This window comes from Macaca mulatta, chromosome 1, assembly GCF_049350105.2.
Source record: "Macaca mulatta isolate MMU2019108-1 chromosome 1, T2T-MMU8v2.0, whole genome shotgun sequence".
Taxonomy (NCBI): Eukaryota; Metazoa; Chordata; class Mammalia; order Primates; family Cercopithecidae; genus Macaca; species Macaca mulatta.
In genome coordinates this window covers 13,988,993-14,053,643 of record NC_133406.1, presented here as the reverse complement: position 1 = coordinate 14,053,643, position 64,651 = coordinate 13,988,993, and the positions used below count along the sequence as shown (strand labels likewise).

Genomic DNA, 64,651 nt, shown 5'->3' with positions numbered 1-64,651 from the left:
CACATGGGGCAAGAGAAAAAGAAAGAGACAAAGGAAAGGGTAAAAAGGGGGTAAGAGGAACACAGAGCCTTGAGACCTCAAAAAGTGAGGCACCACATTCCTAAACACTGTGAAAACAACAGAAGAGAGAACTTTAGAGCAGTGAGGCTTAAAAAATAAAAAAAGCCAAGTAGTACTGTATCTTCTAGAGATTCACAGAAACTAGTTTATATTAAAATTTTCAATAGAAAACTAATAAAGGCCAGGCATGGTCGCTCACACCTGTAATCCCAGCACTTTGGGAAGCCAAGGCAGGTGAATCATTTGAGGTCAGGAGTTTGAGACTAGCCTGGTCAACATGGTGAAACCTCATCTCCACTAAAAATAAAAAAATCAGTCCAGTGTGGTGGTGTGTGCCTGTAATTCCAGCTACTCAGGAGGCTGAGGCAGGAGAATTACTTGAAACTGGGAGATGGAGATTGAAGTGAGCTGAGATTATGCCACTGCACTCCAGCCTGGGTGACAGAGCAAGACTTTGTCTCAAAAGAAAGAAAACTGTTAAAGTTAAATAATATATAGTTATTTAGAAAAAAAAAGATAAAATTACAGAATCACATCCCTACAGACCATAAAACAGATCATAAAGACATGCCTACAAAATGAATGAAATCCACAGTTTATTTCAAAACAAGCTAAAAGACCAACATAAATTAGAGCAAGAAAAACTGAGAAGTAAAATGATAAAATTCAGGGAAGTATTAGGAATTTTCTTAAATCATGTTAGATATTATTGTTAAAAAGAAGGGAAGAGGGCATAAATTCAGTGAATAATTCCTTAAGAGAAATAGAAAGTATAAAGTAAAAAAAAAAAAAAAAAAAAAAAAAAAGTATATTAAAATAAATGAAGAAAGAATTAAGAGGGATTTGAGAGAAATTAACAAACACAGAAGACAGACAAAGAAGATCCAACATTTGTGTGAAAGGAGTCCCCAAAAGAGAAAACCAAAGTGAGGAAAAGAACACAAGCTAAAAACTACAATGGAATGGGAGAATTTCTCTGAAATTAATTTCTAAAGATTTGAGATTACATAAAGTCAGAATCACCCCAATACAAGCAGCACCAAAATACATTCTAATAACATTTTTAGACTTTAAAGAAAAATGTAAAATCCCTCAGACATCCAAGAGTGAAGAGCACACTGCTTAGAAGGGAGAGAAAACCAGGTCATCCTCAGACCTCTCAACAGTCACACTTTGTGCCAGGAGAACAGATGGAAAGAGGGTCAGGATGGAAGCAGGGAGAACTGATAGGAGGCAGAGCTAACTGGACTTTCTGGTCGATCAAACATGGGATGTCAGAAGACCTGAACAGCTAGGATGAAGTTGCCATTGATTCTATTGGGTAGACTGTGGGAGGCAGTGGTTTGGGAGTGAAGAATAAGCTAGTAGTTTGTGCATACTAGGTTTTAAATGTCTATTAATAATCCATATGGAGAGCTGAGTAAGCAGCTATATAAAGAATCTGGAGTTTGAAGCTGAGGTCTGGGTTAGAAATATATATTTGGAAAAGATCAGCAAATGGAACCTGGGTAAAATCAATGAGGGAGTGAGTGAGGAGAATATACCCCTATTCAAAACTTCACATTGGCTTTTAACAAAATCCAAACCCTTTATCTTGACCAATAAAGCCCTACATGTGTCTCCCTCTCACACCTCATCTCCTGTCACTCTCTACCTCACTCCAGGAGCTCTAGGCACATAGGCCACCTTGCTATCCCTTGAGTAACTTCACTCCCATCTCAGAGCGTTTATATTTGCTCTTCCCTGTGACCAGGACATGTTCCCTCAGATGTTTGCATGTCTGCATGCTGACATTGTTCAACTCTCTGCTTAAATGTCAGCTCCTCAGAGAAATCTTCTGACACCCTATCCAAAATGTCTACCCCCGACCCCAAACCCACTGCTCTCACTCTCTAACTCCTTAATCTGCTTTATTTTTCCATTATTCATAGGTTCCTTTTTCAGTTTCTATTGCTGCAAAACAAGTTACCCCAAAACTTAATGGCTTGTCGCAGCCATTTGACTATGCACACAAATTCTGTGGGTCAGAAATTTGGACAAGGTGCAGAAAAAATGCCTTGTCTCTGCTCTACAATGTCTGGGGCCTCAACAGGGAAGGCTCAAAGGCTGGGGTGACTCGGCAGCTAGGGTTTGGAATCATCTGAGTGCTTGTTCACTCCTGTGTCTGGCATCAGAGCTCAGCTGACTCAAAGACTGGGAATGCTGACCAGAGGTCTCCACATGGCCTCCCCATGTGGCTTGGCTTCCTGACAGCATGGCCGCCTCAGGGCAGTCAAACTTCTTACTTGGTTACAGAGACCCAAGAGCAAGTGTCCCAGCAAACATGGAGGAATCTGCTTTGCCTTTCAAGACCCAGCTTCAGGAGCCATACAGCGTCACTTCTCCGACGATTTACAGGTCAAAGCAGTCTCAAGCCTGGCAAAAGGAGGAACACAGACGCCATGCCTTAACAGAAAAAGAATCAAAGAATGTCGAGGCTCTGTCCCACCGTACTGCCTGAGAAAGGGTTGAGTTCTTCTTCCCAAGCATGCTACTAGATGCCTGTGGAAAGAAAGAATTGTCTCCTTAATATTTGTCTGTTGACCTATGAATGTCTTGCTGTCACTATCTCCCCCTACCCTGGAGAGAGGACTCTGAACTCCCAGCTGCTCTAGCATATATCAAGTCTTGATATAAGATCGTGACTCCACAAAATGGAGAACACAGTGGTTTTCTCTTTACAGCAGGGCTCCTAAATCTGTCAACAGCGCCCTCCCCCATGATGAATGGTCCATGTCCATTTTACAAGCTGGTCCCTGGTAATTCCCTACAACTTCTTGTCAGGACTTCTTAAAAGGATGAAATATTTTTCTGAATATTGGAAAAACCCACAAAAACACAACAGAAGAATTAAACAAGTTCACAGAATGCTCGTTCACAATGCCATTTGATTAAAGATAATTGAACAAGGAAAATTAATTCCAGGCAGAACTGAGTGGTTATTTTCCTAAATTGGAAAAAATGCTTCTCTTTCCACCATCAAAGCCCCTAAAAATGCCACCAAGATTGTTGAATAACATTAACTTGAGACGGGAAACCACATGACTTTACACCCACATATTCGCCCTTTGGCCTGGGCATGCTTGATTCAAGAGAAGAGTACATGTGCCTGAGCACCTCCCATCAAGTTTTAGAAGCTTTGCATTGCCCTGACCAAGAGTTTCTCCTGGATTATAGATAAGGCTGGGCATAGGCTTGTGTGCAATCATGGGACAGAAAGAGGCAGAGACTGCATCCCAAAGGGAGATCAAATGAAGCAAAACAAAGAAAGGGAAGGACCAGACCCAAACCCAGATCCTACCAGCAGGCTAGAACATGGCTTGGGTTGTCTGGAAGCAGTTCCCAGACAGAAACCTCAGTGTGGTGAATCAGTTTCCTTGGACATCAAGGGGATAAAGAATCTGCTGTAGAGACAGAACGTATTTATTCAAGGAATGGCTGTGAGAATTGGGCATGAGAGGCGGTGGATGGAAAGAGGATGGAGTATGTGGCAAGGAAAAGCCACCATGAATCCTCAGTCTAGACACTAATCCCATAACCAGAGAGAAGCAAACTATCTAGAAGAAAGGGCATGTTTGGGAGATGCCAGTTGAGCATAGCTCTGAAATGACTGGTTGTGAGACCTGAGTCAGGTATTGCAAGACAAATCTTTTAAAATCACAGAGAGGAGAAAATAGAGATAATAAAAAAAGACAAATGGTAGTCTACACACAAATCTTTTTTTCTGTCCTGTAAATCAAATTCCACTATAAACAATGCCATAAAAAAAGTTCTACTCCTCTAAATAGCAAAGATTTCCAAGTACAAAACAGAAGGCCCCCTTACATCAAACAATGCAATTACATCACAGCATGAAAGCAATGTTCAGAGAATCTTGTATTATTCAGGACAATAATCCGTTATCATGAGACTGATGGCATGCATCCCCATGCCCGGGCAAGGGAGAAAAGAGGATTGAGCAGCAATGTCCTGCAGTATTTGCTTTGAAAGGATAACACTTTTCCTGTTTTATCACACATGCTGCTTCTTTAATTCTATTAAAGAATTCTATTGTGACCAGCCCTACAAATGCCTAGCAAATGCAAGGATACTTTTGGCTGCAGCAATTCTTTGTAGGGGATGGAGCTCTGGGCCACTCTCCCTCTAAGTGTTTTCAGGCCGAGCCCAATGGCTCATGCCTATAATCCCAACACTTTGGGAGGTCAAGGGAGAGGATCACTTAAGGCCAGGAGTTCAAGACCAGCCTGGACTACATAGCAAGACCACCCCCATCTCTATAAAAACTAATTAAAACAATAACAGGGAATGGTGGTGCATACATGCCTGTGGTCCCAGCTACTTGGGAGTCTGGGGAGGTGACAGATGGGGGGGAATCATCTGAGCTCAAGAGTTTGAGGCTGCGGTGAGCTCTGATCCCACCACTACACTCCAGCCTAGGTGACAGAGCAAGACCTTGTCTCTAAATAAATAAATAAAAGAGGGGCCAGGTGTGGTGGCTCATGCCTGCAATCCCAGCACTTTGGGAGGCCGAGGCATGAGGATCACCTGAGGTCAGGAGTTGGAGACCAGCCTGACCATATGGCAAAATCCCATCTCTACTAAAAACACCAAAAAATTAGCCGGGCGTGGTGGTGGGCACCTGTAATCCCAGCTACTCAGGAGGCTGAGGCAGGAGAATTGCTTGAACCTGGGAGACGGAGGTTGCAGTGAGCCGAGATTGCGCCATTGCACTCCAGCCTGGGTGACAAGAGCGAAACATTGTCTCAAAAAATAAATATAGTTCAAATTTTTTAAAAAGTGTTTTCATACTGAGGAAACAACAGCAGCTCATATTTGTATCACATTTTCATGCTTGAGAGGCATTTTTACCTACATGATCTCAGTTGATTCTCCCAAAAACCATGTAAGCTCAGGATAGCCCAGCCTGGTGTGACTCACACAGTGCACACACTTAGCTAGAGCTCTCTGTCTCTCCTTGGGGAAGGGGAGGCACTTGGAAGGGATGAAAACGCTGTCCCTCCCTGACCTTGCTGCAGACCAGGCCCTCTTTGTCCTCCAGGAAGACAAACAAGTCTTTGTGGACCTACGGGCATGGGGGCCACTTTGGTGGGAGCAGGGCTTTTGTGGAAAGAGGGTCCAGTCTGACGAGGGAGCGAACTCAGATGTGTTAAAGGGACTCTGTCACCAGGTCTGGGAACCTATAGATGGTTGGGGGCCCCTAAGTATTGGAGCCAGTGCCAGGTGACAAGCAGCAACGCCAGGGAGTTGAGTGCCCGAAGGGTGGATGGGACCAGAGTACCACATCTTGCACAGAAAGGGAAGCCTGCTTGCAGGGGCAAGGGTTGCCCCCAGTTGGAACTCCTCCAGGGCTGTGATGTGAGGTCTCACTGGCTGACTTTTCTGTTCCCCGTGGAGCAGGACCATCACTGTCTCCCCCCGAGTAGGATCAACATCCTGCCAGTGCTTTGAGTACCCCCAACAATATCAGTGCGAATCGCTCAGCCACCCCACAGCATCCCAGACTCTTGGAAGTCTTATTAGAATCCTGGACACCCAGCAAGGATGGGAGCAAGAGCTCCCATTCCTGTTCTTTGGGGCCAGGTGGGCACCCTTTAGGTCATGCCAAACCGAAGACAGATGGGAGTGGACGCTTCTTTTTCACTGGCATTATTACTGTTATTGTTATTATTATTACTTCATCTTCACTGAAATTTGTTAAGGTGGAAAGAAGTTAAAGCACATGCCAGGAACTCATAGCCAGTGGATGACACCAGCCCTTTGATTCTCGGGCCCTGATTGCTTTATTATACCAGGCTCCTGCCCCAAAGGTAAACTATGCCAACGAGTCGGGCCTCTGTGTGTTCACTTGAAAACTGTAAGGAGTAGAGGGAGGCCCTATACTCTCTCCGTCCCCCGCTATCCTGGACCCGTGAGTCTCCCGCCCCGGGGTCCGGACTTGGAGGCGGGTGGCAGGCGTACTCCACGTCTCCTGCAGAAGGAGCGCAGGTCCTCTGAATACTTTCTCCTTCTCCGAACGGCACTTCCTTCGTCCCTGTTAGGAGCCTGCTTTATAAGGTGAGGGACCTTCTTTTCATAATAAAGCCCTTTTTAATTCTGAAAAAAAGTAAAAACCTTTGCTTGGAAGGAGTTCCGGACAGACCCAGCTTACACCGAGCTCCTTGGAAGCTGATAGCATTTCCACGCAGCCGCGGGTGCAGTCACCACGATGTGCTTGGGAGGAGAAGGACGGTTTTGTGACCAGACAGAAGAGCCCTCTTCCGTACTAAGCCTGTGAAGCAGCAGCTGTGCTGTGTTCCTCTGTCCAGGAAACGAGAGACCAACTCGGAGAAAATTCAGAGAAAAGCAACAAAGATGATTAGCGAGTAAGTGACAGCCTTGCGGGGGAATCCATTGCCAGAGCTGGATGGATATCACCCGCCAGAGCTGTGCGTGTGAGCAGGAGCTGGCCACAGAAAGAGAGAGGAACTATTTGACTAGGGCTCAGGCAGTATCCATACTATAGAAGTAACAGGAATGAAATGGAGAGGAAAGGAAGACGTCAGCTGAAAACCAGAAACAAGTTCCTCACCAAGACAATCCCCTCTCATGGAAAGGGGATGGAAAGGATGGAAAGCATGGTGCTTTCGTTGTTATCATGGAAGGCCAGAAAAGGCCTTGGGAGAATCCAATTTCAGGAAACTGTGGAAAAATACCAGAGAGCTGTGGAGAGCCCACAGGGACCCTACAGAGCAGCCTCTAGACCTCGACAGCCCTGTCATGAATTAGAATCTTTGGACGAGGGTGGCAAGCCAGCCAGATCCTACAGCAGCCGACAAGCAACCAAGGCTACACAACTTCGCCCAGGACAGCTTCACAGGGTCACTGTGATTTAGATGATAATAAATAGCCCTCCCATGCGGACCTTGGGAACAAGTCTTCTTTTCTTGGTCCATTGAAGTCGCTGGAACCCATTAGTAGTGAAGTTTCATCCCCGTTTGTAAATCACTGCCTTAGTCATGCAACGTAGCTCTTCAACAACTGAGGGTGTTTGTTTTTCATTCTCGGAGGTTATGAAGCATAGATGCTAGCACTGGCCTGAAAGCAGCTTTGTTCCTATGGTTCCTGCACACTCCATCTCCCAACTCTACTTTTCTGCTAAGGTGCCGGGCCCATAGAGCTCTTTGATTGCATGTCATTACAGTACAAAATAAATAGGAGAGGTGGCCCTGGGGGCTGCCACCAGGGCAGGAGGCTGCTGTGAAATCTGGAAAACTGACTCCTGGCCATCCCTGGTCCGGATACAGGTTATTTTTGTGGCAGCCCCCTGACCCCGGACACCCTGCGGTCTCCTCTTACACATCCTCCTCCCCACGCACTGCTTCCACCTGTTGGCTTTTGTCACCATCAGCCCCAGAGTGTCTGCTCTGCCCAGACCCCACACTCCTCTGTGTCCTTTCCCACACTTCCTCCCCACTGTCTTGCTTGCTTCTCAAAGTCAGCAGGCACCACGAGGAAGGGGATTTCTCTGTCAGCCTACGTGAAACTTTCACCGTGGACAGATTCCTTCAATCCAGAAAAAAGCCTTCGGGGAGGGGTGGGGGCGCTGCAGTCAGAAACCCTAGAGGGTTGGCCCCCGGGGACAGAGGCTCTCACATGCCCTGCCTGCTGCTGGGGGCACGCATGCTTGGTGAGGGTTCACAAGGCCCAAAGCTATAGGATTCCTCACGCAAACCCCTCAGCCTGGCCCTACAGAAATGTGCTTTGTCTTGGAGAAGCCAATTAACCTCTCTGGAGGTCATTCCCTCACACTGTATCACAGTGACCACAATTCTAATGCAGAGGCAGAAGACTCAACTAATTCTGCATGGAGAGAATGTGCTCATATATTCAGACTTCCTATACTCAAGGTTTCTCCAATAGACATGAGTGTTCTAATCAGAGCACGACATTGCGCAAGTGATCAAGCTCAAGGGCTCGGAGTATTAGAGAAATTTGCCCAACATCACACACTGTGTCACGCAGCAGGTCAAGTTTCAAACCCGATCAATCCTGTCTTACGCCAAAGCCCTTGATTTTTCAGTTATGTCCACTGTTCTGCAGTGAGTCCAACAAAATATTTGTTTCCAGTGGTTAGACTGAACACTCTGAGACCCTGTGGTCATGTGAAGATAGCTGTGTTCATCACAGCGCTTGGTGACAAGTAGCTTAGGAAAAAAATAACAAATTGGAAGGTTGGGAACAATAGCTCATGCCTGTAATTCCAACATTTTGGGAGGACCAGGCAGGAGGATTGCTTGAGGCCAGGAGTCCAAGACCAGCCTGGACAACATAGAGAGACCCTGTCTCCACAAAAAAATAAAAACCTTGGCTGATCATTAGCCTCACCTGGGGAGCTTTGAAAAATTAGCCTCACCTGGGGAGCTTTGAAAAATTAGCCTCACCTGGGGAGCTTTGAAAAATTAGCCTCACCTGGGGAGCTTTGAAAAATTAGCCTCACCTGGGGAGCTTTGAAAAATTAGCCTCACCTGGGGAGCTTTGAAAAATTAGCCTCACCTGGGGAGCTTTGAAAATAGCCAGGTGTGGTGGCGGGCGCATGTAATCCCAGCTACTCGGGAGGCTGAAACAGGAGAATCTATTGAACCGGGGAGGCGGAGGTTACAATGAGCCAAGATCACGCCACAGCACTCCAGCCTGGGCAACAAGAGCAAAACCCCATCTGAAAAAAAAAAAGAAAAGAGGTTCACTTAGCTCACAGTTCTGCAGGCTGCACGAGACGCACGATGCCAGTATTTGTGCCGTTTCTGGTGCTGGGTCAAAACACAGTGGAGAAGGTCACAGAAGCAGCAGATACATGTAAAGACGGAGAACCTGAGAGGCGTCCTGGCTTTGTAACAACACACTCTCATGGAAACTAATCCATTCCCCTGAAAACCAATCCACTTCCACAAAAACGGCACCATGCTGTTCATGAGGGATCTGCCTCCGTGACCCAAACCCTCCCACGAGGGCCCACCTCCCAGCACCGCCCCACTGGTGGTGCTGGGGATCAAATTTCAACATGAGATTTGGAGAAGACAAACATCCAAGCATGGCGTCTGTCTCCCTGAGTCCTCACTGGCCCCTTCAACTCCCCACAAGTCCTGTCCACTCTACCCACAGGATGGCTCTTGCATTCCACTCGTCTCCACAGGGATTCCTAGACTAAGCCAGCACGGCCGGTCTCACCGAGAACACAGCAATAGCCTCCTTCCCCTTCGGACTCTCCTCCCACATTGAAGCCAGAGTGATCCTATGAACATAAATCCCACAGTGCACCCACAGACCTCTCTTGTCTCACCATGGGCCTCTCTCATCCACTGTATTAAGGCCATTCTTACATTGCCATAAAGAAATACCTGAGACTGGATAATTTATGAAGAAAAGAGGTTTCATTGGCTCACAGTTCTGCAGGCTGTACAGGAAGCATGGTGCTGGCATCCACTTGGCTTCTAGGGAGGCCTCAGGAAGCTTCCAGTCATGGCAGAAGGCAAAGCGGGAGCAGGCACGTCACATAGCGAAAGCAGGAGCAAGCGAGAGAGAGTGTAGGGAGGTGCCACACCCTTTTAAACAACCAAATCTCGTGTGAACTGAGAGCGAGAGCTCACTTATCACCAAGGGGACGGCCCAAGCCATTCATGAGGGATCCACCCACCTCCCACCAATCACCTCCCACCAGGCCCCACCTCAAACATTGCGGTTACAATTCAACACACAATCTCGATGGGACCACATATCCAAACCATGTCACCCACCTTCTGCCCTACAGCCTCCGTGGCCCTCCTCTGCTTCCTCAAGTCATCCTTGCCCCTGCAACCTCAAGGCCGTGGCACACACTAGGCTTTTCCCCCACCAGCAGCTCTGCCCCTTGGAGCCCCCATGAGACGAGCATGTGGAGGGCGAGCCGGTTGGGTAGTGGAGGCGGCTCCTGTAGGAGTGTTAGCATCTTCACACAAGCCTTGACAGCCCTGCTCTTCTCCTCCGTGGGCCCCACAGTGGGTCTCAACCTGATGGCACACCCAGAGATTCTGCCATGATGGTTCTGGGTGAGCCTGAGCCATAGTTTTTCAAAACTCCCCAGGTGAGGCTAATGATCAGCCAAGGTTGAGAATCACTGCCCTGAAGACAGCATGAGGATGACAGACGGGTCGTTTCTTACTGAAAGGGCCCTATGTGCCAATCACTGAGTTACGCACTCTGTGGCTGGTTTCACTGAAGTCTCACCAAAGCTACAGGAACTGAGGATGACGATCTCCATTTGCAGGTGAGGAAAACCAGGCTCAGAGAGGGGAAGGAACTCACCAAGGTCATATAGCTCAAGCCGGTAGAGCCAGAGAATGAGCCCAGGGGTGGCTGCCTCCAAAGCCTGCATTCCTAACCATTCTAAACTCTGTGCTTTCTGTGAGGTTCAGTAAGGTGCACAGAGAATGCCAAACTTCACAGTCCTCTGAGATATAAAATGTAGTTGTGCCACCATGGAGGAGCCAATGAGAAACAGCGTCCAAAATATGGAAACACGTGTTTTGTTCCTGATGTCAGACTCTAAATCCCACAAATAACACATCAGCACATCCTCCCATCACTGTCAACAAACTGTAAAACGCCTTTTAAACAGACCAGAGTCATGACTGTACAGAAATCAAATCCAGCAATTCAATTTTCCGAGGAATGTTTTTTGTTTTTTGAGACAGAGTCTCACTCTGTCTCACCCAGGCTGGAGTGCGCTTGGTTCACTGTAGCCTCCACCTCCCAGGTCCAAGCGATTCTCCTGCCTCAGCCTCCTGAGTAGCTGGGACTACACACATGTGCCACCACACCCTGCTAATTTTGTATTTTTAGTAGAGATGGGGTTTCACCAGGTTGGCCAGGCTGGTCTCAAACTCCTGACCTCAGGTGATCTACCTGCCTCAGTCTCCCAAAGTGCTGGGATTACAGGCTTGAGCACCGTGCCCAGCCCCAAGGAATGCTTTGCTTAACTGTTTCCCTCCACTTGCTTTGTAAGAAACTCTAGTTCAAGTTGATTTGCAGAAGCTCCTTGAAACCTGTGACAGGAGGTGCTGGGCATCAGGTGAGGAACACCTGGTCCTCGTTAGCCTCTGGGGCTTCCACTCAGGCATTTGTTGTAAATATTCTTTTCCATTGAGTCCTCACCAGTAATCCATGATCTGATCCAATATAAAAAGACTTCCAATTATTTAGATAATAACATATTACATTTATACAGTGCTTTACCATTTTCAAAGTACTTTCGCATATCTTATTTCATTTGCGTATCAGGCATTCAGTGTTGGCTACATTTGTAAAGATAAATACAGGTGATAAATAGACAAAGTCTAAAAAAATACTGTATTTTATTATCATCTCCAAATGCGGTTTCAAATAAGACAAATAAACATATTAAAATGAGAAGTCTCTTAAGGAAAGCAGCACACATTCATAAAGTTACCTTTTCCAAGACTAGCAAAATAATGAGCATGATGAGGAACTCAAAGCACGTTTCTAGAGACTTCCATTTCCAGCTAAGCTGACACATCCAATTGCTGAAAACAACCCAAAATATTGAACAAACTACTTTTTAAATGATAATAATTTGTTGAAGACAACCAAGAAACTAAGGAATACTGAGAGGGCAATACTAAGCAAAGTCAAGAATCTGAAAATATTTAAGTAAAATTAATTACCTGGAGAGCACCAAAATCAATGTTGACCTTGAGGACATTGGTCAAGCTCAGTAATCTGAGAAGTGCAGGAAACTGGAGATAAGATGGAGAGTGGAGAGTCTAATAAGAAACACCTAGAGCTTCCTGTAACACTAGTGTACTCTTTTTTTTTTTTTTTTTTTTTTTTTTGACACAGAGTTTCGCTGTTGTTGCCCAGGCTGGAGTGCAATGGCGCGATCTTGGCTCACTGCAACCTCCACCTCCCAGGTCCAAGCGATTCTCCTGTTTCAGCCTCTCAAGTAGCTGAGATTACAGGCTCCTGCCACCACACCCGGCTCATTTTTGTATTTTTCGTAGAGACCAGGTTTCACCATGTTAGTCAGGCTGGTCTGGAACTCCTGACCTCAGTCAGTCCCCCGCCTCAGCCTCCCAAAGTGCTGGGATTACAGGCGTGAGCCACCGCATCCAGCCAACACTAGCATACTCTTAGTGGAAAGGTGAACTAGACCAGGGATTGCAGAGAAGATTGCTGTCTTGAGGCTTGGCATAGCATAAAAGGGAAAAACCTACCCTGAGAATCTGTAACCTCAAGCCAGCCCACATGTGAGTTTGCTGTTCTTATCTGCTGTAGTGGCCCTAAATAACTCAAGCTGGAAATTTGGTGGTCCTCAAAACCCTCAACTGAGAGTTTTGTTTACAAAGACCTACTCTAAAATTCCAGCTCTAGGGAAGATGGAGTAACCACATTCCATCCTGTCTCTCCCACCAGATGCCAGAACATAATGCACAGAGAAGCTGAGGATTCTACATGCAGTGGCTCACGCCTGCAATCCCAGCACTTTGGGAGGCTGATGCAGGTGGATCACCTGAGGTCAGGAGTTTGAGACCAGCCTGGCCAACATAGAGAAACCCTGTCTCTACTAAAAAACACAAAAATTAGCCAGGCATGGTGGCACATGCCTGTAATCCCAGCTACTTGGGAGACTGAGGCAGGAGAATCGCTTGAACCTGGGAGGCAGAGATTGCAGTGAGCCAAGACAGTGCCATTGCACTCCAGCCTGGGCAACAGAGACTCCATCTCAAGAAAACAAAAGTAAATAGCCTGCCGGGAGCTGTGGCTCACACCCGTAATCCCAGTACTTTGAGAGGCCCAGGTGGGCAGATTGCTTGAGCTCAAGAGTTTAACACCAGGGCAAAACCCCATCTCCACAAAATACAAAAAATATAGCCAGGCATGGTGGTGCATGCCGGTGGTCCAAGCTACTTGGGAGGCTGAAATGGGAGAATTGCTTGAGCCCAGGGAGGTCAAGGCTGCAGTGAGCTGTAATCGTGCCACTGTACTCCAGCCTGCGTGACAGAGCGACGAGACCTTGTCAAAAAAAAAAAAAGAAGTAAATAGCAGCAGGCAGAATAAATGAGAAAACAAGAATTCAGATTACTGCTGAGCTGGCAGAAAGTTGACCATTTTCCCCTCTCCAGTCCTCCTGCTGCTTGGCCCCAGACATGGTCCACTCCTAGGAGACACATTGCAGATAAGAGGAATGAAAGCCCAGATTTCTGGCAAGAGGACTAGAAAGATAAGCCCCAGAGTATAAGAAAGCCCTGAAGAAGGGGCCGGGCATGCTAACTCACGCCTGTAATCTTAGCACTTTGAGAGGCCAAGGCAGGTGGATTGCCCGAGCTCAGGAGTTCAAGACCAGCCTGGGCAACATGGTGAAAGAAATCACAAAGAAGAAGGAGCTTGGCAAAGTGACACCATAAAGTTATATATAAACTCCCAAATTTAGCAAACTATATAAATTTAGAGATAAATTCAAAGAAATGTATCTTTGAATTCATCCTAAATTCAAAGAAATCAATGCCAAGACACATCATAAGCAAACTTCTGAAAATTGAAGTCAAAGAAAACATCTCAAAAACCATCAGAGAAAAGTGCCACAAAGCTGGGTGCAGTGCCTCACGCCTGTAATCCCAGCACTTTGGGAGGCAGAGGCAGGCAGATCACGAGATCAGGAGTTCAAGGCCAGCCTGACCAACATGGTGAAACCCCGTCTCTACCAAAAATACAAAACTTAGCCAAGCATGGTGGTACATGCCTGTAATCCCAGCTACTCAGGAGGCTGAGGCAGGAGAATTACTTGAACCAGGGAGGCAGAGGTTGCAGTGAGCCGAGATCGTGCCATTATACTTCAGTCTAGGTAACAGAGCAAGACTCCATCTCAAAAAAGAAAAGAAAAGTGTCACAATGCCTATAGAGAAAGAAAAATTGAAATGACTATGGATTTATCATCAGAAACTATGGAGGCCAAAAGGAAGTGGCACATTTTTTTTAATGCTGAAAAAACAGACCTGTCAACCCACAATTTTGCAGCCAGCGAAAAATATTGTTCAGAAAGGAAGATGAAATAAAGACATTCTCAATGGAAGGAAAACTAACATTCACTGCCAGCAGATCTCTCTAAAAAAATTGCTAGGGCCGGGAGCAGTGGCTCTTGCCTATAATCCCAACACTTTAGGAGGCCAAGGTGGGTGGATCACCTGAAGTCAGGAGTTCAAGACCAGCCTGACCAACATGGTGAAACCCTGTCTCTACTAAAAATACAAAAATTAGCCAGACATGGTGGCATGCACCTGTAATCCCAGCTACTGGGGAGGCTGAAGCAGGAGAATCACTTGAACCCAGAAGGTGGAGGTTGCAGTGAACCAAGATCATGCCATTGCACTCCAGCCTGGGTGACAGAGCAAGACTCGGTCTCAAAAAAAAAAAAAAAGAATTGCTAGATAAACTTCTTCAGAAAGAAGAAAAACGGCATTTGGAAGGAAACTTGAAACATCAGAAATGAAAGCAACAGACATGATAAATATCTAAATCAATACATTATTCTCCTATTGAGCTCCTTAAAACATGTTGATGACTGAAAGCAAAAATTGTAATATTTTCTAATGAGCTTTCATATATATATATACACACACACCCCCACACACATATATATGTAACATATAAGACAAATATAACAGAAAGAGGAAGAATGAAGGGACCTGTGCGGTAGAAGGGAGGAGTTAACAAAGATAGATGCATACATTACTGAAACAGGCCAGGTGCAGTGGCTCATGCCTGTAATCCCAGCACAGGTGGATTGCTTGAGGCCAGGTGTTCGAGGCCAGGTGTTCGAGGCCAGCCTGATCAACATGGCAAAACCCCATCTCTACTAAAAATACAAAAATTAGGTAGGCATGGTGGCGGGCTCCTGTCATCTCAGCTACTCAGGAAGCTGAAACATGAGAATTGCTTGAACCCGAGAAGCAGAGGTTGCAGTGAGCTGCAATCACACCACTGCACTCCAGCCTGGGCAACAGAGTGAGATTCCATCTCAAAAAATAATAATAATTAATTAATTAATTAATGAAACAAAAAAGCAAGCAAATAAAGAGAAACAAAAAAAGAGTTATTCGAATTATTTTTAACCTCTGAGGAGGGTCATTTAAAAACACCTCTAAAAAGAATAATGAAGAAAAAACATGAAAAGGCAAAATAAATGATAACACGAAAAGGAAGTGATACCTGTAAATACGGCAGAGATTATAGACTGATAAGAGAGTACTTCAACAACTTTTGCTAATAGCATTGAAAATTTCTACATTCTTAGAAAAAAAAATTACTAAAACTGATTACAAAATAAAAGGAGGCCGGGCGCAGTGGCTCAAGCCTGTAATCCCAGCATTTTGGGAGGCCGAGACGGGCGGATCACGAGGTCAGGAGATCGAGACTATCCTGGCTAACACGGTGAAACCCCGTCTCTACTAAAAATACAAAAAATTAGCCAGGCGTGGTGGCGGGCGCCTGTAGTCCCAGCTACTCGGGAGGCTGAGACAGGAGAATGGCACAAACCTGGGAGGCGGAGCTTGCAGTGAGCCAAGATAGCGCCACTGCACTCCAGCCTGGGCGACAGAGCGAGACTCCGTCTCAAAAAAAAAAAAAAAAAAGGAAATATTAATTAGGCCAGTAGTCCAAATTTTCTAGTAAAGAGAACACTAGGCCAAAACAGTTTATAGGAGAGTTCAAATAAACTTAAGGAACAAAGAAATCTTTTTAAAAATTTACCAAGAAATAGAAAATGAGGGACAATTCAACAACTCCAGGTTATGAGGCTAGTATGATTTTGACAAAAAAACCTAAACAAGAATTTGAGAATTTAAAATTCTAAGCCCATTTAGTTCATGAATAAATATGCAAAAAATCCCAAGCAAATATTAGCAAACCAAATCCAACCGCATATTTTTTTTTTTTTTGCAATACCATATTTATGAAAAAATAAAACAGCTGGGCACGGTGGCTCACGCCTGTAATCCCAGCACTTTAGGAGGCCGAAGTGGGCAGATCACCTGAAGTCAAGAGTTCGAGACCAACCTGGCCAACATGGTGAAACCCCTGTCTCTACTAAAAATACAAAAATCAGTTGGGCGTGGTGGCAGGCACCTGTAGTCCCAGCTACTCAGGAGGCTGAGGCAGGAGAATCACTTGAACCTGAGAGGAGGAGGTTGTAGTGAGCCGAGATCGTGCCACTGCACTCCAGCCTGGGTGACAGAGTGAGACTTTGTCTCAAAAAAAATAAAAAATAAATAAAAGTAAAACACAGCACACCAAAGGCTGAGTTTATCTCAGGAATTCAAGACTGATTTTATATTTTAAAATCCACCAATATTAAAGGTTAAAGGAGAAAAATCTTATTAGTTGCAGAAAAAGCATTTTATAAAATTCCACACCCATTTATGATTTTTTAAAAGTTTCTTAACTATTAACAACAAATCAGAAGTAAAAGGAAATTTCCTTAATCTTTTTTTTTTTTTGAGATGGAGTCTAGCTCTGTTGCCCAGGTTGGAGTGCAGTGGCACAATCTTGGCTCACTGCAACCTCCACCTTCCTGGTTCAAGGGATTTTCGTGCCTCAGTCTTGCGAGTACCTGGGATTACAGACTTGTACCACCATGCCCAGCTAATTTTTGTATTTTTAGTAGAGACGGGGTTTTGCCATGTTGGCCAGGCTGGTCTCAAACTCCTGGCCTCCCGAAGTGCTGGGATTACAGGCAGGAGCCACCGTGCCCAGCCAAAAAATTCCTTAATCTGATTTAAAAGACATCTATTTAAAACTTCTCAATTGTTTGGTTTCCCCTCTGGCATTGAAGGAGCTTGGAAGTCATCACCCCATCCTAACAACAAGTAAAAAGCTGAACAAACTGAAAAATCATTAACTCTTCTGAAGTCCATCAGAGAAGTGAGGTCACATGGCAAGTCACTGTCCCCAGAGTTGAAGAGACAGATACGCGAATACAGAGAATCACAACCTACCAAACCAGACACCCATGAGCAGAAACTTCCACAGAAACCAGTACCATAGCAGAGAAATCTAAACTACAATTGACAAATTTCTGGGGACTGTGGGTGGACTAGCCTAAGAGTTTGAAACTCCAAGGGGACCCAGTCATAGAGGAGGACTCACACTTTTATGACTTTGACCTCCTTGAGATTGACCAGGTTCTCACACTGAGACAGAAAAAAACTACTCATGGCAGTGGGGAGGAAAAGGAACCATTTTAAAATATGCTGGAGCATTCTGTTCTTCCTAACAAGGCCTGCCCTCAAGGGCTCCCAGGCGTGGTGGCAGGCGCCTGTAATTCCAGCTACTCGGTAGATTACTATACTACAATTCTTTCTAGCCAATGCATCACATCCAGCTATCAAGAAAAAATACAAGGCATAGTAAAAGGCAAAGAAAGAAAAAAACCACACACACATACACACACACAATTTGGAAAGGTAAAGCAAGCATCAGAACCAGATTCAGATGACAGGGACGGTGGAAATATCAGACCAGAGATTTTAAATAATTAAGTTTTGTTTGTTTTGTTTTGAGATAGGGTCTGGCTCTGTCACCCAGACTAAAGTGCAGTGGCTCGATCTGGGCTCACTGCAGGCTCCACTTCCCAAGCTCAGGTGATCCTCCCACCTCAGCCTCCCAAGTGGTTGGGACTACAGGCACACATCACCACGCCCAGCTAATTTTTGTATTGTTTTGGGATTACAGGTGTGAGCCACTGCCCCCAGCCCCTTTTATTTTTAATCTATATGCATCATTATATTTAAAATGTATTTCTTGTAGACAACATATAGTTGGGTCTTGTTTTTTGATCCACTCTGACAATCTCTGTCTTTTACTTGAGGTATTTAGACCATTGATGCTTAAAGTTATTATTGATATAGTTGGGTCAATATCTACTATATTTGTTGTTGTTTCCTTTCCATTGCCCTTGTTCTTTGTTCCTATTTTTGTTTCCTACTCTTTTTCTGCCTTTTGTAGTTTTTTTTCTTTTTTTTCAAGATAGGGTCTTGCTGTGTTGCCCAGGCTGGAGTGCAGAGGCACAATCACAGCTCACTGCAGCCTCAACCTCTCTAGCTCAAGAAATCCTTCTACCTCAGCCTCCCAAGTGGCTGGGACTCCAGGCGAGCACAATCACACCTGGCTAATTTTTTTTTTTTTTTTTTTGTATTTTTTGTAGAGAAAGGGTTAATGGAGCATTTTTTCCTCCTTTCTTAACATATCAGTTATAATTATTTTTTAAAGTTTTTTTTAGAGGTTGCCCTAGAATTTGCAGTATACGTTTAGAGCTAATCCAAGTCTTCTTTCAAATAATACCATGCCTCTTCATGGATAATGCTAGTGCTTTATAATAACAAAATAGGCCGGGCCCAGTGGCTCAAGCCTGTAATCCCATCACTGTGGGAGGCCGAGGCAGGCAGACCACTTGAGGTCAGGAGTTCAAGACCAGCCTGACCAACATGGTGAAACCCTGCATCTACTAAAAATCCAAAAATTAGCTGGGTGTGGTGGCAGGCGCCTGTAATTCCAGCTACTCAGGAGGCTGAGGCAGGAGAATCACTTGAACCTGGGAGGCGGAGGTTGCAGTGAGCAGAGGTCTCGCCACTGCACTCCAGCCTGGGCAACAGAGCAAGACTCAGTCTCAAAAAAATAAAATATAATAACAAAATAATACCAATCTCTCATTCCTACTTCTTGTATTACTGTCTTCATTCATTTCATTTATACATATGTGTTATGGACCGAATGTTTGTGTTACCCCCAAATTCATATGTTGAAGCCCTAATCTCCAATGTGATAATATTTGGAGATTGGGCCTGTGGCAAGTAATTAGGACTAAAAGAGGTCAAGAGGGCAGAGTGCTGGTCTAATGGTATCAGTGCCCTTCTATGAAGAGACAACAGAGTGCTTTCTTTTGTTTTGTCTGCGATGTGAGGACAGAGTGAGGAGGTGGCCGTTTGCAAGCCAGGATGAGGGCCCTCCCCAGAACCTGGGCACGCTGGCACCTTGATCTCAAACTTCCAGGCCCGGAACTGAGAGAAAATAAATTCTATCATTTAAACCTCCGTCTATGGTATTTTATTATGACAGCAGACAGAGCTATTATTATTTTAAACAAACTTTTAACTGTTAGATCAATTATGAATAAGAAAAATAAAAATTTTTATCTTACTTTCACTTTTTCCTTCTCCAATTCTCTTACTTTTTGTAGATTCAACTTTCTAATCCATATCATTTTCTTTTTTTCTGAAGTATTTATCATTTCTTGCAAGGCAGGTCTACTGGCAACAAATTTGGTTAAGTTTTCCTTGTCTGAGAAAGTCTTTATTTTGACTGGGCACGGTGGTGGCTCACGCCTGTAATCCCAGCACTTTGGGAGGCCAAGGTGGGTGGATCAGTTGAGGCCAGGAGTTAACAACCAGCCTGGCCAACATGGAGAAACCCCATCTCTACTAAAAACACAAAAAATTAGCCAGGCGTGGTGGCACGTGCCTGTAATCCCAGCTACTCAGGAGGCTGAGGCAAGAGAATTGCTTGAATCCTGGAGGCAGAGGTTGCTATGAGCCAATTTCATGCCATTGCACTCCAGCCTGAGCGCCAGAACAAGACTCCATCAAAAAAAAGAAAAGAAAAAGAAAAAAGAAAAGAAATCTATGCTTCTGAAGAATAATTTCACAGGGCAGAGCGTTCTAGGCTGGTGTTTGGGGTTTTTTTTCCTCAACACTTTAAGTATTTCACTCCATTCTCCTCTTCCTTACATGGTTTCTGAGGAGAAAGTAAATATAATTCTTATTTTTGCTCCTCATAGATAAAGTGTTTTGTCCCTCTGGATTATTTTAAGGTTTATTTCTTTATTTTTGATTTCCTGTAGTTTCACCAGGTTGCCCAGACTGGTCTTAAACTCCTGAGCTCAGGTGACCTGCCTGCCTCGGCCTCCCAAAGTGCTGGGATTACAGGTGTGAGCCATGGCACCTGGCCAGTTAAATAATTAGGACTAACATGTTGAGGAATCTAATGGATAAAATAGATAACATGAAAGAACAAATAGGCAGTGCAAGCAGAGAGATAGATATTCTAAGAAAAAAAAATCAAAAAGAAATGCTAGAGCCCAAAAATACTGTAAGAGAAATGAAGAATTCCTTCAATGGACTCAACTGGGGAGAGACTGTCTGAGCTTGAGGATCTGACAACAAAAACTTCCAAAATGAAAAATCAAAGAGAGAGAAGACTAAAAAACAGAAGATTATCCTAGAACTGTTGTACAACTACAAAAGATGTAACATACACGTAATGGAAATATCAGAAGAAGAGGAAAGAGAGAAAAAAAAACAAAACAGAAGAAATACTTGAGACTGGGCACGGTGGCTCACGCCTGTAATCCCAGTTCTTCAGGAGGCCTAGGCGGGCATATCTTTTGAGGTCAAGAGTTCAACACCTGCCTGGCCAACATGGCAAAACCCCATCTCTACAAAAAATACAAAAATTAGCCAAGTGTGGTGGCATGTCCTTGTAGTCCCAGCTACTCAGGAGGCTAAGGTAGGAGGATCACTTGAGTCCAGAAGTCAGAGGTTGCAGCAAGCTCAGCTGCCCCACCAAACTCCAGCCTGGGCAGCAGAGGAAACCCTGTCTCAAAAAAAAAAAAAAAAAAAAAGGAGGAAGAAGAAGGAGGAGGAGAAGATACGTTTCAAGCAGTAATTACTGAGAATATTTCCCAAATTAATGTCAGACACAAAACCACAGATCTAGGAAACTCAGAGAACACTAACCTGGATAAATACCACAAAAAAAAAAAAAAACACAAAACACACACACACACAAAAAAACAAACCTATACTATGTATATTGTATTCAAACTACAGGAAAACAATTAAACAAAGGGATGAAGAAAAATATACCATGGTAACACTAATCAAAAGAAACCAGGGATAGTTACATTAATGTCAGAGCAGATTTCAGAGCAAGGAAAGTTATCAGGGATAAAGAGAAGCATTGCATGATGATAAAGGGGGTCAAATCTCCAAGAAAATATAATAATTCTTAATGTGTATGCACCTAACAACAGCATCAAAATATACAAGACAAAAACTGACAGAACTGCAGAGAGAAATAGATAAATCTACTTTTAGAGTTGGAGGCTTCAACACCTTCTATTGGAAATGGACAAACTCAGCAGGCAGAAAATCATAAGGACATAGTGGAATTCAATAACACCATCCGTCATCCGGCTGTAATTGACATCGATCAACTACTTCATTCTAGCAACAACACAATATACATTCTTCTCAAGCTCACGTGGAACATTCACCAAGATAGATCCCATCCTGGGCCATAAAACACACCTTAACAATTTTTTAAAAACAAAAATTATAAAATACCTGCTGTCAGACTAAAATGGAATTTAACTAAAAATCAATCATGGAAAGAAAGCTGGAAGTGTTCAGAATACTTGGAGATTAAATACCACACTTTTTCATAACACATGGCTCAAAAAAGAAATCTCAAGAGATATGGGGTTGGGGGGAGGAAGTTGGTTAAAAGATACAAAATTCCAGTTAGACAGGAGAAATAAATTCAAGAGACCTGTTGTACAACCTGGTGACTGTACTTAATAACAATGTATCATATTCTTGAAAATGTGAAGTAGATTGTAAGTGTTCTCACCACAAAAATGATAACTTTGTGAGGTCATATATATGTTAATTAGCTCAATTTAGCCATTCCACTCTATGTATATAGTGGAATATATATAGAAATATAATATATTGAAATATATATTATGTATATCTTGAAATATATATTTTGAAACATGTTACACACAATAAATACACACAATGTTATCACTTTAAAAATTAAAATTCAATAAAATAATCTCAAGGAATAAAAATATTTTGAACTAAATGAAGATGAAAATGTGACTTATCAAGTTTTGTGGGATGCAGCAAAAGTAGTGCATAGAGGAAGATTTATAGCCTTGAATACATATATTAGAAAAGAAGGAAGATCTAAAATCAATAATCTAAGCTTCCTTTTTAGAAAACTAGAAAAAAGAGCAAATTAATTCTGAAGTAAACAGAAGAAAAGAAATAACACAGCCAGGCACGATGGCTCACGCCTGTAATCCCAGCACTTCAGGAGGCTGAGGCAGGTGAATCACTTGAGGTCAGGAGTTCGAGACCAGCCTGGCCAACATGGCAAAACCCTGTCTCTACTAAAAATACAAAAAAATTAGCCGGGCTTGGTAGCGTGTGCCTACAGTCCCAGCTACTCAGGAGACTCAGACAGGAGAATTGCTTGAACCCAGGAGGCGGAGGTTGCAGTGAGCCGAGATCACGCCACTACAGCCCAGCCTGGGCAACAGAGCGAGACTCAGTCTCGGAAAAAAAAAATTAACTCAAAATGAATCATAGGCCTACATGTAAAGTGCACAAATGCACAACTCTAAAATTCCTAGAAGATAACATAAGAGAAAATGTAGATGACCTTGAATTTGGTGATGACTTCTTAGATGCAACCCTGAAGTCCCAGATGTGCCAGGCCTGGTAGCTCACGCCTGTAATCCCAGCACTTTGGGAGGTTGAGGCGGACAGATCACCTGAGGTTGGGAGTTCGAGACCAGCCTGATGAACACGGAGAAACCCCGACTCTACTAAAAATACAAAATTAGCCAGGCATGGTGGCACATGCCTGTAGTCCCAGCTACTTGGGAGGCTGAGGCAGGAGAATCACTTGAACCCGGGAGGCGGAGGTTGTGGTGAGCCAAAATGGTGCCATTGCACTCCAGCCTGGGCGACAGAGTGAGACTCTGTCTCAAAAATAAATAAATAAATAAAGGCCAAGATGCAACACTAAAGACCCAAAAAACCTACCAAAGTTTTAACCTGTTCTACCAAGAAACAAATACTATTTCAGAATATAGAGAAGAAGCAGTCTCCAACCCCTTTTATGAAACTATCATAGTCTTGGTTGTGAAACCCAACAATATTATAAGCAAGGGAAGTTATAAGCTTCATCAGTGACCATACCAATGGAAATATACACTGAAATAGGATAATTTAAGTCAGGCACAGTGACTTGTACCTGTAATCTCAGTTACTCGGGAGGCCAAGGCAGGAGGATTCTTGGGGCCAGGAGTTTGAGACCAGCCTGGTCAACATAGTGAGATCTCTGTCTCTAGAAAAACAACATAAAAAATTTTAATGAAATAGGATGATTTGGAGAAGATTTATTTACAATGTGTGGTTGAAGGGGAACAACAAGGGATCTTGTTCTTGAGATAGGAACCAGGGAAGAGAAAGCTTATCAGACCTCAGAAGAAGAGAGAGTGGTTGGAATAAGCAACTCATGTCTCAAAAAATATAACCAGCCGGAAATGAACACACTGTCCTCCCTTCCTCTAGTCTCCTGCTAGGGCTCCCCACTGGCCTGATCCAGCTGTCAACCAGAGGGTACAGGACCTTGATGAAGAAATTCACATGGGTCAGCCCTGCTGGGCAGTGGGCAAAGTGGAGTAAAAAGAGCAAGCACATCTGGAAGGGCAAAGGGAAGATCTCCAAATTGCAGGCCAAACTCGCTCATACATTTAGACTGAAAATTCTTTTTTAAAAATTATCAAGTTAAATCTAGCAATGTATAAAAAAGCTAATATGGAATAACCATGACAGGTTACATTTTAAAATGCAAGTTTGCTTTAACATTTTTTCTTTTTTTTTTTTTTTTGAGACGGAGTTTCACTGTTGTTGCCAGGCTGGAGTGGAATGGCACAATATTGGCTCACCGTAACCTCCACCTTCCGGTTCAAACAATTCTCCTGCATCAGCCTCCCAAGTAGCTAGGATTACAGGTGCCCACCACCATGCCTGGCTAATATTTTTTTATAGTTTTAGTAGAGACAGGGTTTCACTATGTTGGCCAGACTGGTTTTGAACTCCTGACCTCAAATGATCCACCAACCTGAGCCTCCCAAAGTGTTGGGAATTCAGGCATGAGCCACCACAGCCAGCCTGCTTTAACTTTAAAAAAACAAATTAACTAAAAAAGCAAATTTTTCTCCTTTAAAAAATTAAAGGAGAAAGAAATCTTGATTATCCCTATAGATATAGGAAAGATGTTTCCTAGGATTCAATATCCTTTCTTGATTAGAAAAAAAAAAAATTAGTAAACTAGGAATAGACAAAAATTTTCCTTAACGTGATAAAGGAGATCTACAAAAAACAAAACAAAACAAAAGCCTACAGCAAACATCAGAAGCTGAAATGCTGAAGGCTTTCCCTGTGAGCCTTCAACAAGATGAGGATGCCTGATAACCCCACTCCTTTCAACATTATGCTGGGGGTCTCACAGGAAGTCAGACAATGCAACAAGGCAAGAAAAAGAAATAACAGGAGGTTTAGGAAGAGACAAATCATTAATATTACAGATGACATAATGTCTACAAAGGAATTCCCCTAAATAATATACATATATTATTAAGATATTACAGTTAATAAGAGTATAACAAGATTTCTGAACACAAAATCAGGATACAAAAATCAGTTGTGGCCGGGTGTGGTGGCTCACGCCTATAATCCCAGCACTTTGGGAAAGAAAGAAACTAGCTTGTATACCAGGTGCCACAGGCTGCAGGGCTTAATCTACAGGAATGTGTTTCTTCACATTTCTGGAGGCTGGGATTCTGAGACCAAGGTGACTGCAGGGATGCCTCCTTCCGAGGCCTTTCTCCTTGGCTTGCAGATGGCTGCCTCCATTCTGAGTCTTCACTTGATCTTGCCTCTGCATGTGGCGGTCCTAATCTCCTCTTCCGAGATAGACACCAGTCATGTTGAATTAGGATGTACCCTCTTGGCCTCATTTTAATTTCATTCCCTCTTTAAGATCCTATCTCCAAATACACATTCTGAGGTGCTAGGCGTTAGGGCTTCAACTTATGAATTCCGGATGTGGGAGGACAATACAGTTGCTAACACCTGGGAAACCGTGGTATGAACTCAGCTGCCCTGGTCCAGGCTGGGGCTGGATTCCACGGGAGGAGGTGGGTGTGGCCATCTTTTCCCACTCACTGAGGTGCTGGTCCTCCGTGGGCTTCTTTCTTCTGATTGTCTTCCAGTTGCCAGGTTGTTTCCCACACCAGGCCTGAGTTAGGGTCGGGACTCTCCATGGCCATGAGCATCCTTCTTTGCTTCTCTACATTCACCATTTCTGCAGAGGCCCCTCCTTTCTAGGAAGAGGGAACTTCTCCAGTTCCTGCCAATAGTTACAATGAGATTAGATGTGAATACAAGGGCCAACCTAGGGGAATGGAGGGCAATGGAGAGGTCACTGGGAAGGAAAGTCTCGGGCTGGCTATGCATGGGCATGTGACCCCCAGTGCTTTATTTTTAGTGCCAGCTTGTGATATAACACCTTCTCCTCCTTACTGCCTACATCTCACACCATGCAGCCACCACCACAGCAGACAGCACAGTGCAATCAGAAGAGCACACGCAGACTTGGGGCACACAGACCTGGTTTGACTCATGTCTCTGCCATTTACTAACTGTGTGGTGTTGGCCAGGTTGCTGATTCTTTGGGGGACTTGTTTTCATCATATATGTAGAAGGGGACAGTAATATCTACATTATAATATCACTGGGAGGATTACTTGAAATCATGCATGTAATGTGCCTGGGAGCCAGGCACAGTGGCTCATGCCTGTAATCCCAGCACTTTGGGAGGCCGAGGCAAGCGGATCACCTGAGGTCAGGAGTTCGAGACCAGCCTGGCCAACATGGTGAAGCCCTGTCTCTGCTAAAAATACAAAATTAGCCAGGCGTGGTGGTGCACACCTGTAATCCCAGCTACTCTGAGGCAGGAGAACCACTTGAACCCAGGAGAAAGAGGCTGCAGTGAGCTGAGATCACACCAATGCACTCCACCCTGGGCAAAAACAGTGAAACTCGGTTTCAAAAAAAAAAGTGCCTGGGACCTGTTGTTAGGGGTTAAACTATGCTCCCCTAGCCAAAAAATTCATACGTTGAAGTCCTTACCCCCAGTACTTAACAATGTGAGTATATTTGGAAACAGAGTCTTTAAAAGGGTAGTTTTAAGATTTAGTGAGTAGTTAAGATTTAGGGAGGTCATTACTGTGGGTCCTAATACAATTTGACTGATATAAGAAAAGGAAATTATGACACAGACAACTGGGAGCAGTGGCTCACGCCTATAATCCCAGCACTTTGGGAGGCTAAGGCAGGTGGATCATGAGGTCAGGAGTTTGAGACCACCCTGGCCAACATGGCAAAACCCCATCTCTACTAAAATTACAAAAATTAGCTGGGCGTTGTGGCGGGTGCCTGTAATCGGGAGGCTGAAGCAGGAGAATCGCTTGAACCCAGGAGGTGGAGGTTGCAGTGAGCTGAGATCACGCCACTGCACTCCAGACTGCTCTTACAAGACTGTCTCAAAAAAAAAAAAAAAAAAAAAAAAGGACACAGACACACACAGGGGACAACCACATGAGGACACAGAGAGAATAGGACCATCCGCAAGCCAAGGAGAGAGGCTGCAGGGGGAGCTGATCCTGCTGACACTTTGATCTTGGACTTCCAGTCCCCAGGAATAGGAGAGACTCCGTTTCTGTTATTTAAGCCCCCTAGTCTGCGGTACTTTGTTACAGCAACCCTTGAAAGGGAACAGTCTTCAGGCTGATAATCCTAAAGAAACCCTGGCCCCCAAGGCTGCCCCAGATCTTCCCCATTTCCCCCGAGGACTATCCATGTAAGAAAGACTTAGGCTCACTCATCTGAGCCAGTGACATTATGGACCCGAGAATCAAAAATAAGATGAGTTGGGAGTGAATACGAGAAGATGCAAATTTTCTTTTAAGTCATTGGTGGGGGTTTGGGAGCGGTAAAACGGGGGATAGACATGTTTCAGTCAAGAAAAAAATAATCAAGGCATGCTGATAGATCCCTAAACAATCTCAGCCTGTGATGACTTTGTCATTTCGAATGATATCTTTACTGATATTTGTCAGTTTGTTCTATAAACTGCAGTTTTCACAGGTAACCTTGTGAACAATGGGTTTCCTGTGAACCAGCACGCCCACGTCTTTAGAATGTAGCCAGGTCTTCTGATTTTTCATTCCCTATTTTGGCAGTCAACAGACAGGCCACTTGTCTTTGCTGCTAAGGTGGAAGAAGGAGATAAAAGGATTTATTATCTGAACATTCTGGAACCTTCCAAACAAATCTGGTTTTTTTTTTCCCTAAAAGCTGGACCACATTTCGCAAGATGAGAAGTACATTTTCTTTCTAAACCAGCTTGTTCATCTCTGCTTGGTTCACACAAGCATTGACTCCTTATTGAATGACAACCTGCTAACCCACAGAGTAGGAGATTGCTACGACAGCACAGCAGTTGCACGCTGAAAATCCAGAGGATTAAGTGAGTTTGCATCATTCATCACTAGCGTTCCGTGGTCACGTTGCGGCGTCTCCATCAACAGCCGCCCGCTGGCAGGTCCTTGGGCTGTGTGAGAAGGGGATGAGATCAGCGTCCAGGGGAGAGCCCAGAGGGAACCACAGGCAGCCCCTCTGCTCACAAGAGGGGCTCATGCTCCCCACAAATGAGACACCCCGTGGCTGGGGCACCAGGCTCATCAGGCAGAAAGTGGGCTGGATTTCAGCCTTCACAATTTGCACAGCCTTAGAACCCACACAGCCCTGGACAGCGTCAACCATTATGAACTCTACAGCAAAGGTAGCAGAATGTTCAAAGTGATGCTTTGGGTTCCAAGCTACTTTCAATGGGATAGGAAATAGTCTAGAAGCTGATCCACAACCTGTGAGCCTTCTCACTGCCCCCACTAAAAAATATAAAGAGTGGGCCAGTTGAGAGACATGATTTTGAAGAGAAGATTGCCTGAGGGGTGTCTCTGTGGAGAAAGCTGTGCTTCCTGAGGGGAAGTGGGGGCCTCCCCTCATCTCAAATCCGTGGGTTTCCACAAAGTGTCTCAGAGAGCTCACCCTGGGATTCCCTCTTGCTGATGGCAGAGGAGGCTGGTGCCCTTACCATCCAGGAAATCCAGAGAGTGGGTGTCGGGCTGCGGGAGGCTGACGAAAGCCCCAACCGTGTCAGGCCTAACCCCGGAGCCTATAAATGTGGCCTTATTTGGAAAGAGGGTCTTTGCCGATGTTATTAAATTTAGGATCTCAGGATGGGGAGATTATCTGGGATTAGCCCTAAATGAGATTATATGAGCCCTAAATGCAATTAGCCGTTTCCCTATAAGAGAGGGACAAAAGGAGGTTTGCCCAAGGCAGAGGAGATGGTGATGTGATGCAGAGGTGGGGACTGAGTGATGCAGCCATAGGCCAAGGGTTGTCAGCAGACACCACAAGCCGGAAGCAGCAAGCTGGGTATTCTCCCCAGTCGCAGAGGGAGCAGGGCTGTGCCCACACCTTGATTTCAGCCCCGTGATCTTGGTTTCAGACTTCTGTCCTCCAGGACTGTGAAAGAATAAATTTCTGTGTTAAGCATCGTAATTTGTCGTAATTTTTTAGAGAACCATAGAGAACTAATGTACGGGATGACTACTGCCTGCTTTTTTTAATTATTATTTTTATTGATTGATTGATTGCTTGAGACAGAGTTTCACTCTTGTTGTCCAGGCTGGAGTACAATGGCACAATCTTGGCTCACTGCAGCCTCCGCCTCCCGGGTTCAAGCAATTCTCCTGCCTCAGCCTCCCAAGTAGTTGAGATTACAGGCATGCGCCATCATGCCCAGCTAATACTGTATTTTTAGTAGAGACGGGGTTTCACCATGTTGGTCAGGCTGGTCTTGAACTCTTGACCTCAGGTGAACCACCTGCCTCGGCCTCCCAAAGTGCTGGGATTTTGGGCATGAGCCACCGCATGGTTTTTTTAAATAAATTTTTGGGTGTGTGAACCGGGCACAGTGGCTCAAGGCTGTAATCCCAGCACTTTGGGAGGCAGAGGCGGGCTGATCACTTGAGGTCAGGAGTTCAAGACCAGCCTGGCCAACATGGCGAAACCCCCTCCTCTAAAAACACAAAAATTAGCTGGGCATGGTGATGCATGCCTATAATCCCAGCTACTCAGGAGGCTGAGGTAAGAGGATTGCTTGAACCCAGGAGGTGGAGGTTTTAGTGAGCTGAGATCGTGCCACTGCACTCCAGCCTGGGCAAGAGAGTGAGACTCTGTCTCAAAAATAATAATATTTATTTTTGTAATGACATGGGATCTCACTAGGTTGCTGGTCTTGAACTCTCGGCCTCAAGTGATCCTCCCTCCTCAGCTTCCCGAAGTGCTGGGTTTACAGGTGTGAGCCACCATGTCTGGCCCTGCCTGCTTTGATGCCAGAACCAGAAGCAAGCACTGGGTTGGGGTTGGCCTCCCTCCCAGAGCTTGTCGGGGCAAGCCACATAAGAGGGTCAGAACCAGCTGCAGCCACACGGAGAGGGAAACAGCATGGGGTCCGCTAGGGGCCTGACCAATAAGACCACCTGGAGAGGCGGAAACCCCAGCAGCAAAAAGCTCGAGGTAAACCCAAGGGACTAAAGCAAAGAGTCTCAAATGATCACCAAGAAGAGACTCCAGGAAGCGCAGACCCACGGAGGAGCCCCGCCAGGAGAAAGGGCAGCTTTCAACCACAGCCAGACCCAAAGGATGCACAGCCAGCCAGCTGCCCATGCACCTACTCGGGTGAGAGCTGTCCCGGGCCCTAAAACCCCTCACCCAGCTCCAACCTTGGGAGAAAGGACAGAAGCCAGCCTCATCCCTTTCCCATGCAGACTTCCAGCCCTAAGCAGCCTCAGCTGGAGCAAGAAGAATGGTTTGAAGTTTTGACTAATATCTTGGCTTGGACATTGAAATTCCAAATTGAGACTGTTTTGGTTTTTTTTTTCCATTTAAAGCAACCATCAGACAGACTATTTCCTAAGAGGAGCAGAAAAGTCCAAGCCCGCCAGGGTCTGGGAACATGAATCCGGCTCAATAAACTTTAACGGGGCAGCACAGGACAAAAGCTAAAGTCGCCTTCCAATTGCATCGCAGGCTGTGCTCGTTCCACACACCAGTTGCACAAAGGCTGGTGAAAACATCTCAGTGGAACTGAGAGTAGCCAAGTTCCCGTGAAAGGAAAACATGCAAATCTGTTTTCAGTATCACTTTCAAGCTTCCTGAGTGGAGCCTTTGGCCTGGAATGACTCGCATTGACGTCAGCCGGAGGCAGCCATATCGCAGCAGCTGCCATCCCTTCCTCACCCGCAGCCCCCCGGGGCAGAAGACACTCTGGTTTTGTTCATGGGAGATTAAAAACAGTTGCTGCTGCATCCATAATTCACAACCGCTGTGATCACCGGGGCCAGGAATACTGAGCAGAAAGCACAAGGCGTCCACATTAAAACCAAGGGGAGCAGGCGCAGTGGCTCACCCCTGTAATCCCAGCACTTTGGGAGGCCAAGGCAGGCGGATTGCCAGAAGTCAGGAGTTCAAGACCAGCCTTGTCAACAGGACGAAAACCCTCTACTAAAAATACAAAAAAAGTAACTGGGCGTGGTGGCTCATGTCTTTAGTCCCAGCTACTTGGGAGGCTGAAACACGAGAATCGCTTGAACCCAGGAAGTAGAGGTTGCAGTGAGCCGACATCATGCCATTGCACTCTGGCCTAAGCGACAGAGTGAGACTGTCTCAAAAAAAAAAAGAAAGAAAGAAAGAAAAAAACAGGCCGGGCGCGGTAGCTCACGCCTGTAATCCCAGCACTTTGGGAGGCTGAGGCAGGTAGATCAGCTGAGATCAGGAGTTCAAGACCAGCTTGGCCAACATGGCGAAACCTGTCTCTACTAAAAGTACAAAAATTAGCCAGGCGTGGTGGTGGTGGATGCCTCTAATCCCAGCTATTCAGGAGGCTGAGGCAGGAGAATCACTTGAACCCGAGAGGTAGAGGTCGCAGTGAGCCACACGCCGCTACACTCCAACCTAGGCGACAAGAGCAAGACTCCGTCTGAAAAAACATTAAATAAATAAATAAATAAATAAAATATAAAACAAAAAAACAAAACAAAACAAAAAAAAAACAAGGGGAGACCCACAAAAAAGATGCCAGAGACGGGGATCATTGTCAGCTGGGACCCCGCCCAGGGCACCACACGCTTGCCGGTTCTTCTGAGCCTCAAGGCGATGGGATCTACGCCACACATCTGAGGCTCTGATAAACTGCTGGAAACACGGGCTTACGCATGATGCTGCTTTGTTTTACGGCACTCTGTGAGGGAGAGAGGGCAGGTACCCCACAGCCCACGGTGGACTCCTCTTGCCTACGGTCTCCTAGCAGAGCAGCAATCACCCAGGAGAGAACAAACTCCTTCCCGGGGCTGCACTGGGGCTGGTGGCAGTGGTGGCAATGTCGATTGTGATGTGCCCTGCCCTGCACTGGCGGCTTGGACCTTGACTCTATTTTGAATCTTCTGGTTCCTTCCAGCATCCAGGACAAGGCTCTAGCAGTAAGGCCAAGCTCCACACGGCTCCTGCAGCATGGAGCTGGTTCTCCTCCAAAAGTCCTGAGAGACGTATCATTTCTCAAGCTGGTAGATAATTCTGCCGCTTTCTATAGTGCCTCTCAGACACATCCCGTAGGTAATTGTTGCTTGAAGCTTCTATTAAAATGTGAGGTGACAGAAGCCAGTGGACTCTGCATCCCTTTCCTTCGTTTAGTCTCAGGATAGAATGGTCTTTCTGACTAAGCCAGTGATTTGGGCATAAGGAAAGGAATGTGAGTGTGGGGAAAGGGAGGTGGGGGAGAGGGCTGGCGTGCACTGCTGCACTCTCTGTGGTTTTAAGATCCTTCAAATAGAAGCTGTGAACATGTGGCTGGGTGCGGTAGCTCACACCTGTAATCCCAGCACTTTGGGAAACCAAGGCAGGCGGGTCACTTGAGGTCAGCAGTTCAAGACCAGACTGGCCAACATGGTGAAACCCCATCTCTACTAAAAGTACAAAAATTAGGTGTGGTGGCGGGTGCCTGTGATTCCAGCTACTCGGGAGGCCGAGGCAGGAGAATCGCTTAAACCCAGGAGACAGTGTTGCAGTTAGCCGAGATCATGCCACTGCATTCTAGCCTGGGCAACAGAGCGAGAGACTTTGTCTCAAACAAACAAACAAAAAAAGGCCACGCACAGTAGCTCATGCCTGCAATCCTAGCACCTTAGGAGGACAAAGCAAGTGGATCACCTGAGGTCAGGAATTCGAGACCAGCCTGGCCAACGTGGAGAAACCCTGTCTCTAGTAAAAATACAAAAATTAGCTTGACGTGTTGGCATGTGCTTGTAATCCCAGCTACTCAGGAGGCTGAGGAAGGAGAATGGCTTGAACCCGGGGGGCGGAGGCTGCAGTGAGCCAAGATCGTGCCATTGCACTCCAGTCTGGGTGACAAGAGTGAAACTCTGTCTTAAAAAAAAAATAAAAAGATAGAAGCTGTAAACATGTGGCTGTGCCTTGGGACTGCCCGGCTTCGGCACTGCTCTGAAGTCAGGGCCGGCAGAGAGCAGAGCTTACTACCAGAGGACGTGAGTGCAGATCCTGCTGCTGCCTCCACCACTTGTCTGAGTGGGACACCAAGCCCAGCTCTTGCTGCTGCCACTGCTTCTCCCCAGGGGCCTGCCCCAAACCCCACTCCTGGGCTGAGGTCTGGCCCCTCCCCTCACCTTGCTAATTACAGTGCCGTCATAGGTGAGGTCATTTCCCAGTATACTGAGCAACGCGAGGGTGGGAGCTTGGGCCTGTCCAAATCCCAGCACCCATCACATAAAATGCAAAATGAAACACGCCAACCGCAGATAACGTCCAGATGGTATTCTTATTGCTGGCGTTGCGATATCAGTAAGTATCAGCAAGTAACCATCATTCCCCACGCCTCCCTTTCTTGGGTCTAAGGAAAACTCGTAAGGTTGTGTGGATCCACATCGAGGACCATCTGCTTGGATGTAGGAGACTCTTCTGGGGAAAGGCAGACGGTGAAGAAAAACAAGAGCTGTTTTGCTGTTGTTACTTTTAATTAATCTTTTATTCACAGCTACAAACCTTTAATCAATTATGGATAAAACACAAAAGCTTTTTGAGATGCCGATAAAGGAATCCATACTGAGAGACCACATAAAATCCGAGTGCTGAGCTGGCCATGGGCTTGGCGGGTCAGCAGCACACGGAGGCACAGAGATGGTGGCACCAACAGAAAAGAATGTGGGAAAATTTTGTCCCCCAGATAATACGAATAGAACAATAAAATGAGGTTGAGGGTTGAAATGGCAAAGTCAACGTTGCTGTCATTCCCTTGGGTCCCTTCCATGTGCTGGGCTACAATTATAAATGGGGCACGCTGGCTGCATGCCAGGGGCTCCTGGCCTCCAGGAGACAGACACTGTCACACCAGGCTAAGCAAGTGCCATAAAGTCAGGGATCGCTTGGGGCCAGGAGTTAAAGACCAGTCTGGGTAACACAGCAAGATGCCATTTCTACAAAAAAAAAAAAAAGAAAGAAAAAAATTAGCCAGGCATTACAGTGCACACCTGCAGTCCTAGCTACTTGGGAGGCTGAGGTGGGAGGATGGTTTGAGTCCAAGAGTTCGAGGCTGCAGTGAACAATGATCGAACCAATGCACTCCAGCCTGGATGACAGAGCAAGACAAGACCCCGTCAATCAATCAATCAATGATAAAACAGGTCACTGGCCAGATTTGGCCTACAAGGTAGTAGTTTGCCTGCCCCTGGTTCATTTTAGAAAATACAGAGTTGAAATCCACTAGCACAGTCCCTCCAAGTCCTGCTTTTCTTCCCCCTTCATATTCCACATGCCTGGATATTTTCTCATATCCAGTGATTCCAAGGCATTGCTAAATGATCTGAAGATTACAGTGAGTTTGCCTTCATCTAAGCTCAAGAGACTGCAGTGCATAAAGATAATTTGTTCAACAGTGTGAGAACTGCTTTGCCAGGAGTGCTGAGTGTTTTAGTAATCAATCAATCAATCAGTCAGAGAAGAACTCATTAGGCGCATGGTGCTGTTCCACACTGGAGATGTGCAGAGCATTGAGGCTGGATCCTCACAAGCGTTGAGGCTGGATCCTGGCATGTGGGTTGGTGAGAAATTCCCACTTCCCTGTTGCCCGGGTACTGATCGCCGTTTCACACAGTTTTAGTTGTGTATAATCCTTGAGAGTCACATCTTCCATTTCTTAACCTGTACAATGAAGAAATTCAACTAAATAGCAACGTGATTTTATGTGTGCACCAGGGGGCTTCTCAGCGAGGGCTCCTTGGAGATGTCTTGAAGGCAGCCATGCACCATGTACGAGGACTGGCCTCAGGGCAGGCTGAGCCATGGGGGAGGGCTCTTAAGCCCAAGAGATGGAGGCTGTAGTGAGCCATCATCTTGCCACTGCACTCTAGCTGGACAATGGAGCAAGACCCTGTCTCAAAAAAAAAAAAAAAAAAGAAAAGAAAAAGTATTCACTATTTATATGAAATTCAATTCAAATTTAGCTGAGCATCTTGCCTGTTTATTTGCTAAATCTGGAAGCCCTCCAGGGAGAGAAGCAAGTTCACATTTGAGTGTCTGGACCTCCCAGCAACATACTAGTTGGTTCCTACAACCTGTGCGTGGGCATGAGTGCATGGAAATGGCGATAGGGAGAGGGAATAAAACAGAAATACAGGAGGGTAAGTAATTAAAGCCTCGGTATTTTTGCTGTCATTGCAAGAAGAAGGAAATGATCTGACATATGGTATAGATGAAGAGTTGAAAACTCAATGCCAGCCAGGCGTGGTGGCTCACGCCTGTAATCCCAACACTTTGGGAGACTGAGGTGGGTGGATCACCTGAGGTCAGGAGTTCAAGACCAGCCTGGCCAACATGGTGAACCCCTGTCTCTACTAAAAATACAAAAATTATCCGGGCGTAGCGGCGGGCAACTATAATCCCAGCTACTCAGGAGACTGAGGCAGGAGAATCTCTTGAACCCAGGAGGTGGAGGTTGCAGTGAGCCGAGATTACTCCACTGTACTCCAACCTGGGTGACAGTGGGAGACTGTCTCAAAAAAAAAAAAAGAAAAGAGAAAAAGAACAATGCCACAAGGAGCTAGACAAGGAGTAAAAGTAAGTCAAGTGAAATGGATATAGCCACAGGGAACAGTGGGGACATGGGACACTAGGGGATGCATGCCCCACCTAAGAGGTCTGCCGGTACCTCGCTCTGGCTCACTCTGCCATGTGATCTTCAGGATTTGGTGTGGAAGAGCTGATTCTCCTCAGGCTGACGGTCCTGGTAACCTCACCTGTGGAGAGTGAGGCTGATTTCAGAAAGAGCTTTGGAGAGCCCGCAGAGTTCACGAGTAAAGCTGAATACAGTCCCAGCCCCAGCAAATGAAGGCTCCTTTAGCATTAAAGCAACTACAAGCCTCACCTGGAAGCAGCACTGCCAGGTAAACACAGGACACCCAGTTAAATGTGAACTTCAGATAAACAATGAATACCCTTTCAGTGTAAATACATCCCAAATATTGCATGGAACACATTTACGCCCAAAATATCTATATTTGTTGGCCAGGCATGGTGGCTCACATCCATAATCCCAGCACTTTGGGAGGCCAATATGGGAGGACTGCTTAAGCTAGGGGTTTGAGACCAGCATGGGCAACATAGTGAGACCCCATCTATACAGAAATAAAATAATTAGCCAGATATGGTGGTGCACACCTGTCGTTCTAGCTACCTGGGAGGCTGAGGTGGGAGGATAACTTGAGCCCAAGAGATAGAGGCTGCAGTGCACTGTGATCCCGCCATTGAACTCTAGCCTGGACAACAGAGTGAGGCCCTGTCTCAAAAAAATAACAAAAAACAAGTATTCATTGTTTATATGAAATTCTATTCCAGTTTAACTAAACGTCTTGCCCTTTTATTTGCTAAATCTGGTAGCTCTCTAGAGAGAGAAGCATATTCATGTTTGAGTGTCTGGACCTCCCAGTAACATACTAGGTGATTCCTATGTACTCCCCCTGAGGCCAAAGGATGGATGTTCTAGAACCTTTTCGGCCCCTCCCCAGTTGTGTGTTCCCTGTCCCTCCGAGCCTCGGTTTCCTCATCTCTTAGGTGGACATGGGAATTCCTATCTCACAGGATTGTCACAAGGATGAAATGGAGTAAATGTAACGGCGTATTGTACAGTGTCTGAGATGAAGCGGACACGCAACACGCTTGCTGCTGAGTGAAATTCCTCACCCTCCGAATGACGCTTTGTTCTCCCACTGCACCTGTCCGGACCCGTCCAGGCCGGGACCAGGAGAGCGTGTCACCCCCACAGTGGCAGGCAACGTCATGTGGCCTCCAGGGCCTTCAGGGGGAGGCAGCGAGGAACACAAGGGCTGTGCTCCAGGTGAACCGTCCGGATCACAGTTCAGGGGAGAATGAAGGCCCTGCCTTTCTGTTCTTTTGGGTTGGAAGCCACGCCTACAGAACCCTCCTTCTCCACTTGGGCTTTGCCGCCATTTTTCAGCGGCGTGGAAACTGCTGCCAGCAGCACAAGGATGGTTTCTAGTGCAACCAGAGAGTTCTCTGAGGGGCTCGGAGAGACCCAGGACCGGCTTCAGCCACCTTCCCCACTCCGGCCTGCAGCCTCTTGAAAGCCAGGCCTGAACATGGAATAGCTGGGAAGCCTTCGAGCATTCCAAAGAAGAAACGGAACCTGGAGCATGAAGAGCTTCATTTTATCAGCTTCCTTCCCTGGATGCCTGAAGGGTGACACCGGATGTCTGCGCTTAGGACACAGAGGTGCCTGCCCGCGCCGCACGCTGATCCGCCTGCAGACGGCCCTGTCCACGCACACACAGACACGTCCCAAACATTGCAGGAAGATCTCTTAAGGGGGCTCATTTAACTCTGCTTCCCTTGGAAATAAAAGTGACTGCATTCTTTCACGAGGGCTGCCATAGCAAAGTGCCGCAGCCTGGGTGGCTTCAGCAACAGAAATGCCTTGTCGCCCGGTTCTGGATGCGGGAATTTGAGATCAAGGTGCCAGCAGGTCGGTTCCTTCCGAGGCTGTGAAGGACGGATCAGTTCCAGGCCCCTCCTCGGCGTGCAGGCCTACACGGTCACATGGAGTTCTCCCTTCACAGCTGTCTGTGGTCAAAGGTCCCCTTCCTATAAGGACACCCATCATGTTGGATTAAGACCTACCCTCACAACCTCACTGTAACTTAGTTACCTCTTTAAAGACCCTATCTCCAGACCAGGCGCGGTGGCTCACGTCTGTAATCCCAGCACTTTGGGCGGCTGAGGCGTGTGGATCACCTGAGGTCAGGAGTTCGAGACCAGACTTGCCAGCATGGTGAAACCCCAACTCTACTAAAAATACAAAAATTAGCCAGGCGTGGTGGCGTACGCCTGTAATCCCAGCTACTCGGCAGGCTGAGGCAGGAGAATCACTTGAACCTGGGAGACAGAGATTGCAGTGAGCTGAGATCACACCACTGCACTCCAGCCTGAGCGACAGAGCAAGACTCTGTCTCAAAAAATATATATATATAAATAAAATTAAAATAAAGATCCCGGCCGGGCGCGGTGGCTCAAGCCTGTAATCCCAGCACTTTGGGAGGCCGAGGCGGGCGGATCACAAGGTCAGGAGATCGAGACCACAGTGAAATCCCGTCTCTACTAAAAATACAAAAAATTAGCCGGGCGCGGTGGCGGGCGCCTGTAGTCCCAGCTACTCCGGAGGCTGAGGCAGGAGAATGGCGGGAACCCGGGAGGCGGAGCTTGCAGTGAGCCGAGATCGCGCCACTGCACTCCAGCCTGGGCAACAGTGTGAGACTCCGTCTCAAAAAAAAAAAAAAAAAAAAAAGATCCCATCTCCAAACAGGGTCACATTTTTAGGTACAGGCAATTAAGACTTCAACATGTGAATTGGGGGGGGGAGGGGGACAGAATTCAACCCGCATCAGTTATCTTGTTGGAAAGAATAAAGTCCATTAATCGAAAAGTCTGCTGTGGTAGATATCACAAATATTCCTCTTCTACATGGATGAATCTCAAAATAATTATGCTGAGTGAAAGAAGCCAGGCCAAAAGAGAACACGCTGTGTGATTCCATTTATATAAAACTCTAGAAAATGCAAACTAATCCATACAGCAGCAGAAAGCAGTTCAGTGGTTGTCTGAGGATTGAGGAGCAGGGATGTCACGGGTGGGGAGATGGCAAAGGGTCCCAAGGAAACTTCCAGCAGTGATGGAATCTTCATTATTGTGATTGTAGTGGTGGTGGTTTCATGGGCATATGCATGTGTCAAGCTTATCAAACTATAGACTTTAAATATGCATATTTTATTATACATCAATTAAAATTCCATAAAGACTTGGGGGTTTTTTAAGAATAAATATGGCCAGATGTGGTGGCTCAGGCCTATAATTCCAACCCTTTGGGAGTCCAAGGCAGGAGGCTTGCTGGAGGCCAGAATTCAAGACCTAGTTGGTCCGAGTGTCGTAGGTCATTGTTAAGCTGATTTAACATTGTCTCCCCCTATAACCACACCTGACTATTAAAAAAAAAAAAGTTTGAGACCAGGCTGGGCAACACAGCAAGACCCCACCTCTATTAAAAAATTGTATAAAAATTAATCAGGCATGGTGGTGTGCACCTGTAGACCTAGCTACACAAGAGGCTGAGATGGGAGGATCACTTGAGCCCAGGAGCTCAAGGCTGCAGTGAGTTATGATCAAGCCACTGCACTCCAGCCTCTGGGCAGCAAAGTGAGATCCTGTCTCAAAAAATAATAAATAAAACAACAAATATTCCACTTTTCTTCTTCCCTTGTGTTCTTTTGTTGGCCATATGGTAGGCATATACTTACCTCCCTGTTCCCTTAGAAGTCAGGTGTGGCCTTGAGACAAGGCTTGACCAATGAGATGCTGGCAGAAGGGATAGGTGTCACTCACAGGTGGCTGTATTAAGAGCCAGGGTGTGATTCAGCACTTTCCCTTTAGTCCCACCCCTGCAATCATGGAAGGATGAGTCAAGATGGAGCCTCCAGCCACCTGGGTCCCTGCCATGACCAGCGCCCCCTGCTGACCTGCGGTAGATGTGCATCACCAGTGAGAAAATCCTTTGCTTTTTTGAGTCACTGAGATTTGGGGCTTGCTTATTACCACAGCATAACCTAAGCTCTGCTGACAGAGTCACCTACAAGTGAGAGAGTCTGTCATTCAGCTGTGGCCCCACTGGAATCAGGCAGGAGACGGAAGCCACACAAGTAGAGGGTGAACCTAACCAACCACCCAGACTCCTCCCCTCCTGAAAGCCTCGCTATACTCTGGTCCTTTTTGCTACACAGTAATATGCATAAAGGGGTACACACTTGCTTTTCTGTGTAAAAATGGCTCCCAAAAGAAAGCTAGCTGCTGGGGGTGGCAGTGGAAGTGAGAAGGAAGGCAAGCATTCCAGCAAGGTCTGAAGGTCAGAAGCGGGTTGTGTAGCGGGAGGCTGAGGTTGCGGTGAGCCAAGATCACATCACTGCACTCCAGCCTGGTGACAGAGTGAGACGCCGTCAAAAAAAAAAGAAGAAGAAGCGGGTTGTGTAAATGATGTTGGTCCTGTATTCGCACATCATGGCATGGAAACCGTGTCTCACAGCTTCCAGTTTTGTCTTCCTACATTGTCGGAGGGGGTCATATGCTACAGAGGGGGTCTTAAATTTGAGGAGGCACCAAAGCGTCAGAATTTCTATGATGCCTATTTAGCAAAATGCATTTCAAACACAGGTGATCTTCCTGCACAAAGAAGCAGACTGTAATGAAGAGAAGACACGAGGCTTGCTTCGTGCCACTCGGGGAGAGAGTAGAGGCATGGTGCTTGGTTTCAGCACCTCCGCCAGCTTTCTCTGGGCCCCCTGGCAGACCTTCAGCCTTCCTGGCTCCTGAGGTCTGTCCATCAAGCTGGCTTACGTGGCCTCTGAGGTCCTCTTCCGCTTGAGGCCCTGTGATCATTCAGGACTGGGTATCTCACCTCCTGTCCATGCCTTGGTGCTTCCTAGATACAGGACATTCTATGACACACTTTATGTAATTCTGAGTTATTCCTCACAGCAAGCTTAGGAGGGATATGGTATTATAATCCTGGTTTTACTGTTTTACTCCTCATGAGGAAACGGAGGCTTGACAAAGTCAAGTAATTTGCCAAAGCCACATACCCTTACAAGACAGAGCCAGAAATGCAGCCCTGATTTTCAAAGCATGTGCTGCTGCTTCTCAAGCACATGCTCAGATCACTCCACATTCTTTCTCATGGCTTTTTTTTTTTTTTCATTTTATCTTTGCCTTTTGTTAGTAGTATGAAAAAAATTAAGATTTATTGTGGTGGTCTGGATGACACCCTCATAACCAGGAATTACCCCTCCATGTTGGAACCAGCACCTCCATTTGTGCTCACAATCTAGCTCTAAGGGGTCTCCTAATGAAACTGCATTTAACTTTTCTTTTTTTTTTTTTTTTGAGATGGAGTTTCGCTCTGTCTCCCAGGCTGGAGTGCAGTGGTGCGATCTTAGCTTGCTGCAACCTCTGCCTCCCGGGTTCAAGCGATTCTCCTGCCTCAGCCTCCTGAGTAGCTGGGATTACAGGCACCCGCCACCATGCCCAGCTAATTTTTATATTTTTAGTAGAGATGGGGTTTCACCATGTTGGCCAGGCTGATTTCTAAAACACTTTATTAAAAAAAGAAAGAGAGGGAAGGAAGGAAGAGAGAGAGAGAGAGAGAAAGAAAGAAAGAAAGAAAGAAAGAAAGAAAGAAAGAAAGAAAGAAAGGAAAGAAAGAAAGAAAGAAAAGAGAAGGGAGGGAGGAAGGAAGGGGAAAGAGAGAGAAAGAGGAAGGAAAGAAGGAGAAGGAAGGGAGGGAAGGAGGGAGAAAGGGAGAAAGGAAGGAAGGACAAGAAAGAAAGAGAGAGAGAGAGAAAGAAAGAAAGAAAGAAAGAAAGAAAGAAAGAAAGAAAGAAGAAAGAAAGAAAGAAAGAAAAAAGAAAGAAAGGAAGGAAGGAGGGAGGGAGGAAGGAAGGAAGGAGAAAGAAAGAGAAAGAGGAAGGAAAGAAGGAGAAGGAAGGGAGGGAAGGAAGGAGAAAGGGAGAAAGGAAGGAAGGAAAAGAGAAAGAAAGAAAGAAAGAAAGAAAGAAAGAAAGAAAGAAAGAAAGAAAGAAAGAAAGAAAGAAAGAAAGAGAAAGAAAGAAATAAGAAAGAAGGGAGGGAGGAAGGAAGGGGAAAGAAAGAGAAAGAGGAAGGAAAGAAGGAGAAGGAAGGGAGGGAAGGAAGGAGAAAGGGAGGAAGGAAGGAAAAGAGAAAGAAAGAAAGAAAGAGAAAGAAAGAAAGAGAAAAGGGAGGGAGGAAGGAAGGGGAAAGAGAGAGAAAGAGGAAGTAAAGAAGGAGAAGGAAGGGAGGGAGGGAGAAAGGAAGGAAGGAAGGAAGGAAGGTAATGGAGACAGTTATTCCCATTCCCCACCCCCCAGAAATAGAAACATTTAAGAGCTCCAAGTTTTTAAGAATTATTTTAATACACTTTTCCTGTGAAACTCAATTCAAGGCAGCTTCGAGGTAAAAATGCTCATATTTAGCCTCTGTCCTTGTATTTTTAGGCACCTTGAGTGCACTCACTACACTCACACCGAGAAGACCCCCAAGAAATTCACCTCCTTGTACAGATAAAGGAAAGGCAAACTGGTCATTCTGGAAACCAGGGTCAATTCTAGGTTTCTAGAAGCCTGGCTGTGGGCCTCAGGGCCCTTCATGAAAGCAAGGGCCTCAGATTGACCCCTTCCAAGCATCCCCTCCCGGGAGGGGAAGGGCACAGATTCTCAGGGGACCCTGGTGCATGCAGGTAAACCGAGGCCTCTAAGCTAGCACCTGGCACCACTGCCCTAGGAGACAAGCCATCCCCGCTCTCTGTCTGGATGGCCTGGTCAATGCAATGTAGATCATGCATGTGATTTCTCTCACTGATATTCAGGGGTGGGGTGTCGAGAACCAATTTGAAATGTATCCAAGTATCTGATGGAAATAAGAGGGAGCTACAGAAAATGACTCAAGCTGAGGACATATAGGAAGGAATTGGTTCAGGTGTAAGGAAGGATTTCTGGGGAACTTTCTTCCTTGTGTTCGTTCCTCCCTCTTTACATAAGGTCTTGAGTCATGAGCACCTTGTGTTAGATGCTGGGATACAAAATGATCAAAACAGAGGGCCTGCCCACTGAGAGTACACAGTTCCGTGGGCCACATACACCCTCCAAAGTCATCCCACCATGACAGGGCAGCTGTCGTCATGGAAGGACTGCCCACGTGCAGAGGGTCCCAAGAAAGTGGTCCTGTCCTGGAAGCAACTTGAGATTAGGATCCTGCGTCATCCAACAGCTACAGCTTAGGCAGATGACTAGCAGCTTCCCTGGGCCCAGGCAGTCCTCCAATTCATAAAAGCAAACAGGCGTGGGGCAGTGGCTCACTCCTGTAATCCCAGCACTTTGGGAGGCCTAGGCAGGTGGATCACAAGGTCAGGAGTTTGAGACCAGCCTAGCCAACATGGTGAAACCCCGTCTCTACTAAAAAAATACAAAAATTAGCCAGGGATGGTAGCATACGCCTGTAATCCCAGCTACTCGGGAGGCTGAGGCAGGAGAATTGCTTGAACCCAGGAGGCAGAGGTTGCTGTGAGCCGAGACCGCGCCATTGCACTCCAGCCTGGGTGACAGAGCAAGACTCCATCTCAAATAAAAGGGAGGGAAGGAAGGAAGGAAGGAAGGAAGGAAGGAAGGAAGGAGGGAGGGAGGGAGGGAGGGAGGGAGGGAGGGAGGGAGGGAGGGAAGGAAGGAAGGAAGGAAGGAAGGAAGGAAGGAAGGAAGGAAGGAAGGAAGGAAGGAAGGAGGGAGGGAGGGAGGGAAGGAAATAGAATTGTAGGTTGCCAGCTGGACGGGTTCTAGAGGTTGGAGAGGCCAAGGTCCTCCCATGACGAATCAGGAAACTGAGGACACACTTTCCCTGCCAGTTCTCCAGCAACACCCGCTAGCATCCCAGGCTCTCTATCTACCTAAACAAAGTCAATTCCCCCTGCCTAGCAATTTAATTTATGAGGAGTTTTTTTATGGTAATGAGTTGGAACTGAACACACACTAAAATGCAGCACAAATCACTGCGATGAGAGCTGAAAAATGCTAATCTCTCTCCAACATCTTCAGTGCCATTCTCCTGGAACTACCTGCTCCAACAAGGTTCCCGCGGGTTAATTATTGCTGCAGAGGAAATTGCACTGATTTGCATCTGCTTTCATCGGCTGGAACCAGTGCATGTCCGTCCTGCAGGAACAGGCCTGGGTTAACCTGTTGGCTGCTTCAGGTGAGAGGGACACCGCGTTGCAGGCTGCCTCTCCACCCCACCAACGCTGTTTCCCAGCCTCGGGGCACCTGCAGAGATCCCGATCTGGTTACCTGTTCACCTGTACTTTGTGCATCTGATACTCCCAGAGCCTGCCCACCTGCTCCTTGCAATGCGAAAGCAGCAAATCCCAGGCCCCTCGCTCAAGGCCTGGGATTTAATTTGGCCTGTTTGAAAAGTCCCATTCCTACCTGGTGAGCTCATCAATAACTATCAAAGCCACCTTTCTCCCCCTCCAAGAACCAGCCTTTTTACAGTGACTGGTTCCAAATGCAATTTCAAAATCTGGCTGGCTCCTGCGGAAGCCAGCACAGCCTCCCAGATGGGAGGAGGCCGCCTCTGAAGGCCGGGCGAGTTACACAACAGAATCCCAGTGCACTAAGAGAAAGAAGAGAGAGATTGCTGTAGAGGACTGGCCTCTGGGGCTCTGAAGACCTGAGTCCTCTGTTCTCAGATTGCATGGGGCTTGAAAGCTCCTGGCTGTTGGTCCCCTGTGTGTGTAACAGGGTACCTTCTTGTTCTCAGAAAAGGAAAAGTCTGTAATCCATGCATTGATATGCAAATGTGTGTTTACCCAGGTGAGGTGTATTGTGAGAGAAACCACTGGGATAGGTTTCCACTCTGCACATAACCTTTATTACAGTATTCTTGTTTCACTGGGCTACTCAAAGAGGGTTTAAAAAGAAAGTTCCGCTTGCATACTACGTGTGGCCTGCAGAAATCTTTCACTGAGCCATGTTTTAACGAAAAGCACTAATATTATTATGTTTGCATTAGCATGCGTGGGCTGTCGTTAGGTGCTTTTGATTATAATGACAGCACCAAGAGTCTTAAATCTAGGTAGCACCTGTTCTGAATGATCCTCTGATTATATTGACTATAAGCAAAATAAGTATTTCATATTTATTGCTGACAGATTGGATATGACTGCATTTTTTTCTGTGAAGGATGCTGAGCAACTCTGTATCAATAATTGTGTGTAGGACTCCAGGATTTGGTCCATACAGGAACTCCTTTAACAGTGCTTAGCTTACAAGCTCTCCAGGGTGGGGATGGAGCCTCAGTTAGACTGATACACTTTGCAGAGTGCCTGGCTTAGTCCATGCTCAGTCACATTTGGGGCAGGAGGGAGTGAATAAAGGTATACATGGGGTGGACAAAATAACACAGTCTAGGCTGGGAGCGGTGTCTCATGCCTATAATCTCAGCACTTAGGGAGGCCGAGGTGAGCGGATAACAAGGTCAGGAGTTCGAGACCAGCCTGGCCAATACGGTGAAACCCCATCTCTACTAAAAATACAAAAATTAGCTGGGCATGGTGGCGGGTGCCTGTATTCCCAGCTACTCAGGAGGCTGAGGCAGGAGAATTGCTTGAACCCAGGAGGCGGAGGTTGCATGAGCAGAGATAACGCCCCTGCACTCCAGCCTGGGTGACAGAGTAAAACTCTGTCTCAAAAAATAAAAAATAAAACAATCTATCCCTTAAGTAAAGCCAGGTTGGGGGGAAAGGCAGCAGCCACCGGTGAAATCACCCTAGGTGAGGACACTTAGCAAGAGAAGGTGGCCCGCCCTGGAGCCACCTGAATAGGCAAAAGGGAGTCAAATATCTGCAGAGGAATTTGGCACAAAACGTGTGGCATATTGTATGACCTGTTTATAGAGATCGTCCTGGAAAAATTAAAAAAGGTTGAGGACTCAGGAGGGTGTAAGCAATGACTAACCTAGTTAGCTAATTACAGGAGTTACACAAAACGGCTGCAGGGTAAAGTCCATTCAGGGGTTACTCAAGACTAACCCCACCCCCAACAGGCACCGTGGAGGCCCGCAGCCGAGCTGGGCCCGAGTCCCCTCCTCCACATGCACACCCTTCCTGGCTGCACACCCAGCTGCCATGCCATCTCGGGTCGCTGATACATCTGTTGGCTTGTGCCCCGGCTAACAGCCATGACTGAGCTTCCCAGTGTGTGATGATGGCAGTTCTCACCCGGAGCAGCACAGAAGGGCGGCCTGCTGGCTCTACAGCCCCTTCCTCTACAGCCCTCTTGGACCCCGATCCTCCTACAGACCCTCCCCTTCCCTTCCCCAGTAACCCTGACTCCCACCCAGGAGTTGCCAACCAATGCACCGGCTGAAAGTGGAGGCCACTTGGAAGGCTAAACTTTGTGGCTGTATCAAATGTCCTCCCTGAGACAGCCCCAAAACAATGCAATTTCCTTTCTCAGCCATCGCCCCAATAAAGAAACACCGCTGCGGATGCATCTAGCCATGGCCAGCTGGAACGGCATTCTGGGCACCTTGGTCTGCCTTTGTAAACAGCATGTGCACACGCAGGGCTCACTGCACACGCTTGCACACGCCACACTCATGCACACCGCTGAGACAGGGTGGGCATGAGGAGGGCCCTGGAGCCTGAGGGTTACAGAATGCTCGAGACTGCATCCTCCTCTAGGATCTTGTCCTTTGGCAAAATGAAACTCAGAGGGTCAGAGTTTCAGAGGGTCAGGAAATGACAAAGCCAAACCTCAAGCTCTGATGTTCTGGCCACAAAAGGAAATGCAGGCACAGCCAGCTGCCTAGAAAAGGGGAAAACAGGGCTACCGTGCTTCTTGGATTGTTGCCCGATTTTTCTCTTTGACCATCACTAGCCATGAAAAGGCCCTAATTACCAGGCCCCTTTGTACTTACCTGGAATATTGGGGGACTCACTTCCACACATTTATTGAGGGTCTACTATGTGCTATGCACTGTACTAGAAACTGAATTGTGCCAAAACAGTTCCTGCTCTCTGGATGTTTATATCTGGCAAGTGAGAGCAGCAGAAAAACAAATGATGGCAATAGAGTAACGGGGAAAATAAGAGAAGACATACACATGTCAAAAAAGTACAACTGGGCCAGGTGCAGTGGCTCATGCCTGTCATCCCAGCACTTTGGGAGGCCAAGGCAGGCAAATCAGACCTGCCTCCTCAAGGTCAGGAGATGGAGACCATTTTGGCCAACATGGTGAAACCCCGTCTCTACTAAAATTACAAAATTAGCCGGGTGTGGTGCAATGCACCTGTAGTTCCAGCTACTTGGGAGGCTGAGGCAGGAAAATCGCTTGAACCCAAGAGGTGGAGGCTGCAGTGAGCCAAGATCACGTCACTGCACTCCAGCCTGGGCAACAGAGCGAGACTCTGTCTTAAAACTAAAAAATAAAAAAGGTGCCACTGTGTCTCTCTTAGGGAGGAAGTTGGGGAAGCTTTGCAGCCATAGTGACATCAGGTGAGGATTTTGCAGGAATTGTCAGGCAGGTGAGAAATGGCGTTATCCCTGGCCGAGGGAACCATGCAGGTGGAACTCAACGATAGAATGTGGCAGCCAAGTGGAGTCAAGAATGACATCCAGGCCGGGCACAGTGGCTCATACCTATAATCCCAGCATTTTGGGAGGCCGAGGCGGGTGGATCACCTGAGGTCAGGAATTCCAGACCAGCCTGGCCAACATGGTGAAACCTCATCTCTATTAAAAATACAAAAAGGTGGCCGGGCACAGTGGCTCACGCCTGTAATCCCAGCGTTTCAGAGGCCAAAGTGGGCAGATCACCTGAGATCAGGAGTTCAAGACTAGCCTGACCAACATGGAGAAACCCTATCTCTACTAAAAATACAAAACTAGCCAGGCATGGTGGCACATGCCTGTAATCCCAGCTATTCAGGAGGCTGAGGCAGGAGAATCGCTTGAGCCCAGGAGGCAGAGGTTGTGTTGAGCCAAGATCACGCCGTTGCACTCCAGCCTGGGCAACAAAAGCGAAACTCCATCTCAAAAACAAAACAAAAAAACAAAAACAAAAAAATAGCCAGGTGTTGTGGTGGGCGCCTGTAATCCCAGCTACTCAGAAGGCTGAGGCAGGAGAATCACTTGAACCGGGGAGGCAGAGGTTGCTGTGAGCCGAGATCGTGCCATCGCACTCCAGCCTGGGCGACAAGAACGAAACTCTGTCTCAAAAAGAAAAGAAAAAAGGAAAAAAAAGAATGACCTCCAGGTGTTTTGTCTTGGACAAGTGGGCTAATCATAGCACCCTTATCCCACATGAGAAATACTGAAGGACAGGCAGACATATAGAGTAAGATGGTGAGTTATTCCCCGCCATCTTGATTTCGAGTTATCTGTAGGACAGTCAGGTGTAGGATCAATGTGCACCTGGACAAGTGAGTGTGGAAAAGAGTGTAGAGGAAAGAGGCCAGGTAAGTAACCTCAGCAAGAGCATGGTAGACTATGGCGTAGATGGGGTAAGGAGATGAAGATGGAGCATGTAGGCCACTCCTAAGCTGGTGCAGTTAAATAAGAAGGAGGAGAGCAAGAGTCCTGCAGGCTCACGGAATATAGCCATCAAGTTTCTAGCACAAGGAAGGGATGGGTGATCCTCCATTAATGTGAGGCTAAGGGTGCACATGGACAGGCCAGCCTCAAATCAGAAGAGGGGCTACTCTCAGCTCCTGGAGAGAAGAGAAAGACAAGCAGGAGAGGAGGTAATGAGGGAAGTAGGGACAAAGGGGGACAAGAATTTGAGAACTGTGTTTTGTTCTCCCTTATGAAAATAGGCTTAATGAAAATTGCCTAGGTCATTTGGTTGTTTTTTAAATGACCAGGTAAAGTCTTTGTTTTGTTTTGTTTTCTGGCCTGGTGCAGTAGCTCACACCTGTAATCCAAGCATTTTGAGAGGTCGATGCGGGTGGATCACTGGAGGTCAGGAGTTTGAGGCCAGCCTGGCTAACATGGTAAAACCCAGTTATCTACTAAAACTACAAAAAAAATTAACATGGGATGGTAGTGCGTGCCTGTAATTCCAGCTACTTAGGAGGCTGAGGCAGGAGAATCGCTTGAACTTGGGAGGTGGAGGTTGCAGTGAACCCAGATCACACCACTGCACTCCAGCCTGGGTGACAGAGTTTTTTCATCTCAAAAAAAAAGTATTTTTTCTTTCTTTCTTTGAGACAGCGTCTGTGGCCCAGGCTGGAATGCAGTGGTGCGATCATAGCTCACTGCAGCCTCAAATTCCCAGGCTCAAGTAATCCTCCCACCTCAGCCTCCCAAGTAGCTGGGACTACAGGTGCGTACCACCACACCGAGCTAAGGTAAAAGCATCTTTACAGAAATAAACTAATTCTAAGTGTACTCTAATTATACCTCTCCATGTGATACATACATTTATTAATGATACAGCAAATGCCTTGGGGAGAAAAGATTCCCAGGATCTGGCAACACTGAATTATTTCACTGAGATTCCTCAAAACCACGAAACAATAAGTTTCAGCTGATAAATACATGAAATGTCAAACACTGTGAAGACTTTGACTAACCCTACTTAGAATAATCAAAATCAATCGGGCGCAGTGGCTCACGCCTATAATCCCAACACTTTAGGAGGCCAAGATGGGCGGATCATGAGGTCAAGAGATCGAGAATATCGTGGCCAACATGGTGAAACCCCATTTCTACTACTAATACATACAAAAATACAAAAATTAGCCAGGCATGGTGGCATGTAGTCCCAGCTAGCTACTTGGGAGGCTGAGGCAGGAGAATCACTTGAACACAGGGGGCGGAGGTTGCAATGAGCCAAGATCGTGCCACTGCACTCCAGCCTGGGTAGCTGAGCAAGACTCCGTCTCAAAAAAAAAAAAAAAAAAAAAAGAAGAATCAAAATCTGTGAAAACATAACATAGATAGCTGCTCATCTGATTAAAAGGCTCTCTGAAGTTCTCATGTCCTATTCTTACAAACTCAAGAACCTGACACAAACTTCAACCTCCAAATAGAGAGGCAGCTCCACTGTACAGAGCCAAGTAAAAATGCCTTTGGTGGCTGGGCACAGCAGCTCACACCTGCAATCCCAGCACTTTGGGAAGCCAAGGGGGGAGGATCACTTGAGGCCAGGAGTTCAAGACCAGCCTGGGCAACGTAGTGAGACTATCTCTACAAAAAAATGAAAAAGTGAAAAAAAATTGCCTTTGGAGACAGAAGTTTGAGAGCATTTTGAAGACTTTTATGTGCCGAGAAATTTCAAGCTTGAAAGATCAAAAGGCAAGAAGAAATAAATATATCTGGTATTTTGAAGGATCAAGGGATCAAACTGCTCATTTGACCAACTGGAGACTTACAAGAGCATTGGAATGTGGGTCGGATCCAATGTGGATAGAATTCAGCTCTGGGCTTTTAAACCCATTACCCACTGGGAACAGGATTCCAAAGGAAAATGGCAGGTGTATGAATACGTGTAGGGTCCACATGATGGGCCCTGTCTGGCAAACGCCCACTGGCATGCTACACCAGATGGAGAAAACAGACATGGGTTCCCTGTCTCATGGATCCCCCGGGTTTACACTGCAGGGCACATTGCAAAGGAATGAAAGCACCCACCACAAAGGGAATACCAGAGCTTGGGCCAGAGGGCAACACAGTAGCCCTCCCACTGCTTATGAAGGCCTAGGGCAAGAGAGAGGGCTAGAAGGAAGGAGGGGACAAGCATGTCCCCTGGCACCGATGACAGACTCGTCAGCGAGAGCCAAACCAAGCCCCTCAGTGAGTCACACAAACTGTGGAGTTTGAACTGAACATCTACAAGGAGCACGGAGGCTGTGCTTCTCCAGAGTCCCGCTTGCTGTGCCGGGAGCATTCCCGTGGTGCTGTCAGGGTGCCTGGGTGGGGCTTCACTCTGGGTTCCAGAAGCTACTGCTCAAATGCCACGTCCTCTCATCAGGACAACCGAAAGCTGGGGAGAGGAAAGGGAAGACTCCAGGGAACGTGACTCTGACTTCTCAGAAAGATGAAGCCACGGATGCCACCGCACCTGGCTGGGAGCCAAAAGGCATGACGCGGTGTGGGAGCGAATTACAGAACCTCTCGGGCAGGAGCTGAGGGCTTGAGTGTCCAAATGAGATACAGCCTCCTCTTCCTGATCCCGTTCTTTTCCTCTTCGAAAGGTGCTTTGTGCATTTTAAATTCAAAGGAAGGGTTTGGACAAAAGGGAGGCTGTTCCATCCAGAAAGCACGTACTTGTCAGGACAAGCCGTCTGCCAGGGCGTCTGGCGGGGAAGGGTTGGGGGCCACGGGCTTACTTACCCGAAGTCCTCGGGCAGTGGCAGGGGCCCAGAGCACCTCCCCACTGTGAATCAGAAGAAGGGCATTCCTCCACTGTTACCAGCTCCTCCATCTCCACCAAAACAAGCCGTGCCTTTCCCTTTCCCACGTTCCCGGGTCGAGAAGCAGGTGTGGTCCTTTGCAGCAAGTTGACATCAACGAAAAACACATTCCTTGGCCCTTCGATTCCTATTGACACATGCAGTTTCTGAGGCTGAGTTACACCTGACCTCTGGGTCAGTCCCTGTTTACTCATCCGCACAACCCACTCATGTATCAGATAATGACCCAGCCCTTGGATATGACTCCTGCTTGGCCCCAGGAGGAGTGGGCAGGGTGTCAGGGAGACCTCCCTCCAGGGGCTCACGGGCTGCCCCGCACTGGTGATGGTACCCAGGAGGGCCTTTGCATGGTATCTCTTCATGTAAAACATGCCCCTTCTGACCCCCGCTTCCTCTTCATTTACTTCCTTGCATTTATTCATTCATTCACAGGATAGATATTGGGTTCCCCTGGTGCCAGGCTCCACAGAAAGTCTTCAGGGGAGCCAGGTCCAGTGGCTCACATATGTAATCCCAGGGACACTAGAGGCTAAGGCAGAAGGATCCCTTGAGCCCAGGAGTTCAAGACCAACCTGGGCAATATAGTGAGACCCCATGTCTACAAAAAAAAAGAAAAAAATGAGACAGGGTCTTACTCTGTTGCCAGGCCAGAATGCAGTGGTACGATCTCAGATCATTGCAGACTCAATCTCCTGGGCTCAAGTGATCCTCCCACCTCAGCCTCCATAGTGGCTGGCACTGCAGGTTCACACTACGACACCCAGCTAATTTTTGTATTAAAACAATTTTTTTAAATTAGCCAAGCATGGTGATGCACACCTGTAGTCTTTAGTTACTCAGGAGGCCGAAGCAGGGGGATCACTTAAGTCCAGAAGTTTGAGGCTGCAGTGAGCTATGACTGTGCCACTGCACTCCAGCCTGAATGACAGAGCAAGACTCCGACTCTAAAATAAATAAATAAATCAGAAAAGAAAAGTGTGGAGGATGTAATAGTGAACCAAACCTGGCATGATTCCATCTACCACATGACTTACCTTTCAGTAAGAGAAGACATCAGAAGCAAGCAAGCAAGCAAATAAATAGGCCAGACAGTTTCTGTGAATAGGAAGGGCTTTGGAGCACATGGAGACTAGGGGAGGGGCTAACTTAGTCCTCTCTGAGGAAGGGACACATCCTGAGGGATGAAGGGCAAGCACATTTCAGGCCCGGGCCCCTGAGGACGGGAGCCCAAAAGGAAGCCGTGATGGGGGTTCGAACCGCCAGTGTGAAATGGAAGCCTCAGCCAGATGAGGCGTGTCCTCGCTCATCAGACACAAGCATGCTCTGGCCCAGAGCAGGATGGCCTCAGGCCTGGCCTCCACCCACGGGGCTTCCTCCTCTGAGGCAGAGAACTTTGAAAAGAAGTCACCCACGTGGTTGCTCCTCACTCTCCCAGAAAAGCAGCAAATGTGGCTTGTTACACCAGGGAGAGAGGCAGTCTCGGTGAGGACACTCTGGTGGCTCACGATTGGCCTGATTTCCTCAGGTGACAGGAGAGGGTCAGAGTCCACTGATCCTCCAGTCACTGTCCTCCAGAGACCCCAGCCAGTATCAGTGGCCAGTCAGCTCCTGCCAGCGCCTCCTGGAAACTGCACCATTGCCCCACTCTTGGGCAAAACTCTTTTTCTCAGAGAGGGCTGATGCATGCACAGCCAGGGCCCTGGGCCTGGCTGCCCAGCTCATCTTCGCTTCCAGAAACTTCCCTTCTCCCTGCTGCATGGGATCGGCGCCAGGCCACATCGTGGCTTGGCTTGGGGGCAGCGTGCCTCCCTCCTGAATGTCGCAGCTCCGTGTGCTTCCCGAGGTGACTAATGACCTTGATTCACATTGGTGAAGTAATGGCTTTCCTCCTCAACCTTCTCATCCATTAGTCACGTTGCAACACGGCCCTGCATGGCACAGAATGCATTCCCAGGAGCCAGCTCAGGGCATTGCAAACACCTCCCAGGTTCGGCTTACCAAACTCACAGTCACACAATCAGCCCAGGTGCCCGGAACTGCCTTGGCCCGCTGCCACCAAAGTCCCCACAGCAGGGACTTGGGAAAGCGTGAGAGCAGAGGCCAAGGACTGGGGCTCAGGTCCAGGTCTCCCCTTCCTCTGTAACTTTGGGCAAATGACTTAACCTCTCTTGGCTTCTGCATCTATACACCGCCACTAACGCCGTGAGCACTGGGGAAAAGCAAATGAGAAAGTAACTGCGGAAACACTTTGTAAGCTGTTATAAAGCACCAGAAAATGACAGTGGTTCAGTCCCACGGAAAAATTGATCACGATGGGTGACCGCTGGGTCATTACCCAAGGAGTTTGTTTGTTTGCGTGTTTGTTTGTTTGTTGAGACAGGGTCTTGGTCTGTCACCCAGGCTGGAGTGCAGTGGCACAATCACGGTTCACTGAAGCCTCAGCCTTCTGGGCTCAGGTGATCCTCCCACCTCAGCCCCCTGGGTAGCTGCAACTGCAGGTGCATACCACCACACCTAGCTAATAACATTATTTTTGCACTTAATCTTAGCCAAAAGGCTGAGAAGTGATATAATTTTATCTTTTGTAGAGATGGGGTCTTATTGCACTGCCCAGGCTGGTCTCAAACTGCTGGGCTCAAGGGATCCTTCTGCCTCAGCCCTTCAAAGTGCTAGGATTACAGGCATGAGTCACCACACCCAGACACCTAAAGATGGCTCATTTCTATGAGGAATAGAAATGATGTCCCTGAATCCATTTCTGGGACATGGAAAGACAAGCTCATAACACAGTGTTTTTAGTACAGGTTGAGTATGCTCCTCATTTAAATGCCTAGGGGGCTAGGCACAGTGGCTCATGCCTGCAATCCCAGCAATTTGGGAGGCCCAGGTGGGAGAATCACTTGAGGTCAGGAGTTCAAGACCAGCCTGGGCAACATGGCAAAACCCTGTCTCTACTAAAAATACAAAATTTCGCTGGGCGTAGTGATGCATATCTGTAATCCCAGCTCCTCAGGTGCTTGAGGCACAAGAATCACTTGAACCCAGGAGGTGGGGGTTGCAGTGAGCTGAGATCGCGCCACTGCACTCCAGCCTGGGTGACGGTGCAAGACTCCATCTCAAAAAATAAATAAATAGCTTGGGAATCACAGTGTCTTGGAGTTTGCATTTTTTTGGATTTTGGAATATTTGCCTAATGTACCTATCAGTTGATCATCCCAAATCCAAAAATCCAAAATCTGTAATGCTCCAGTGAACATTTCCTTTGAGCATCAGGCTGATGCTCAAAAAGTTTCAAATTGTGGAGGATTTTGGGTTTTTGGTTTGGAACGCTTAACCTATATATCAGTAAGTAAACTTCCTGTGTAAAATCTAAGAAACAAACCCCATGCCACATTGTAAAGCATTGTAATACGATGCCAAGAAGTGTCCATAGGTGTATGTATAGTACATCCTCTGCCCCAAAATCATTGCTTGGAGACTTGGGATTGGAACCTACATTGCATTAATGGCTGTTATTTGAGCCTGCGAGGAGATACAGTAGGTAGATTCAACAATGGGCTCAGACCCCTGTAGTCCCAGCTACTCGGGAGACTGAGGCAGGAGAATCGCTTGAATCCAGGAGGCGGAGGTTGCAGTGAGCTGAGATCGCGCTACTGCACTCCAGCCTGGGTGACAAAGCAAGACTCTGTCTTTTAAAAAAAAAACAGAAAACAAAACAAAACAAAAAAACGGTGGGCTAAGCCGGGCGCGGTGGCTCAAGCCTGTAATCCCAGCACTTTGGGAGGCTGAGACGGGCGGATCACGAGGTCAGGAGATCGAGACCATCCTGGCTAACACGGTGAAACCCCGTCTCTACTAAAAAATACAAAAAACTATCCGGGCGAGGTGGCGGGCGCCTGTGGTCCCAGCTACTCCGGAGGCTGAGGCAGGAGAATGGCGTAAACCCGGGAGGCGGAGCTTGCAGTGAGCTGAGATCCGGCCACTGCACTCCAGCCTGGGCGACAGAGCCAGACTCAGTCTCAAAAAAAAAAAAAAAAAAAAAAAAAAAACGGTGGGCTCAGGCCACTATCACTGATGCAAGTAATCTTGTAGCTTCCAATGTATATACTTAAGGAAGAATTAGCAAGTTTTCGAAAACTGCATGCCAAGTTAGTGGCCAAAAAGTCAAAAAGTATCCCTGCCCTCCTGCCTAGTGGAACTGTCTTGCTGCTCACATGGGCCCATCCTTTTCTGTCTTTCGCTCTGTTTTTTTTTTTTTTTTTTTTTTTTTTGAGATAGAGTCTCACTCTGTCGCCCAGGCTGGAGTGCAATGGCACGATCTCAGCTCACTGCAACCTCCGCCTCCTGGGTTCAAGTGATTCTCCTGCCTCAGCCTCCCGAACAGCTGGGATTATAGGCACCTGCCACCATGCCTGGCTAATTTTTTTATTTTTCATAGAGATGGGTTTCACAAGGTTGGCCAGGCTGGTCTCGAACTCCTGACCTCATGATCTGCCCACCTTGGCCTCCCAAAGTGTTGGGACTACAGGCGTGAGCCATCGCACTCAGCCAATTGCTAAATTTTTACCATTCCATTTTATCAAACAAAAGAGAGGCAGGACTTGGATATTTCTTCATCCACAGGTAGTAAGATCAGGCTAATAATGGACAGGTGCAGTGGCTCATGCCTGGGTGACAAGGGGGAGACTCTGTCTCAAAAAAAAAATATATGTGTGTGTGTGTGTGTGTGTGTGTGTATCAGGCTAATAATGATGCTCAAGGGCAAATTACCAAGGATCTGGATGTAAATGGCAGGGGGCTGGGGGTTGGATAGGAAGGGACAGCAGGCCAGTTGGCAGGAGGGTGTTCACTGCCCTCCATGCACCAACCCCGGCTGGTCTCCTTTCCTTGATGGCGAAGCACCATTAACAGGCCTCCTCTAGCTCTGGAAGCAGGAGTCTTGTCCTTGAAAATCATAGAGTTTAGGCTGGGCACGATGGCTCACACCTGTAATCTTAGCAGTTTGGGAGGCCGAGGTGGGTGGATTACCTGAGGTCAGGAGTTCGAGACCAGCCTGGCCAACATGGTGAAAACCCGTCTCTACTAGAAATACAAAAATTAGCCAGACGTGGTGGCTCGTGCCTGTAGTCTCAACTACTTGGGAGGCTGAGACACAAGAATCCCTGGAACCCGGGAGGTGGAGGCTGCAGTGAGCAGAGATCACGCCATTGCACTCCAGCCTGGGCGACAGAATGAGACTCCATCTCAAAAAAAAGAAAATCATGGAGTTTGAGCCCCGGGAGGCTTGGGCGAATTCAAAACCAAGCACGGGCCTGGCGTGGTGGCTCACGCCTGTAACCCCAGCACTTTGGGAGGCTGAGGTGGGTGGATCACTTGAGGTCAGGAGTTCAAGACCAGCCTGGCCAACATGGTGAAATCCCTTCTCTACTGAAAATACAAAAACCTAGCCAGGCATGGTGGCAGGCGCCTGTAATACCAGCTACTCAGGAGGCTGAGGCAGGAGAATTGCTTGAACCGGGGAGGCAGAGATTGCAGTGAGTCGAGATCCTGCCACTACATTACAGCCTGAGTGACAGAGAGAGACTCTGTCTAAACAAAACAAAACAAAGAGTGCAGTTCATTCCTCTCCCTTTCTTCTCCACGATCTGAGAGGGAGAGTTTAAGAAACGCAGATGCCCAGGCTCCACTCACAGCCACTTAGAAGCAGGTCTTTCAAAACTGCCATCCCTAAGACCACCCTCTTCGCTCCCCTCTACACATGGTCTTCCCCAGCCTTCCCCATCACAATCGAGAACTCTGTCTTCCACCTCCAGCAAACACCTGGAGACTGTCCTTAACTCATTCCTCCATCACGTTCCACATCCAATCCATAAGAAAAGAATGTCAGCACCACCTTCCCAAGAAATTCTGAATTACGTATCACCTCCCCTAGCATCCAGAGTCACACACGGCCCCACAACCAACAAGGTCCTCCTTACAGGACCACACCCCTGCTCACCGCCCTCACATAGTCTCTTGCCACCATCCAAGAGCAGCGTCCTCCTCCAAGCTTTGGACAGGCCACCCTCATTCCCCTCTCAGGGCTTTTGCCCCAGTTGTTTCCTGCCCTGGAATGCTGGTCCCCTAGTCTGGCTCCTTCTTCCCTTTGTGGAATTGCTCGTGCAGACGCCGTCTCTGATTCGCTATCTAAAATTTTTGCTCAGCCAGGCACAGTGGTTCATATCTGTAATCCCAGCACTTTGGGAGGCTCAGGTGGGAGGATCCTTCGAGCCCAGGAGTTCAAGACCAGCCTGGGCAACACGGCAAAACCCCATCTCTACAAAAATATTTTTAAAAATTAGCCAGGCATGGTGGTGCACACCTGCAGTCCCAGCTACTCAGGAAGCTGAGGCGGGAGGATCACTTGAGCCCAGGAGTCTGAGGCTGCAGTGAGCTATGATCACACCACTACACTCCAGCCTGGGACACAGAGTGAGACCCTGTCTCAAAAAATAAAATATCCAGGAGCAGTAGTTCACACATGTAATCCTAGCACTTTGGGAGACCAAGGGGGGTGGGTCACCTGAGGTCAGGAGTTCAAGACCAGCCTGAGCAACATGGTGAAACCCCGTCTCTACTAAAGATACAATAATTAGCTGGGCATGGTGGCGGGCACCTGTAATCCCAGCTACTCAGGAGGCTGAGGCAGAAGAAGTGCTGAACCCGGGAGGCGGAGCTTGCAGTGAGCTGAGGTCACACCACTGCACTCCAGCCTGGGCGACAGGGCGAGACTCCATCTCAAAAATAAAATAAAACAAAACAAAATAAAATAAAATAAAATAGTTGTTTTCCTCCTCTCCTACCCTCCCCTCTAGCCAATCTCTGTCCCCTTATGCATTTTTATTGTCCTTATAGCATGTCACTCTCTGAAATGATTTCTTCTTAATTTTATGTGTTGACTGTCTCCTATGAGCACCATAAAGGCAGGGTCACATCCCCCTCATTTACCACTGGAATGGAACAATTCCTGGGCCAGAACAGTGTGCTCAAAAAGCATCTGTTGATCCCTCCAAGAGTCCAGTAACTTCAAGCAAGCTGAGCAGGAAAGAGCACCAACAACTCTCGAGTTGCCAATGGCCAGTTTCAACACCTCAGACAGTGAGGCCCACGGCCGAGCTCCTGCCATTGCATCTGAGGCCTCCAGTGCTAAGGGAAAAGCCCTGGGCCTCTTCCACTTTTGGCCTCCTTCTCTGCTGGGGCTGCCCCACTTTCCACAGGAGTTGGTGACGGGGCACGAGTTGGCCCCGGCAGTCCACGCCCAGAGCCCCGGGCAGGAGAGCACCTTCTCCCTTTCTTGGCCTCACCACCAGGACCGGCAGCTTTTCAATTCCCCCATCTGCAAGACAGGGACAAAGAATGCTTTGTCACCCCACCTACTTCTCACGGGTGTTATGAAACAACTGTTTGCTCGGAAAACACTTTGAGCAACTTGGGGAAAGGTGCCCGGGGCTCAGATGACGCCTGTTGCATTTGATCCAGGCCAAGAAAGTGCTGTGCCAACTAGTCATCCGGTCACCGCCGCACCCCCTGGAGGGGCGGGAGGCACAGCAGCTTCTCCTGTGTCTGCAAGCCTGTGTCACCAAGCCCGCTGGCCATGCTGCGGTCCCAGAATCTGCCCACAAGGTGTGTGCGTGTTCCTGGGGCTGCCTGAGCCGCTGGTTTCAGCAGAATCTGAGCTCTCTATGGGCCTGGACAGTGGCCTCCAAACACCCAACCTACCCTTAGCCAGGAAGAAGGGCCGAGGGTCACCTGGGGTAACCTACCTGAGCTCCTGCCCTGCAGGGCGGGGCTTAGATTTTGCTGCCAGCATCCCGGGCAGGGAGCTGGGAACAAAGGCGTGGTCTTGGCTCCCCAGCCTGGGGAGGGCAGATCGTAACCTGCAGGCAGGCAGGTGCCTCCTGAGCCGACAGCAGTGGCAGCAGCCACCTAGTTACGATGACAACCATACTTGGCCACCATCACTCTGTCCCCAAGAGGGGCCGGCCCCAACCCTGACCACGCAGGGTCCCCCAGGGCTGCCCAAGGTTGAGAACGGAGAAGAACCAAGGCGAAGGCAGGCTGAGGGCCCATGGGCACACCTCCCCTTTGGTCAACAGCTCAGTCTTAGCTTTGGACTGGACATTGGACTCAAAGGTGGGACAGGCCTCTCTCTCTCTCTGCAGCACCCACCCCAGGCTGCTGCTTCAAGATAAACCCTCTCCCTACAGGGGACTTCAGCAAGGCCTTTCGCCGACAGTGCACAGCAGACAGCATGCAGGTTTAATTATAACTCTCTCGCATAGGCAGGGCTGGCTATATACAGTATGTCTGCCTGTTACTAATTATATTTACTTTCAAACGAAGTGGGGGGAGATCTTCTGAAGATGAGTCAGAAAACAAAAAAGCCCTTCGTTGTTATGAAAGCAGGGGAACGTCTCCTGAGAGCGTCTGGAGCAGCGCTGTCACTGCCTGACAGTGGAAAACCTGAGCGCCAAGCCAGCCAACCCGGTAAACACCACATGCTGGCTTTCCTGGCCCAGCGTCCCTTCAAGCCAGAGCCTGAACTGCATACCAAGCCACAGTCGATAGGAAAGGCGTTCTCCCTCCCGGACAGAGCAGCACGTAGAGCCTGGCTGGCTCTTCCTGCAAAGACAGGGCGACTCGGCGATCTGCTGTCACCTTAATTGGGAGGCAGTGTTCCAGTTGAAACACAGCAAAGGTTTTTTCCCTCATCAAAGGAGAAGCATTCTGACCAGATGGCTGAAATGAAAAGGCTTCATCCTCAGCCTCCACACAGCCAACGGTGTTATTAATAACAACACTGCGAATGCCACAAATCACATGCGAACACCTAGAAACCCAAAATAGTCACCACATGCAGAGCAGAAGTCGTCCGCGCTTTGGCGGCGATTAGATCATTGTGCTAATTTCAGCTGGACGCGGCCTCACGCACACGCATGTGGACTCACAGCCGCGTCTGTCTGTGTGTTTGAGGTCTGCAAGTGTGAAGTGCCCGTGGCTGTTTGGGGGGAACTGGTCTCCAGGCCCCACTCAGCCATCAGCTGCCTCCTCTGAGAAGACTGCGTGGGCAGCCCTGCCTCCTCTCCATGCAGACGCCAGAGAGTAAGCCCAGCCGAGGGTGACACATCCGCCCAGGAGAGCCGTGCAAACTCACACTGTTCAGAATGGCTTTTCCAATCGTTTTTTAAACAGCCACACTTGTTTTGTTTGCTTTCTTCCAGGAAGGCTGCACTGTTTTGGAAAAGCAGGGGGAGGACATTTTTTTAAATGAGTTCACTTCCTGAGTCTTTAAAATATTTCCCCGTAGACAGAGTATTGAGAAGCTGTGGCCAGAGGACACAGCGGTCTCAGGTGGGCGGCACCCGGAGTATGAGGATGAGGGCATGTCCCCTGATGCGCGCTCTTCACAAGCCATCCGCAGGGGAACTGAAGTTGGCAACCAGACAGCAACGAAAGAGCCGGGAGAGCGTCCCTTCCCAAACCCCCACCCCACTTCCCATCACCCTCCAAGAAAATGTTTCTAAAGCCAGTTTGGAATTCGGAATGGGTTTTCCTGTTTGTCCAGGCAAGGTTGAATTATGAAATCACACTATTCAAAGGAGAAGAGAAAACATAGATATGAGAGATTAGTCACTGAAGATTTTATTAGGAAGGAATTATGACGTAGACAGCATGAATCAAAGTGCTTTTTCTCAGGCATTATTTTACCCGTTACTCGTGGTCGCCCTGTGAAGCAAATGGTGGTACGCCTATTTCACAGGTAAGGCCCCGAGAGGTGAGGCGGCAATCCCAGGGACCCTCTACCCACTCCCACAGACTAAGTCAGCTTCCCTGCTGTACCCCTTCTTAGCAATCTGCACCATTCCTTCATTGCTGGAGGCATCACTGGAAGCAAAAGTTATTTGCAGGGTGAGTTGGCCTATGTCGATCACTCCCCATTAGAATGAAAACTCCATGAAGACAGGCACTTGTCTTGTTCACGAAGGTGCCCAGACTGGGCACAGTGCCTTGAGCACAGTAGCTTTGAAGTATGTATTTATTGAAGAGATTAAAAAAAAAAAAAAAAAAGCCAGGCATGGTGGCTCCCACCTGTAATCCCAGCACTTTGGGAGGCCGAGGCAGGTGGATCACTTGAGGTCAGGAGTTCAAGACCAGCCTGGCCAACATGGCAAAACTCCATCTCTACTAAAAAATATATATATTTTATGTGTGTGTGTGTGTGTGTGTGTGTGTGTGTGTGTGTGTGTGTATGTGTATATATATATATCACGCAGTGGCGGGCGCCTGTAATCCCAGCTACTTGGGAGGCTGAGCTTGAACCCGAGAGGCAGAGTTTGCAGTGAGCCGAGATCACATGACCTCACTCCAGTCTGGGCAACAGATCGAGACTCCATCTGAAAAACAACAACAACAACAACAGAAAACAAAACAAAACAACAACAAAAAGAACCTCTTGTTCTGAAGGAAGAAAGAAGCCCAAAAAGAGAAACATGGCAGCGCTGAGCATGCCAGCAGAAACACACATGATCCTTTTCAAAACCAGTGCCACAAACCCTTCCAAATTCACAAAACCCTGGGGCCTGGAGGGCCTGGTACCTGGGCAGTGAATAGGCCTTTCCACTTCCTATCAAGGCACTGGACGGGTAGGTACAGGGAGTGTCCCCCCACATGCAGCAGATGGGGTACGAGTGCCCTTCCGGCAAATGGAGAATCAAAGACAGAGACAGCAGTGCTTTATCCTGAAAGTAGCTTGACCAGCAAGGGCAGAGCTTGGCATCAGACCTATCAGCCCTGCCCATAATCCCCTGATCAGATCACAGATGGAAGCAATGCTCTAGTTTTCAGAGCAATGGTCCAAACTCTAGCTTTGCCCCACAAAGATGACACCTAGCCTCAAAGTGTGGGGGCCTGGTCACTGAGAAAGCCCCCCTTTTCCCACCCTGGCTCCCCCTGCTCCCTTCAAAGTCCCCAGCCTTCACTAGAGTGGATAATGAGATGAGGAAGAACAGCAGATGGAAGAGCAGGCAGAAAAGGAGGGTTGGAAAGAGGAAGGACCCTCCCCCCACCTCACCAAACTGAAGGCTGTGCTCCCAGCAGGCCTGCTGGGGTCTTGTCTTCCATGTGGTTTAAGACACAAGCATTTGTAAAGGCCTGCTGGCTCACCGTGTTCCCGGCCTTGTCTTAGCACTAGAACTCCTCAGGAAAAACACAGAGCCCTGCCCTCGAAAGGCTTCCAGTCTCACAGCAAACCAAACAGTACAGCTTAGAGGTCTCCAAGCACAGAGGCTGTTTGCCATTCCTGGCTTTTCCATTCTCCCAAGTCAGGGTGAGGAAGTTGTGCTGCTCCATCCTCAAACCAAGCCAGGCACTCCCTTTGGGCCTCTCAGTTTCTCACTTCTGCCGGGCCAAGGTTTATGAGAAAGTGGACGCCGTCATTTCTAGGAGAAACAGAAGTGGGGAAGTTGTAACACACCACCCCTGACGAGACCACACTCGGTTCCCGGGTCACACAGAGTAAATGGGGACAGTTTGACTCATCACATCTCTTTTCCTCTGGTAAGTGGCCCTCTGGAGCTGCGGCATAAATGCCGAACTCAGGGCCCAGAAGAGTCAGGACTACCCACCCTGTGGGCACCGTGTGTAACACACACCAGAAAACGCCCGAGACCCATGACACACTACTTAGCAGCCGTCCCGGAGCACGGGAGAGCGCGCCTTCCACCATGCATTCTCTCCAAAAGCCATCTGACCACAGCAGCCCTGATGACTTTGTTCTTACAGTTACATTTTAACTGACAAAGTTTAACAACAAACTATGACTTACAGCCTTCTAAAATTGGCAGCAAAACAATGAACTGAGGAAGTAATGAAAAAAAACACGGCCGGGCGCGGTGGCTCAAGCCTGTAATCCCAGCACTTTGGGAGGCCGAGATGGGCGGATCACGAGGTCAGGAGATGGAGACCATCCTGGCTAACACGGTGAAACCCCGTCTCTACTAAAAAATACAAAAAACTAGCCGGGCGCGGTGGCGGGCGCCTGTAGTCCCAACTACTCGGGAGGCTGAGGCAGGAGAATGGCGTGAACCCGGGAGGCGGAGCTTGCAATGAGCTGAGATCTGGCCACTGCACTCCAGCCTGGGCGGCAGAGCGAGACTCCGTCTCAAAAAAAAAAAAAAAAAAAAAAAAAAAAAAAAAAAAACACACGTGAAGCCACTCAGTACCACGCATGATTTCTGTCATTTCTGAGCATATGTGTGTGTTATGTGTATGTGTGTTATGTATATGTGTGTATATGTGTGTATGAATGTGTTATGTGTGTGCATGTGTGTTATGTGTGTATGCGTGTGTTGTGTGTGTTGCGTGTATGTGTATGTAGGTTATGTTTGTGCTGTTTGTATGTTACATGTTATGTGTGTGTGTATGTGTGTTATGTGTGTATGAGTGTGTTATGTGTGTGTTGTATGTGTGTGTTGTGTGTGTATGTGTGTTGTGTGTTGTTTGTGTGTTATATGTTATGTGTATGTTATGTGCATGTCTGTTATGTGTGGTGTGTATGTATGTGTTATGTGTGTGCTATGTGTGTATGTGTATGTTATGTGTGTATGTCATGTGTATGAGTAGATGTGTATTGTGTTGTATGTGTGTGCTGTGTGTATGCATGTGTGTTGTGTGTGTTGTTTGTGTGTGCGTGTGTGTGTTATGTGCATGTGTGTTATGTGTGGTGTGTGTGCGTGTGTGTGTTATGTGCATGTGTGTTATGTGTGGTGTGTATGCGTGTGTGTGTTATGTGCATGTGTGTTATGTGTGGTGTGTGTGCGTGTGTGTGTTATGTGCATGTGTGTTATGTGTGGGGTGTGTGTGTGTTTTCTAATGGTAGAAAATATTTTCCAGACACACTGTCCTGGCGTTCCCAAGCACATATTTATGCCAAGTTTATAAAAAGCAGCTGCAGACAGGATTGACTGAAGGCTTGCTTTGCTGTCTGGCTTCCAGAAGGTGCATCGGTTCTCACTCTGTCACCAGGACTTGGATTTACCTTTTAAAACCCTCTAACTTTCTGCATCGTGCACCTGAGGGAGACACACCTGTGGCTCAGAGTGAACCAGAACAAAGTCCACCTCTTCCTCTTCTAAGCTTTCATAGTACACTTTTTATTTGCAACGTGCTTGAATGACTTGTGTTGTGATCATTTTTAGTCCATCAAAATCCTCGAACAGATACAAAAAGGAAAGTGTTCCAAGGCTCATTTCACAAATATCTGGGTGGCTCAGAGAGGCGGAGTGATTCAAGCACCATCAGCAGCGGTTTTCTGAATTCTTTAGAACATCGGGCAGAGCCCTCTGCGGGTCCGTTGAGGCCGAACTGTGTCTTCACCCACTGGCTGTGGTTTCAGTAAGATGCCCTCTTCCATAGGCCTAAGCCTGTCCAGTCCTTCCCCCATACTCCCTGTGGTGTCTCCCGCCCCCGACCAGTGAGAAGCTGCAGCCTCTACTTTACCTGCCTTTGGTTCGTCCCCCACCCAACACCCCAGGAAATCCCGAGTGGCTGCCATCTCCTGTGTCCAAACCCACACTCTTCTGCCAGTTTTCTCACTGACCTGGGATGGGGACTCCACTTCCTTCCTTCCTCCACCATGGGCTTAATAAAGACAATAATAACCTGCTTTGTAGCTCTCCTGGAGGTGACTAATTGGTTAATCTTGGAAAGGCCCTTGGAAGATGAAAAGCCAGTATTACTCACAGGGTTGAAGGCATGCACCTGCCCCAGTCTGGGCCTGAGTCAGCAGAGAATGGCCTCCCACCTGCAAGCAGGCTGA

General features: G+C 47.4%; 2 long non-coding RNA genes across 2 annotated transcripts; both read right to left on the bottom strand.

Annotated features, from left to right (window-relative positions):
* Window positions 1-33,201: 33,201 nt before the first annotated feature.
* Window positions 33,202-50,858, bottom strand: LOC114678830 (uncharacterized). The gene is made up of 5 exons (XR_013416017.1): window positions 50,717-50,858; window positions 36,441-37,358; window positions 35,935-36,036; window positions 35,410-35,497; window positions 33,202-34,632 (listed from the first exon to the last, which is right to left on the bottom strand). It is a non-coding gene; the product is annotated as an uncharacterized LOC114678830 (long non-coding RNA).
* A 9,596-nt stretch (window positions 50,859-60,454) lies between these two features.
* Window positions 60,455-62,614, bottom strand: LOC144340223 (uncharacterized). The gene is made up of 2 exons (XR_013416018.1): window positions 62,487-62,614; window positions 60,455-62,273 (listed from the first exon to the last, which is right to left on the bottom strand). It is a non-coding gene; the product is annotated as an uncharacterized LOC144340223 (long non-coding RNA).
* Window positions 62,615-64,651: the final 2,037 nt, after the last annotated feature.